Raw genomic sequence first — 69,405 nt, 5'->3', positions numbered from 1 at the left:
GAACCCAACTTGTTTTTTTTTTTTTATTCATGCCCTTAAATTGTTATAGCTGTATAAAATTTATTCGTGTTTAATTAGATCTGGTGTTTGTTGTATTTAATTTTGAATTTCCTCCGATTAAAATTTAGCCAAACATCAAACTCTTTTCTTGTTTGGTGATTGGCAGGACATTATTTAATTAAATTAAGAGGTTCTGAAGAAGATACACTTTGTATAGATCGGAATTAAAATTTAAGCTCACTTGAATTAATTTATAGAGATCTAGCTTGCTAATAATATCGATTTGCTCATTTGCTTCTGTTCTATTTCTGTTGTGAGAAAACGTGGTCTACAATGTGTTCTTCTTTTAAATTCTGGTGAAAAATGAAAAACGAAATGTTGTTTCTTAAATTTACCACTGGTTGATTACAGTTTTTTGTGGAATCATTAACAATTATGTGAAACACACTGGATTCAATTGGTTTTTAATGAATTCAATCTTGACAGACAAGGAACCTACTTCGCATAGCCATATTCAACATTAGTTACATAAGAGGCCTTTTTCCAGAGAATTACTTCAATGATAAGTCTGTTCCTGCTTTAGGTAAGCTTGTTTATGATTTGTTTATCAGAGCTCTTAAGCTTGGCTGATAATCTGAATATTGGAGGCTAAAATTTGCTTAAAATTTTGTCTATAGAGATGAAGATCAAGAAGTTGATGCCGATGGATGCAGAGTCACGTAGATTAATTGATTGGATGGAGAAAGGCAAGCTGATTAATTTATCAGCTACATAAACTTGACTATTTGCATCAATTTGTTTATTTTTTCTTGTCTTATTTTGTTTACTGAGGCTAATTTTTTTACTTGCTTTTGTCATTTTTTTAATCAGGTGTTTATGATGCACTACAGAAAAAGTATCTGAAAACACTTTTGTTCTGTGTATGTGAAGCGGTTGAAGGCCCAATGATTGAAGAATATGCATGTAAGGTTTCTGCATGCCTCTAAATTTAATTGCACATTTCACCGGCAGTGTGTTTCTGTAGTTTGATTGGTGACTGTAAAATTGAAGAAATTTAACTATAGATGATTGGCTGAATAACAGTTACTCACCCTGCAATGTTCTTGGTTGACGGATTTATTTGTAAATTTTTCATTTTTTTTCCCTTCTTGTGATATGGGAGAGGATTGACAGATTATAACACGACTCCCATTGCAGTTTCTTTTAGTTATTCTGATTCTGATAGCCAAGAGATTTCCATGAATATTAATCGAACTGGGAACAAGAAAAAGGGAGGAACATTCAAGTGTAATACCACCACAGAAATTACTACCACTCAGATGAGGTAGTTTGATCATTAGTCCTGTGTCAAATTTCAGTTTTCCTTCTACTTCGGTATGGTTTTAACACTTGTAAAGAATTTATTTTGTTAATTCCTGCCACGTCTGTAATATTTCAGGAGCTCTGCTTGTAAGATGGTCCGTACTCTGGTTCAGTTGATGAGAACTCTGGATAGGATGCCTGAAGAGGTACCTACTTGGAGGCTTGTTTTGCATGATACGTGATCTGTTGCATGCTCTTGGCATTTTGATTTTATATCTCTTTTCACATAGTTGAGCCACGATGGTATGTTTACTGATGAGAAATCCTTTTCTTGTTTCAGCGTACTATTTTAATGAAGCTCTTCTATTACAATGATGTGACGGTATGCCCATTTAACTGACCTCTTACCTCTTGGTTTTCTGCACTTGTACTTTGGATTGTGACTACAATTATAGTAGTTAAAAGATCCTATAGCTTGCTAGATTTGAAGAATTGGAGATGGGATATGAACTTTTGTGTTGGCTGTTCTATGCTGTGTTGGCATGTGTGACTATTTTTCTGAGCAGTTGTATGCTTGATAATGCATATAAGGTGCATGCAAATTTTTTGCATATAGAATCATTCCTTGGAGATGCATAGGTGCTTAATTTTTGATAGCTTATGAAGAACTTTTGCATCTTTTGCATTTAATTCAAGAAGAAAACAGTACAGAATTTTCCTCTTTTCTCAGTGGCTACATATTCAAACAAAAACAGATTTGAGATATATTTATCTGCCCTTACAGCCAGTGGATTATGAGCCTCCATTCTTCCGATGCTGCTCAGAGGAGGAAGCTCACAATCCATGGACCAAAAATCCTTTGAAAATGGAAGTTGGGAACGTCAACAGCAAGCATTTTGTGTTAGCTCTTAAGGTAATGAATGAAGATTTTTCTGGAAGTGCTATGATTTGGTTCTGCTATTTATAAAGTTTGGATCATAGCTTTTTATGTGGTATGTACAGGTAAAGAGTGTGCTTGATCCTTGTGAGGATGAAAATGATGATATGCAAGATGATGAAGTGAGCTTAGGAGCAGATTCTGTACAAAGGGATGAATCTTCTGATTCTGACAGTGAGGTGAAGTGACAAAGCTAAGTTTTGTTTTACAAATTTGTGCATAATGACTATTGAGTTTGGAAAGCATGTTATTTATTTCAGGTTAGCCAACCACAAGAGGATCAATATATAGTAGCGCCAATTGGTAAATCAACTGCTACAACTGCTGTTTTTTCTTTGTGACTAATATTTTGTTGAGGGACTCACCAGTGGAAGTAACAATGGTTATCTTGGCAGACAAGCAACAGCCGGAAGAAGACAATGGAATGGTTGATGAAGGTACATTTTACTGTTGATTGGAGCATCCTTCAAGTGATAATGAGAGTCAGACATACACTTGACGACTTTTTAAAATTGTCAAAATGGATGAAATTATCTTGAACTCTGTTGCATGATAAATTTTTTTTTTGGTTTATCCTTCTGAAGTTATTTTGTGATTAATGGGGAAATAAGATTCTCTTATGGGCTTGGTCCAGTTTAGAGTATTGATTTGTAAATATGCTGTGCAGATAATACTCAGGATCCTGAGGAAGATGAACAACAATTGGTCAGAGTAAAGGACTGGATCAACTGCCGTCACCTTCATAGTGTTGAACTTACTGATGTTCTATCAAATTTCCCTGACATCTCAGTGGTAAGAGATTTTATTTTTTCCTCTTCCACTTTTTGTTTCAACAAAACGATTATCTGTGAAAATAGCCGTTCGATTAGCTTATAATTTCAGTATATTCTTCATTGATCTTAATTTTCATGACTTTTAACTGATGATGTAAGTTCTTAATGGTTTAATGCAGGCATTGACTGAAGGTAAATGGAGATTCCCAATCATGTGAAGTTTGAACAGGGAGAAATGTGAAATGCTGCATTTTTAAACTCTTAACACGTTTTCTGCTATTTTGATTTCTTGAGCATTTCAGAAATAATGGGCAAGCTTGTGAAAGAAGGTCTTTTATCAAAAGGTGGAAAGGACACATACACTATGAACAAGCAAGAGGTCTTTTCTGTGATTCTTTCTCACTCCTTTTAATTTTCTAAATTAATTTAGTTGTGAATCAAATTTCTCTCCCTGCTACCTGTTTTTGACTCACTCTCCTTTGTGTAAATTACAAAATCAGAAATTTAATTATGAATTCGCCTTGGTGAAAGAGGAAATGGATGGGGTCACACTTTGTGATAAATCTCCCCAGTTAGACGATCAGATATACATGAAGGTGATCATATACGCCTCTAAGCTGTATTGTAAACTGTGTTAAATTCATTGAAGATGTTCCCCTCTTAATAAATAAGCATTTTGGTGAAACTAGCTTGCCTTCCATTTTCTAAAGTTTATACTTCCCTCTTTTCAACTGTCTAAATAGAACTTAAACTAGCAGTTCAACCGCCCATTCAAGTTTGCATTGCATTTGATACTCTGTTTATTTTCATGCAATTGACAAATTCAACAATCCCTTTTTATCTACTTAGAACAGCATTACCTATGTATACTAACAGTAAATGGTATTCATTTTCTGAGATGGCGTATCCTGAGTCCTGAAATTGTTGTCGTATCAGGCTTTGTATTATGCTCTTTCAATGAACTATGTAACCATAGCAAAGCTTCAGAAAAAGTTGGATAAAGAAGCCAATCAATCAACTGTCCGCAAATTAATAGACAAAATGATCCGAGAAGGTTATGTTGAAGCCAAAGGAAGCCGTAGGCTTGGTCAGTGCTGTCTAATTAAGAACTTACTCGGCATAATATTGGAAGATCGACTTACCGCAATTTATTTTCTTCTGATTTGTCTTAATTTCACACAGGAAAACGAGTGATCCACTCCACTTTGACCAAGAAAAAGCTTATGGAAGTCAAGAAAGCACTGGATATTGATTTTATGGTAAATTACAATCTCTGTTCTGTGAACATAAATAAATACATGCTTTTTATGTATCTGTATAAATTTTCCCTTATCTTGTTCATTTTTAGCAGGAGGTCGAAACTATTGAACCACTTAACAAGTCAGACCACCAAGAATTCCGGAAAATTGGTATCTGATCATTTCCTTAAAGATTTAGAATTTAGCATGTGGTTCTTTTTCAGTATCTAGTGGTTGTAATGATGTTAAAAACAATTCTTCTGTAATCAGGAAGCAAGCACATGGACACGTCCACATGTGGTCTTCTTCACTCAGTTGGATCTGATGTCACTCGCACAAAGGGCAGATCTGACATTCATCAAAGTGGTTCTTTCAGGAGTGAGCAGGCTATCTCCAAGGCAAAAGTCGGAAACACTCCCACAAGCCGGGCCGGGGTTAGCGTACTATCAAAAAGTTTTTTACATCGGCTGATAATTTTCCATTATTCTTTAGGTTTTGTATTTCAATGAGATGGTTTATTGTTGAAACTGTGCAGCCAGTAGCTTCAAGAGAGAGTTTCGCACCAGGAAATGAGAAAATCAGAACAAATGGAAGCACAAATAATTGTGATGAGGTTGACGATATTATCTGCAGTAGATCTACTCAAGATAAAAGATTGAGGAAAACAAGCACGGTATGTTTCTTCTTTTTTTTTTTAGACCACGGAATACCAATAAGTTGCTGCCGATTGAAATGTCCTGTAATAGTAAAAACATAGTGATTCTATGATTTTGTTGGTTTTACTTTTATCATCTTTACAGGTTAAGGAGCCGATTCTTCAGCAAGTGAAGCGTCAGAAATCTCTAGCCATGTGTGTTTGAAAGGAGTTGAGTGGATCACGCAGCTAGGTCACCTTTGCTCAGTTAAGTGAACATATTTTACACTAGTGTGGAAATGAGAATGTAAAGATGCAACTTGTTTAGACCATAGTGGCAGAAAATGCCTATTCGTGACGGCTTACATTTTCTTTGTAGTCTTGCTGCTGTCCTGTTGTCGAATGCTTTGATTCTTCTATATCCTCTTATTCATGGTGATGGATTTTATTAATTGGAAATTGATTTCTACGCGCGTTTCTCATTGACCCGAAGATATATTTAATCTTGTCTTCGGAATTTTGCTGATTGTGAGTTGTTGGGAGGAATAAAATTTTTATCTTCATGTATTAGCACATGTAAATATGTAATGCGCTTTTCAATGATATGCAACGATTTGGCATCTGATCTTTGGAGATTCTCTGAACCGTAACCCACGTCGCCTGCCAAGTGCTACGCAACAAATGGCAAACTATGACTCCAAATTTTTGCCGGCATCAGAGAGCATCAGCATTTTGAAAATTACCACCTTTATTCCTCTGCTTCACACGATCCTTTCTTCGGTCATTGATTTATCTTCCATAAGGACCAAAACAAAAATAAATATGCACGACTCACTATGCACAAAGTGCTTGTAATTATATGAATTGTGAATTGACGAAAATTTAACAGCAAATCAGCTAGGAAATCAAGTAGCCGTGGCCCATGGTTTTAGCATTTACAATTTGATGATTATAATAATATTTTCAAAGAGATATGATTTAATGTGCGACTAATCGTCCCTAAATTGTTCTAATCTCATGCCACAGATTAATTGCTTTTTGAAGAGATAAGATAATGACATCACTTATAGCTCCATAATAATTAAGAAAGAAGTAATCATGAAAAATGACTCTTTCTACGACAACATATAACTCCTCACCGTATTGCACTACCTAAGAACGAATTATTATAGCAAATGTTACATAAAAAATTAAAAAGGTCTGGTTAAAGGTAGAACATATTTTTATAATTATACAATTAAAGTTATAATAATTTTTTTTATTTATCACTTTGTGTGTGTTGTTGTAATTCGTACTCTACCTTAAAACAATTTCAAAATAATCATAGCTAAATTAAAATTAAGACTATAATTATGTTGAAGTTCACATAAGTAGAGTACGAATCTCAGCCACACACAAAAAGTGACAAATAATAAATAATGAGTTATAATAAATTTTTGAGTAAAAGCTCATTTAGTCTCTGTATTTTAAGATTAGTATCCATTTAATCCATGTATTTTTAAAAATGCCTCGAAACATATCTGCCGTTAAAATATTGATACCCATATCGTTATTTTTTTATTTTTTTAGCTTATTTTTATAATATCACTCTTTTATAATAATTTTTTTTTGTTTAGATATTAATAAAAAAATTAAATTATCAATTTAATTTTAAAAAATAAAAAAATTATATTAATTTTTTTATAAGCACCATTTGTATACTTATTAGTTTGCATACAATAAATATTAATCTTAAAATATAATAATTAAATTTTTTATTATTTATCACTTTATATATTTAGTTGAAATTCATTTTCTATCGTAGATGAATTCCAACGTAGCCGAACCCTAAAATTAAAGCCCCTAAAAGCTAACGTATTTGACGGCTGACAATCGCTCTTCGCTTAACCAGAGAAGCTTACCTCAGATACTTCCAAACGTGCCACATGTCATCAACTTACACGTGTCTTTCTCGAAGCCTCTACTTTCGCCCAGAAAGAGCTAGGCCCCACCTTTCACACAATCAAAAACTTCCATCTCCCTCACAGTCACTAGCACTATCGGGGCCCATTCACCCAAACAATGGATCTATTTTCAACCGCCAGATCACGCGGACGACTCAGATTAAATATCCTTTTGTCTCCATTTTCCATCCGATGGTAAAATAAATACGAACACTCCCCCCCCAAACCCTCACATGTTGGATTTGTTACATATTATTGAACGCTGCAATCAATAGCAAGCTAATTTCTCGCGAGATCTAAAAGCAATATCGAATAATTCATCTTTTGCGCAGTGAAGATATGGAGACTGAGAGGAAGAAACAGGAACTGAGGCATCTTGGATTTATGAGGATAGCCGCGATTAAGGCTCTGGTGTGCGTGTCGAGTTTGTACGACTACGCAAAACGCAACTCGGGGCCGCTACGCTCGCCGGTTGGGACTGTCGAAAGCGCCGTGACTGCCGTCGTGGGACCTGTTTATCAGAAATTCAAGGGCGTGCCTGATGATCTCCTCGTTTTTCTTGATAAGAAGGTATTATTTGTTTGTTTTTTTGTTTTATTCTCCCCAGATCAATTATTTTTTTTAATTTTCTTTCTTTATTTTCATCATTCTAAGATTTAGAATAATTTTTTCAAAATAGTTCCTGTGAGGTTTGGGTTCTTCTGAACGTTGGTGGAGAGAATATCGGATTTTTCTTAGCTTTGGGATTCTGGAATTTGTTGATTTGGGATCTTTTAGGCATGATCTTATAAATAAGATTTGATTTTGTGTGATTATGAATTTATAATCTAATATATGAAGTGAAGAACTCCTGTTGTGGTTCCTAAAATATCCAATTTTTATTTAATTTTATTCTTTGGGTTCTGATGTATTCATTACAGAGCTGTCTCTGTGACTATGAATTCCCTGATTATTTGATTTCTGCAATGAACTTTGGCAAATGACCTAGATGACAGGAGTAATTAACTTAATAATACTGCAGGTGGATGATGCTTCACGCAAGTTTGACGAGCACGCTCCCCCTTTGGCCAAGCGGGTTGCCAGCCAAGTACATAGTCTAATTGAAACAGCATCACAGAAAGCTCAAAAGCTTGTGATTGAGGCCCAAACCGGGGGGCCTCGAGCAGCTGTCCATTATGCTGCTGCTGAGTCTAAACACCTTCTGCTAACAAATTCCGTGAAAGCATGGTATAAACTAAACCACTATGCATTGTTCCACACAATGGCAGATATGGCTGTTCCCACAGCTGCACAGTGGTCCAAGAAGTATAACCATCTTGTTGTGGAGATGACGAAGAAGGGTTACACAGTCTTTGGCTATCTTCCTTTGGTTCCCATTGATGACATAGCCAAAGCTTTTAAGCAGAGTGAAGCTCCCAAGAAAGAAGATGCTCCAGAGAAAGAAGATGCAAAGGAAAAGGATTCAAGCTCAGATTCTGACTAAGAATTTACTTTTTGTCTGATGAGTTTGCTTCATCTAGTGGTCTGGTTTTCAAAATTCTAGGCTTGAAGGTGTGGCCGGGTGGTGGCACTATGGTTTGTAATCTGTAAATGACCTTTAAGACTTGGTTTTCCCCATATGTGAATGGAGATAAATGGTTCATAAATTCTGTTTTTTGTGTTTTCCGAATATTTTGTTTGTTTCGGTTCAGATTAACATTGAGGGTAGGGTAAATATTTATTCTGCTACCTAAAATGACAACAAAAGTTTCTTCGCCGCCTGTCTTTAACCTTCACCTTGCATTTACCCTCCTCTTTTGAACGGAAATGAGGTATATTCATGTTTTCATAATGTTAAGAGTAAATCGAGAGTTCCTTTATGATGCAGTAATTTTTTTCACAGCATTAATAATATTTTTAATTATGTACTATGAGATTTAATCAATGGTACACAATGTTTGTAGTAAAAAATAAAAATAAAAATAATGGTAAACGGTTAACAAAGTTTGTAGTAAAAAAAATATAAAAATAATGGTAAACGGTTAACAAACGTGTAAGGGGTGGATAATTTTATAAAATAACTATGATCATCCTTAGAGTTTGAAATAATTTCACTTAAAGAGTATATTTTATTTAAAATTATTTTTCAATCCTCCTTTAAATTTAAAATGTGATAATCTTTTTTAAATAAATCTTCTAAAATCCGTTACTATTAAGTATAAAATATAATGGTAGGTTATTTAACACAAATCAAATAAATAAGTTGCAATTGCAAAAATTTTATATGATATAATAGTAATAAATAACACAACTAAGTACATATACTTAAGTAAATGTCATAGTTACATCAATAAACTCATTGTTGAGATTGCTTGTAACATAAAAATTACTTGATCACACATGTTTTAATAAAATTTAATATTGTATATTAAAATACTCATTATTTTATATAATATTAAAGGCCATTATATAATTGATCATGAAATATGCGTTATTTTTAACACCCATTTAACATACTTATTCTCTTAACTTTATATTTATCTTACAATTAATATCCTTACATGATAGGAATTTTAAGTTTTATAAGCCTATATATTTTCATTTTAATTTCAAATATCACTTTGTTAATTTCACAAAAGTTAAATCTAATATATATTCTTAATGAGTTTTAGTTTATGAACCGTGAAAGATTATTTTATTGATATCCTTTGATTGTAATTATAAAATTTTATATTATTAAGAATCACTACTTTTGTTATGATAATTAATAGTGACAATAAATAAAATATTGCCTCCAATAATATTTACGTGGGAAAAAAAGTGAAAGAAAATTATTTATATTTTTAGATTTTTATTGACATGGTAGGAAATTATCTCAGCCTTATAAAATTTAACTTTCACAAGTTTGTTTTTATTTTATTTTCAAATGTCATTTTGTTAATTTCATAAAAGTTAAATCTAACACATATTCCTAATTAACTTTAGTTTATGAATCATGAAAGATAATTTTATTGTTATTCTTTGATAGTAATTATAAAATTTTTATGCTACGAAGAGTCATTATTTTTATTATGATAATGAATAGTATCAATAAATAAAATATTACATCAAATAATATTTAATGGACAAAATGAGGAAAAAAATCATTGTATGTTTTTATATTTCCATTATAAAGATATGGTTTGGGATACTTTAACTTAAAATTTTGGCACAATATTTGAGCCACTAATATCTCATAGTCTAGTGGTTGATATTAAAAGTCAAAGCAACATTTCATAATGTTATATCCTCCACCATTGAATTACATGAAATAAATAGTTTAATTTTTTGATAAAAATTTAAATCAAAATATTTCTCACTCTATAGTTATATAGACATATATATTTTTCAATAATAATTGGTGAATAAAATATTTCTCATTTGTTGTGACTCATATAGTATTATTAATAAAACACATATAAAATAGTTTATTGCAATGCTTTCTATTATCATTATTGTTTAGGTATTAATGGTTTGTAATTAAATTCATACAATACAAATTATTACAAGACTTTGTGTTAAATAACCTACTTGATATTATATTTTTATACTTAATGGTAACTGATTTTGAAAAATTTATTTAAAAGAGATTATCATATTACAAATTTAAAGGAGGGCTGAAAAGTAATTTTAAATAAATATACTATTTAAGTGAAATTGTTTCAAACTCTAAGGATGGTCACAATTATTTTACAAAAATTATCCACCCACTTGAACAATTACTATTATTTTTAAATTATTTTTTAGTACAAATATTGTATACCATTGATTAGATCTAATAGTTCACAATTAATATATTATTGATGCTGTAAAAAACTTTACAGCATCATAGAGGAATCCGTACATCGAAGATTGTTGGTTTCGGCAAAAATGTATAACTTACGCCATGATTTTGATAATCATTGTTGAATTGTTAGGATTTGGAACTACTTTTGCATGCCAAGAGTATCATGTTTGCTGCTTGATCATAAGCTGATCAAACCAATTACAGCAAGATGGGGCTTGCGAAACTATTGAAGTGTTTTTAAGCAGTCCGCAGAACTTTGAATTATAACATAAAACATAAAACATTCAGAGCTGGTGGATAGCATGCCAAAAGATATGTCATTCCACAATAGCAGAGTAACATGGACAATTATTCAGACTCTTAATAGTATGCAACACTGAGGTACTACGACCCAACAGACATTTTTGATAAAAATGTTCAACCAAATCCAGAGAAAAAAATGATAATAATAACAACAGCTTAATTCACCTTCCCCTTTTGACAAGTTCTGAATCATTCTTCCTTCACTTCTGAATTTTCTACACCAATGAAAGAAAACAAAAAGTGAGCATTGTGAAATCATAATTAAAAATTATGTAATATAGAGCCTTTTTCTTTGAACCATAGCCCTCAACAATCGTTTGATAACTTCTTGTTCCATGATCATTATTTGATGTATTAGAGGTCATATGAAAAGAAAATGTACTACCTTCCAAAAAATTTGATATCAAAGAGAATATAAACAACGCGAAAAAAACACTTAATGAGGCTTGACAACAAAAAGGAATAGACCCATTCATTGCATATGCTAAGCACAAATCTTTACAGCATATGCTCTCAATAATTGTTCAACACAGATGTAATTTCTGCCCTACCATATCAGATCCAGAGTATCTAAAAACAGTTAAAAGGAAGAAAAGCGAAAAGCTAGACAGGATTCTCCTAAAGTCATTTAACAGTATGGTGAAATTAAGGCAATCAACAACAAGATGGCATCCCAAGTTTTCCTTTTACAAAAGTGTTTGCGTATCATCGTATGTACAATGACATCCTCCAAACATAAAGTAATATATCATAAAAATGTCTTAAGTCCACACCACGTCCAATTAAGTTTTGTCAGATCTTCGTAAGGGTTTAAATCTCAGCTGTGAATTTGTCAAATCCAGTAGATATACAACAGGGTATCCATGAATGTGGGTAAATATGTGACTGATAAACTTGAAAAATTCTCACACTTAGAAAATAAATTAAATTAAACATGCCCACTGTTTTAATAAATGTGCCATAAGAGGCACCATCTCAAAACAACTGACAAACTGTGTCTTTCATTGCTCTAGATCATATAAATTTGTGCCACTAAGGGAGACTGTGGTTTAATCTAACAGCACAAATACCCATCAGTGTGATTAACAAAATCATCTAACATTTACAAAATCTAGAGTCAAGAATCCAGACACAATTACCAAACTTCAATTAATACTTGTACCACAAAACACCAAAAACCACAACATTATGCAAGCAAAATCAGACTCATAAAATCAAAATAGTGCAAAAAACCAAACCTAGCATTCAATTGGAGGTGGAGGTGGAGGTGGAGGTGGCATCATAGCTGTGCTGAAGAAGATCGTCATAAGGGTCCCTTCTGCCAGGCACTTGGCTAATCTGAGGATCCCAACGGAGTTGGGAATTGTGACGTTCAAATGTCCAAAATCCGTAGGGACGCAGAGGATAGCTCCACATCTCTTTAGTCTTACGGCACCTATCTTTCCTCTCATACAAACGCTCCCTGAATTTCCTGTCCCTCTCTTCCGGGTCCTCCATCAACCTCAGAATCATGTTCTCAGCAAACTCCATTATAAATTTCATCTTCACCTCTATTCCTATCAATCAATTATTCAAACCACCCTAAATTTAGGATCGTGGAATTTTTAAAATTGGAAACCCCAGACCGTGAACACAAAAATGAAATCCGAAAATTCGAAATATAATAATAACAATTAACCCAAGAATTGATAGCTTTTGAAAGTAATCTAAAGATTTAACTATCAGTTCAAATAAATAGCAATAAAGCACACCTGATTCTAAGCTCAGAACTAGCGAAGCAGAGCAAGCAGCGTCTTCGATTTGGCAAAAGGATTGTTTCTACAGATTCACACAAGCAGAAAATGAAGCAAGTGTTTGTAGACTTGCGCTTACCTCCGGCCCAAAGCACACTCAAATTGGGCCTTCAGGTTTGTTATTGGGCTGATTGGACCTTGCTAACTTTCCGGCTAATTAATTTGGACATGTACTCAAATTTGCCCACTGTTTTGGTTAGCTTTCGCCTTTCTGAAAGTGAAATCTACATATATCTAATAGTTGACATTCTTCCTCGTCGCTTTTAAAATCCAGTTATTGGTTTGTAAATTACTAATAACGACATAATAAAGTAGGTTTGAGATATTAAATTGCAAAATTAATTGATTGCGAGAGGGGAACCTTGGAATCTTATACTTATAATTAAAAGTAGACAACGGTGGTCGCAAGATTCTTATTTTTTGCTTCTGTAAAACCAAGTGGGAATGAGATTCCTTTGTTTTTTTTCCTTCTTATTTTCTTTCTTGTTTTTCCGAGCCACGCTTTTCTTTTTTTTTTTTTTTTTCAAAAGGTACTTCCTGCGTGCTTCATGATTCAAGCCTCTAGAAAAATGAAGAAACTAGTAATCTATGACTATTTCAAGAGCAGTTTCAATTACTGAAAAACAATTGAATTCCAAATAATCGCATATAAGCAAAATTTTCAGCACCGGTTTCGAAACTTCAATGACTTGAGATTAATGTGAAGAAAAGTTGGTGCGGAAATGGTTGGTCAGATGTGACATTACGAGCTTGCTTAACATGAATGAATGTACTTGTATGAAATTAAAGTATTCGATTAAAGATCGAATTTCATTTTTGTAGTACGTTGGCTAGTAGTAGTACATGGATACACAATCAAGTCAACCCCCATAGTTTAATTTCTAACAGAAATGAGAAGGCAGAAGTAACCCCCATGTTCTGTCGCTTTTTCTTCCGCAACAACTTTGTTTTCGAGCACAGTTGGGATTCCAACTACTGCCTTTAAATGGGCTGGGCTTGGACCACCTGAACAAGCTTCGGCATCTTCTAATTTTGCAGGGCAATATTGCCAATCAGTGGTGTAATCAACAATAATATTGAGGAAATTGTAAAAGAATCATATAATAAAAGGAAGAATATAAGTGTACGCCCACCATAGGATGCCTTTTTGGGGACACATATATTGGTATTTTCTTCCTTTCCCAGTATTGGAGCATAATTCATAAAGCTTTTGAAAATACCCACAAACCCTCCACTCGCAATAATTATACATTTCTGATTTCTTCCCCACTACTTCCACATTCACTCCCTTTTTCCCCTTTTTTTTATTATTATTTTTTAAATGTTTTCAACTTCTTAAGCTGTTCGGAGTCAAATCTCTTGATGGGTATTTGCTTTTTGACAGCCAAAAAGCAATACAAGGAACGAGCAACCAATACTTATTTTGAACTCTAATTGATTGCTTAATGGCTGCTACTAGCCCCCAGCGTTGCCCCCGAAAAAAAAAAGTTAAAAAAAAAAAATCACAATTTCCTGCTTGAATTTAAAAGCAAAAATTATGTACTACACTGAGAGCCAGTGTTGCAGTTTTGAGCTTCGAAATTTACCTTTTTTTGAGATCTAAGATATATGGCAATTCCTTGGCCTTTACCCCAAAGCTAATTAATAAGGCATATTTCTTAATCTATCAACGATTTCAATGTCTTGCGTTTGTTTGTTCATATCATTCCAACACCTAATTTTTCCTTTTTAAAATACCAAATTGTTTGTGATTTATATGAAACTGAAAATTTGGAAGAAAAAAAAAAAAGAATCAAAATACAAGTACAGGAACAAAACAACAAATTCACCGGAATTTGCCGAAATTAAGGTTGAGAGTTGTTTTTCGGTAAAAAAAAAAAAACCCCTTGATTTTTTAAATTTACCTCCCTCTATACAAACAAGGGTAAAAAGAGAAGAAAACTCTCTCAACTGCCGTACAAGTTACAACGACCGTAATAAAAGATTTTTAACTTAATTTCCCCAAAAAAAAAAACACTGGCCTTAATTTACTGCGGCTCCTTTTTCTCATTTTCCTTTTACGCCTACAAAACACACATTTTTGTGCCGTTACCGTTATGGTTACCGTTTACTATTCAGCGTCAGTCTAACACTCTCACTTCCCGTTCAACTGTCCGCTACGACGTTATCTTCACCACCTCCCTCTGCGTCATTTAAATCCACGTCAACGTCACCGTTACCTTCTTCGTCCAGCCACCGCTCAGCCGGAGCACAATCGGCCTTGTGCCGTAGCTTCCAATCAAGAGCTTGACAGGCGCGTGAGCAGTAGTTCACCGCCCCACAAACCGAACATCGACGAAACTCGTGTCTTCTAGTCTCCGGTCTCCCGCATCCCACGTGCGAACACAGCCTTAATCCCGGACCCGGCGTCCCGCCCCGAGCCGCGAACCACTCGGCTAAAAATCGGCTCGCGGGATGCGCCTCCGGAGCCGGTACATTGCAACCGAAATCACTAAGTAACGGACATCCTATCCCAGTCACATGACCGTTATGGTTGGGATTTGGATTTCGAGGGTGAGGAGCTGGGTGAGGTTGCGAGAGTGGATTCCACGTGAGCAAAGAGCGCGTGGAGATTCCTTGACAAGCTGCCGACGAAAGCACGGCAGCTAGCTCGCGAGCGTTGGCCTGGACAAGGAACCGGCGCCCCTCGGCGATGTTTTGGCGCACACCGTAGCCGTCCTGGAGACAGTGACCTAGCTCACGCAGCGCGTCGATGTGGCCAAGGAAAGCGGCCCGCGCGCACAAAGCCACGCCAGCTCTCAAATCCTTGTCGTTTTTAGAACCGCCGCTGCCGTTGAACTGAATAACAGCCAGCGAGTAAAGTGCCTGCGCGTGTGAGCTAATCGCGGCCTTAGCCATGAGCGACGCCCCGCTACCTCGGTTTTGCAAACAGTAGAATCGAATCTGCGAAAATCAAAATTCAATTATGAGCTATGAAAAACCTTGCAAGCATCATTCATTCGAAGAATGTCCATAACTTGAGAACTAAACATGGAATTTTCAACATGAAAAGAAGAAAAAGAAAAGGTATGAAAGAATAAAACTTTGTTACCATGCCAAGAGTGTAGCAAGCTTCAACATTTCCGGCATCGGCACAGAGTTTCAAGAACCGGTGAGCTGACTCCGACCAATTGTTGGCTTTAATGGCAAATGTTTTCTTAGAAGCTTTAGACAGTACTAAGGAATTCAAAGCTAAGCCATTCATTCTTTTGCATCTGCGATTTTTTCATCCAAATCAATATACAAACGTCAGTTACATATTTTGGGGAAAGTGTGACAAAAGGGGAAAAGAAATAAAACAATAAGTAAGCATACGTTATCAAGACGTTGACGAAATCAGACGGGCAACGAGCGGTGGAGCTAAGCTTGCAGAGAATGGAAACGACAAGATCATCGGGCAAAGCATCAAACAAATCGGATTTTCCGGCAACGTCCGGCGAGAACCTTGCTTTTTTCCGGTAAGTCGTCTTAGGCTCACCGGAGGAGAGACCTCTTCTCTTCTTATCATTGACTGGCACTACTCTCTGGCCTAAGCAAACATCAACTACTCTAGGGTAACAAAGTCCTCTCTTGGTTCTCATTCTTCTATTCTCTATATCTATCTCTAATAAATATTCTCTCCTCTCTTCTCTTCTCTTATCTTGGCCTGGCTATATAGCCTCCCTTTTGAGAGAAGAAGAAGCTTATGTTTATGTATGTGTATGTATGTTGATTTCTTTGCCTCGCCGTTTAAAGATAAAAAGAGGAAAAGCAAAGCGAGAGCTTATATAAAAGAGGGAAAACGCAAGCGCCTTAAAAGAGAGCAACAACAACAACGACAGAACCGAATCATAAATAAAATCAATTAAATTTAAATTAAATTCAATAACACCCCTGCCCCCGGGCCTGGACAAAAGAAAGTTAAAATATTTAAAAAAAAAAATGGGAAAGTATAATTACGTTCTTAACCCTTTACTCGTCCGTCCTACGGTCAAACGGCGCTGACCCATATGCTTCCGGTCGTCGGTTTTGCCTTTTTAATTTCTTTCTTTTTATGTGTGCGTACTGACAGGCAAAAGCAAACTCCTCCTCTCTTGTGTGCGAGCTTTTAAGCACTCTTTTTTTTTTTTTTTTTTTTTTCCAAGTTTTAATTTTTTTTTAAAATAAAAATAAAGAGATGAAGAGGCAGAAGATAAAAAGGCTATGCTATCAGCAAATGCAAATTTCTATCTCTTTTTATTTAATGTTTGTTGGGTACAGGTGGGATTTGTGCCCTTCTCTCTCTAAAAATGTTTGGGTTTGTTTTGAAAAGCGGTTAAATTTGTTGCGAGTAAAAACAACAAACTGTGATTTATTTTTCACCCTGAGATAGATTCAAACATTTTGTTCGTTACTATTTACTAACTCAGGCGCGTGACTACACGCCTCCTTGATTCAGTCATAACTGTTTCTAATTGACCAAATTTGTTAATCTGCATTTGTATTTACATTTGTTTGGAAGGTGTAGGACACGCGTCCGGCGGGTGAGACTGGAGTAACGGCAGTGTTGCTAACAAACTCAGGTAGCGAATTCTGGGCTCTCGTTAAAGACCTTAACCAAATGGGGTCAAATGCGTGAATCAGCACTAACAAAGGTTCAGTTACTCTTTGTTGTTTTTACTCGCCTATTTATTGTCATTTGTCTTTCCATTTTTTTGTCCTTACTTTGCCAACAAACAAAATCTGACATAATCCTAAAATTCAACCAAGCGTTTCATTCAACTCAATGTTTCGTAATTTTATGTCTATTTTTCAAAAACTTTATGCGCATTTTTTGTTATACAATTACCAATTCCTCCCCTTTTTTTTGTCCTTAATTTTTGGGACAGTTTTGTGTATTAGAACATTATGCTGCTAATAAATGTTACCATTTCTCAAAACTATTCAGTTGTATGTTTTAGAAGGACATACATGAGATAGTTTAACAAGTACTATACCAATAGGTTTTTGGCCTATTGAAAGAGCCCTTACACTAATAATTGAGTAGAGACAATGTAAAAAATTAAAGTACACGAGACACCCCTTAAATATTAAAAGCAATGTACACGAGTATCAATGTAAAATTACTTATCACCATCTAATAGATTAATTTCACATAGTTAGGACTCAAATTGAGACTTATATGCTGCGATACTGAGCATTACTCTAGTTGTATATTATTAACAATGTATACGAGTATCAATATACACGAGCTCTAAGTTGTATAATATGATTGTAAATAATATCTCAAATATTAAAAAGGGTTTAAAAAATAATGAACTTGAGGTCCTATTTGTATAATATAATTGTAAATACATCATTTCGAATATTAGAGAAAATTTAAAAAATAATATACATAGGGTCCCAACTGTATAATATGATTCTAAATAGAGTTTCACTTAATAATTGGGAGTTTATACAAGGTCAAGTTTTTTTTTTTTTTTGGAATTATATGGAACTAATGTCCAAATTACAACCCAGCCACGAGGCTATAGTTTAGTGGTTAGAACCCATACCTCACAATTGTGAGGTCATGGGTTCGAGATTGTGGGGGCTTAATTTCATTCCTCAATTTGAGTGAAGGCAATCTTCTCTCTTTCGAAATGTGAGTGGAATAGACGTCCCTCGAATATTAGAGAGGGTAAAAATTTGGGTGAGTTTCATAAGAACTGATGTAAACTAGTCCTAGTAATAATCTGATTTGTAAATAGCAGTTGTAATCTCATATAATATGAGTTGTACTATTGAGCAATAGTCTCATGTAATAAAAAAAAATCTAAATTACAACCCATATTACATAAGACACTATTACTGATATATTTACAATCAGACAAACGACATTTACTATACTCTCATTTCGAGAATGATAAAACTGTTTTCACTTAATTATTATCTATAATTAAGAAGGAATTCTAGCCCCCACAATACTTTTGTGGGGACTCAAACTACTATCCTCACAATTGTCATAGCAACGGCTCTAGCACTCGGCCAAACACCAAACAACGAGTGGCTATAAGGTCAAGTTGTTACTTGTTGAAAATATAGTGTTTGAAAGTAGAAAGAAATCCAAGTAATTCCTACGGGAAAAGTACAGCGATGTATTTGCAGATTTTATTGCCCACTCTTTCAGCTATAATGTAAAATGTTTGACATATAACTATTGAAATAATTAGAACTTAACATGACAAATAAAATAAAAAAGAATAAAATATGACTTTATCTTCCCAGTTTCTACTTTTCCTCCCACGAGTCTTTGAAGTCTTGACATTTCTTTGTCATTGAAGCTGTTTAAAATAAGATTACCTTCAAATACGTGTTCTTAAAAAACTTTCAATATGATAATCGTGATAAATGGATAAAATTATAATTGTATCAATATATAAAAATATTTAAATAATGTATTTTACGTATCACAGTAGTATACCGAACCTCTTTATTTAGATGGTTACTTGAATTTAATTTTAATTTTATCCACTCTTCTATGTCTAATAAATAAATAAATAAAAATCTATTGAGATTCTATTTACATAGTTTTGATATAAAATAGTTGAAAAAAATTTCTTCACATTTACAGAAATTTACATTAATAGTTATAGAGATTTTTATGTTAAATTATTAAAATAATAATATTATTTTTTAATAAAAATATTTTTACTTTGTTAAAATAAAAATATTAATAAAATAATTTATATTAAAAATTATTTTTTTAATATTTTATTGATGCTCTTATTTTATTAAAATAAAGATGAATTTACTGTGTATATATATATATGGGAGCCTCTATGTTACATTGAATGTACCATACACAACCAACAAAAACCACATAAATTGTGAGACCCACATAATTGTGTGGTTCTTGCTAGTTGTGTATGGTACATTCAATGTAACGTAGCAAAATCCTATATATATATATATATATATACACACACACACACACGCATATTAGTTTATGGTCAACGGCGCAGATGTACTTGGAAAGACTTGATAAGTTGAACTGCGTACTGCATGCCTACACTGTAAGGCTGCAAGCTACCGTAGAGCTACATTCTCAGATCTTATAGCAAATTTTCTGAAACGCAATCTTAATTATTTGGAACGAAGTAAAATCAATCACTATTGGTGGGGCTCCCGCTGTTACCATTTTCCAGTCAACTGTAGATTTCACTGGGCCCCACAACTATGGGGCGTTTTTTCAACGGTAAAAGGGTTCTGTTTCTCTAGTTGCCAACATATTCACTCATGGATGGGCTGTAGGGCCTACATATCCGACGGCTCAGATCGATCATGATTCATGATCATTCAATATTTGATTCATAAATGAGAAATCCAATACAACCACACACTTCAAAAAAGAGAAGGGGGAAAAAATAGATGACAACAAGAAACCTCCGGAAATGGAAGTTGTTAGCTTTAATTTGGAGTTAATGATGCAACGAGATCACTAATTGTAAACTAAATCAAAGTTTCTAGTGAGTAGAATTGTGTGTGATTTTGGTGGAGCGGTTGAGATCGAAATTACAAGATACATTACAATTACAATTACACGTGGTATCTAGGAATTTCAAAGGAAGTTTTAATTGTATTAACCAAATCCTAGGCCTACCTGGGGATTGTTCCATTTGATGGATAAAGGAAAATTAATAATTTTAAAAGAAAATAAATAACATTTTAATCCTTCCCGCAAGTTGATGTACGAAAAAATTTTACCCGTTGATTTTTTACCTCTATTATAAAAATTAAACCATCTAAATTATCCACTAAAATACTTAAATATAACTGTTGTGCTTTATTTTGGTGTAATTATCGAGGATCCAGCTATGTTACCACAGTGGTACCATACTACAGCTAGATCCAACCTACAGTGGTACCATACTACAGCTGGATTTAACCATTGGATTCAGTTCTGATGACCACTGTAGGCTGGATCGAGCTGTGGTATGGTACCACTGTGGTACTATAATTTTGCCTAATTGTCAAATGTTAAGTTGAACAACAAAATCTTTTAAATTGTTATAAATGTAATGATCTAATTGGAAACGTGATCATATTCATTATTACGCAAATACAAACAATTTTCACACTATGTTAATATATATATATTAGGTCGACGATGCCTGTTTTCAAGAGTTATGATGCAAACCACATAATCGATTGAATATTGGTAAATTGTCGAGTGCTGATAATGTCATCTCAAATCATAGCTTTAGTAAGCAACTCCGTTATCAAAGCCTAACATAGTAACGCACGTCGTTTGAGAGTTATGAAGGAGATGCTCCAATTCATACGGTACTCTCTCATCGCATGGCTTCTTTAACTTATTGGAATAAAATCATGGACTCATCGTCCGGTGAAGCACTTCCCAGAAATTTGAATTGTAATGCTCACATTGCAGAGTAAAAAAAAAAAGGGGATCCGTCTTCTCAAATAATATTTTGACCACATCATGATTAACTCCCTAAACTCAAAATCAACGGACAATGATCACTCCTTGAAAAAAGAAAAAATATATCTCAGGAATTGTGATGGCTCAAGTAACGTGGAAACCAAAAACGTCGGCCTGGTTGTGACATCGCCGTCTAATTAAACTATTGCCGTCATATCATATCCATTGACGTGGGATGGGCAGCCGGGTGATTTTATCGCAGACGTTAATCGAAAGGGCTTCGAGGATAAGTCATCGGGAGGGAGGGGTGACGTGGATATCAAGAAGTTATGTCGACCACTCATGTCATGCAAAGGGGGGCCCACGTGTCCCCCTTCCTATTAAGAAGGGAGCTGCGCCTCCCTTTCTTCTACAACAAGAGGAGAAATTGACTTTGGTGTGCTGCTGCTCATGCCATGTAAAGAAAAGATGGGACCCAGCTTTATGGCGTGGGGCCAAAGTTTTTGATGCAAAGGCAATGTGCAAGGGGCATGCTAAATGCAAATGGCTGGCCGCTGGCTGATGGGTGATGGCCCCCGCAATCAACGTAGCCGATTTTGCTCGTAATTTTTTATTTTTGAATTCCATTACTCAAAAATCACGTTGCGTGCTGCTCTTACTTGTAAGTGTGGTAACTGCGTTGGCTGGCTGGCAACGACATAAAGGCGAAACACATTACCCAGGCTCGGCTACTTGTCCGTCTCTACTCTCTTCTAAGCCTTTCACTGCCCTCCAGATTCTTCTAATCAGTTAGTCAAACACTTGGCCGGCATCCACTTTTGTCGTCCTTCACTTACAACTTGTTCTGCACACTACCCTTGTATTTGTGGAAGGACGTTCTTTAAAGCCCTTATTAAGGGGACTCGGACTAAACTCTGGGGGGTACCGGTCCACGGATCATGCTATAGCCTATGTGACCAATTGACCAAATTTTCTGTCCTAGAATCGAATTTATTTACTATCGACCTTTTTGGTGTCGGATGCATTTAGCATTTACCAGCCACGGTTAGAATCTCACATTTCACAATAGCAATGGAAAGTACACAACATCTCAATCCTCAACATTCACATTATTTGCTTATGAAAAGAATTTTAGATAAATATTATTAAATATCAGTTCATCATCAGAGGTTCATGTATAATTCATAAGTAGGGTTGGCAAGTGCTAAAACGTGGACCCTCTAATTTAATAAAATTAAGGGGAAAAGGAGTTTAACGTCAGTTTGGTAATACTCTAACTTTTAAAATAATAGTAGTTTGGTAATATTCTAACTTTTAAAATAATCGTTATTAGCTGTGCTATTAAAATAATTAGCCGTGAAGAAAATTAGCTAAAAAAATTATTTTAAAAAATACTGTGAGTTTTAAAAGTAATCATACGTGTTTAATAAATCTTACTGTTAAACTGCTTTAAGAATATAAATAATTAAATTAAACATAATTTTAAATAAATCTTATATAGATATATATTTATAAACATGAATATAAAATATTTTTTATTGTGTATATATAATAATTGATAACTAAAATAAATATTTTATATTAGTCATTTTATTTTTATTTTGTTATCTTAATATAATTGGTAATAACAATAATATCTTTGAAGTTAATGATTTTATTTCTTAATTAATAAGGATAATTTAGGATTTTTATAATATATATATATATATATATATATATATATATATATATATATATATATATATATATATGAAATTATATTAAGTATAAAATTAATTCTCAAAATCACATTTGGAAAGCTACTCTTTCCCACTTTTTTAAAACTTACTCGATGATTAAGTGATTTTGCTAAAAGTAATTTTTAAAAAATTTATCCAACATAAAATTAGCTTTTAACTTTTTAAAATTACTTTTAAATTTCGCAAAAATAATTCCAAATGAATCCTTAGTCTGGATTATATTTGCCCTTGAGTTGCAACTCTATTAAATAATAACAACTTAAAGATACCTCATATAATTGATTTGGAAAAAAAAAATACTTATACTAAGCCATCATTATAGTCCTTAAAATGCACAAGTAGAGGTTAAATAATTAGACAGCTGTACCATGCAGAGAAATCTAAATAAACTATAGCCGGCAAAAAATATGATTTGACATGAAATAATATAGTTTAGTTTCTGATTAAGCCATATATTATATATATTTTTTTTATGAAGTTGACTAAAGTTTGTGAGTGATAAGTATGCATGGCTCTAGCATTTAACTTTATTGGCAAGTTCCTTAACTTGAAAGAAGGGGTGTTGGGGATTTTTCTCCTTTTTTTTTTTTTAATTTTTTTTTTCTATTTGTCAAGGAGTCAAAGACGTACGAAAGATATGCACCTGTTTTTTTCTTCAACCTTCTTATTTTAATATAATTAATTAATTAAATCGCTAAAGAAGATCTATCTTGATTGCGTTTTAGTTTCAGGTCTCTTCGATGGGATGGTTTTTCGTCACATGCGGTTCCATTATTGATTCATTTTCCAACTATTTTGTCCATGATATCTTATTGTGATACCACTCTCCCTTCAATTTTTGGAATACTAACCAACCTAATTAGCCAAATTCAGGTTCAAAGCACATACTGTGTTACTGGGACGATATAATTTTGTCATATTTAGCCAATCGAATCGCTGTAACTATACTTATTTTCTTGACTTTTTTTTATTAATTTTGTATTTGCAGTTATGTGATAATTGAGTTCTAGTATCATTTTCTGAATTTCATTAATTATTATTTTTACATGACCAATCTTTAATTCTTATCTTAATATTCATGTAATAGGTTTATTACTGCATTTGTTATTTGTTGGGGCCAGCTTGGAATTGTTGTGGAAAACATCAGTAATTTTTGTATACCCCACAAAAAAAAAAAAAAAAAAAAAATTTAAGGCCCGTTTGGGATTGTTTTAGGGAGGCTTAAAAATAATTTTAAAAATTTAAAAGTTAATTTTAGTATTTAATAAAAAAATTAAAACCACTTTTGTCATAATCAGCCCATTCTACAACTGATTTTATAAAGCATGAAGGAGTAGTTTTTAGATTCTGATTTTGAAAATCAATTTTATCCTTTAATACAATTCCATAAATATCCTTAAAATTACTACCTAAACCCAAAATTATCCTCATTCAAATTTGAAACAAAATCAATATATTTTAATACATTTTTATTATAATTCATCAATATAAATTTATTAATATCAATTTGTTGGTCGAATTATTATTAAATTTGTTTCACTATATTATAAATTTAATTATCAATTGTTTTAAGATAAAAATAAAAAATAAAATCAATATATTATAAATTTTATTTTTAGTAAAATTATTATAATACACAATTCATATTCATATATATATATATATATATATATATATCACATTTTAGTCATTTATTTTCTCTCAGCATTTTAAAAATAAAATTTACCAAAAGTCCATAACCATTTTCAAAACTCACAGTACTTATGAAAACAAAATTTACCAAACACTTAATCGATAGCTAACAACAATTATTTTAAAAGGAGTATTAACATAGCCATAAACTCTTGTACAAATTTATTTTGTATAAACTGATGTGTCATGATAAAATTGGTTGAATTAAATATCTCTTGGTCCACATGATTTATTTTTGTTATTTTATATTTTCATTCAACGAATGAATTAATACTAAATCAGTTTGTATAAGATAAGTTTGTACAAGAGTTTGTGGTTGTATTATGACTCTTTTAAAAGTTATAATATTCTCAAAATGGCCCTTAGTTTATGCCTTATTCTCATCCCGTGTTCCTGATAGCACTCAATAGAATGCGCGGAATAGTTCACTATAGTTACACATGAGATTAATCAGGAAAAAAATGTCAAAAAAAAGAATATTTAACACTAACATCATAAATTGCTGATGTAAGGATGTTTTGAATTAATTTAAAAAATACGAGAATTACATGTATGTATATATAAACCTTAATTCAACTCTTATACTTGAAAGATTTAAAATAAAATAAGAATTTCGCTTATATGATGTATTGTCATTCGTAACATTATATTGAGACACTTAGAGTGTGTTTGATATAGAATTTAAAAATGATTTTGAGTTTTTGAAATTAAGAACACCGGAGATATTAAAATACACATTTGTCAATTTTTGATTTTTTTGTATTTGAAAAAAGTTTTCAAATACAACTCAAAAACCTAGTGTAAAAAATTATATATATATATATACTTAATTGTATCTCAATTCAATTCAATTAAAATACGGTTTTCTTCTTATCTTAAAAAAATTTTAACTTTTAAAATTTAATCTCTTTACAACGTTCACATCATCTTATTTTTAAATTTCCTTTTTTTTTAACATAACATATTTATTCACTGTTAATAAATTCCCAAGGTTAGTTCTATCTCAAAAGTTATTAAGGTATGATTGAATGAAGACTCTCTAATTTAACATTTCTACATTATCATCATTCTTTTAAATAAATAAAAAAATTCTCTGGGGCTTTTTTGAATGCCATGCTTGCAGCATAAACATATTGGTGAAAGATGATATCTAGTTGAAGTTTTGTCAAAATACAAAGATTTTTGTATTCTATTCAAATTTTTTAAAACAGTTTTCAAATGACAAATCAAATGCACCCTCATCTTTGATTAAAATTTTAAATACGTTTAAGACCCTTCAATTGTAAAAAGATAAGCAAGTGCTACAAAATTTATATATTCTTAAATCAAGGAGCTCAATCACGTAAGATCCTTGTGGGACGCATGTCGTATTCTGGTAAGTTGATAATCTTGTGATTCATGCCGTCTGAACATGAGCCGATCGTCCAAAGCCAAAGGTTATAAGATCGACGACATTGATCGTAGATTTGAAATGGGACGTTTAAGGTTACTAGTTCTATGCATGTGTGCTGTTTTGATGATGATGTGGACTTTTCCTGTAAGCCCCCCTCTTAGCTAGCATATGAGATTTTTAATAGAGATTTGGATTAGGCATTTCACCAACTGACGACACGTGGTGGGATAGCGCTGTTTCGTCATCGAAGGTAATTGGATTTGGAAGCAAAGGTGGAGAGCTGTGTTAAGTGGCCTCGTCTTGTGATTCCTTTTCCTCATTCTGGATAAAGAGAAAATGAATCTTTTTTTTTTCCTTTTTACTTTCTTTTCCTTTATAACGAAAGGTCAATCTGCATTTTTTAATTAAATTTGGATTTGTCTTGCGATTTTCTTTTGTCTTATGATAAGAAAAGTGTTATCCATTAAGCGAATCACAAATTGAGTTGTAGGTGATATGTATGTTCTATCCAATAAAGAGTAAAGAGATACAAAAGGATTAGATATGATCTCTAAAAGACAAATATGATAATTGAAAATTATGAATTCTGAGATTTCAAAATAACGAACATTGAAAACTATGCATTCTAAAAAATTTAATCGGTTCAAAATACATTACGTTTAAGCACATAACATGATGTCTTTGTCCAAATTTAAAATGATATCTTAATTTGTAAAAGATTTTTTGATCATTGAGAAATCTAATTCCTATAATAACAAGCAATGATGTGAAGGTTAGTAAGTGGATCTGAATTCTATATTGATCTCAATTTAAGTAAAATATAATTTTATAATTGGCATTATTGGATAAGAATGTATATGCAAATAATTAAATTTAAATCTTATATTATTTTAAATATCTAAAAGTATAATCATTCTTAGGTGTGGAAGTCTTTATTTATTTTTCTAATGTGGGCATGCTCTTAAGTTGTGTAGTTTAAGAAAGTTAAAAACTAACTCTCTTAAACTCTATGATTTAAAAGCATGACGGCATAAAGTGTCCGCACTAAAAAAAGATTATCCAAGAGTTTATATAGAATTAACTTTAAAAAAAATATTAAATAAGTGATTGTCCATTAAAATTTAAACCACACATTAAACAGGTGCAAGAGGCAAAAGCAAGACTAAACCACGTCACATGGTGGCTTTGTCTCTCGGTATGGTTAGCTTAATGACGTTAAAAAATGGTAAAGGCTAAAGATTAAGGGCAATTACAGTAACTAAATCACACTTCACGCTATCTAATTAAATCACAAACCCACTGTTTCCCCAAATATTAATTAATCCGCTGATTTCGTTTCACTCTTGTCTGGTGCTTTATCTTAAAGTAATCTCAAGATTCAAAAGCATTTTAAATTTGTCCTTTTAAAATCCTTGGAAATAGAATTTTCAATTAAAAACAATTTTTGTAAGATTGGACATAAATGGTGAATAATTATACGATGGAGTAGATGACGGGCCATGCTTAATGTTAGATTTTTTTTTTCACATGTATATTGATTTTTTCCTTTCTATTTTATTTTATTTTATTTTTCATTTTACGTATGCTTTAGGATGGGGTTAAATAGATGCGAGTTGTAAGGTGGGCTCCGGGCGAAGGGAGCAAAACCTTTCTGCTAAATTTGGACAGAATCAGTTTAGCAAGCTGTTACACGGGGCCCACTTCTGTTCGGACGTTCTGAGACAGATGAGTTGTTCCCTCCGAGTGGTGCACGGCTCTTTCATGGACGAAACACGTGGCAAAATAGTCGTCTCTGCTTTAAGCTCCCCATGCCACGTAAGACAGAAACATGTAGCCGCCTGACATGAGGTGTTTCAATAGAATTAGCAGTCAGCAAAAGTCGACGCCCAAAAAAGGAAAAAATCACCGTTACCCTGTATAGTTGGCTCTTTTACGTGCTCGAGGTGCCCCCCCCCCCCCCCCTTCTTTCTTTCACATGCAGTGCATGTCCCGTTACGTTTTAGCTTTACGTCAAAATAAGTTTTATGCAAATTTCTACTTTACTTGCGTCAGATAAAGATTCTAAATACAGTTTAACAAATTTGTAATTAGCACAATATAAAACTAGGAATAGTATATAAGATCCTTTAGTTTGAGACGACTCAGATGAATTCAAAATACATATTAAAAAGGGAAGTGCATGAAAATTATTGGGGGTTTGTTACTCATTCACAATCGATCCCTACATAAATTCTTACCTTATTACGTGCCAAATATTGTTCCATCTGTGACCCACTGTACGTTTCTACGGTAGGTGTTAGGTGCTAACTCGGCAGGCAAATGTTTGGTTGTGGTACCGGCATGTATAATGCTGGCTTATTAATTTTCCATGAAAAGAGATTTGAAAAACATTGAGCAAAAAGCAAGCTGCATACAACCATACTATTTATTTTTTTTTAAAAAAAAGAAGTACCCCAAGGGCTTCGGAGTAAAATGGAATGTTTAAATAAATTAGTTGAACTCAGCATTAAAAAACAGAAGCATGTGAGGTGCGTATAGATATATATATTTTTTTCTTTTCGAAAAAAAAAAGATGGGAATTATCAGTTGGGCAACAAGAACAAGTCATTGGACTTGTTAACGTAGAATTATATCAATCTAATTCCTCATTCTCTACGTTGGGATTTGAAAGGATTGAATGAGTTAACCAACCAAATAAATTAAAGTGAATATTTTATTTTATAAGTTGTAAGCAAGCAATAGATTTAGCCGCTGACTAAACACAGAATTTGAAGTAGACAATGCAGAGGATCTTGCTTAACGCATTTGCCATTGATTAGGGTCCCCTTCTGACCGATGTGGATATGGACTGCATGCGTACGCACATGATGCTATGCATCCCACACGGTTGAGTAAGGCTCAAGCCAAATTTGCCCTGTGTCACCCGTGCGATTTCACTTGTTTAATTAAATTTTGTTTTTTTTTGTTTTGACCACGAGATATTCTGGTGAGGGCCCCAACTGTGGGAGACACCTTTAAGTCCGTACCATAACTCAAACTAAAAGTCTCCGCTCGAACCGAGAGGCACAAGTTCTCCCAACAAAGACGAGTTTTCTGCGACTCGAACTGGAGAGCAAACCCAATCAAATCACTTAAGGGGACTCCATTACCAGTGGAGCCAACACTTTGTTAGTACTTGTTTAATTAAATTGATTAACCGTAACTCGTACAAACAGTCAAATCGCGTTCATTTGTTGAAATGACGAATTTGGCCCAAAGCTGGTTGAACTTAGATATGGACTCAACACGTGATCCATTTGATTGCACGTGACAGGGTTCTCAAAAAGTAAAAAATGGCAGAAGTTTGACTGGTCTTTACTTTATTACATCATGTGAATCTTGCCTGCCTTTGCATATTTTCAGATCAACACGCCACCTCACTTTTGTCTTTGCAGTTGCATATCTTTTCATGTTGTCTCTGCCATCGTGACTATTCATGGCAGTATAAGAAATTCTGAATTGAAATTAGACTAAAGATGATTCTTCAAATGACAGAAACATCCTCTAAAAAACTGAAGTTACCGCAAGTCATGTTAGGGTTTTTACGGAACTTTCACTTGACTGCTTGGCCGTGCAAGCAAAAATTAGGTTGCTTTTTGCTACCCAGCACTGGGACAAGTTCAAGTAAATTGCCTTTACGTGGATGGTACGTGAACTTCAAGCTTCAACAAAAAATAACCCAAAGCTATATGGGCCTATATAAATGTATAGTGTATATATTCTTAAGTAGCTTGCAATCACTCTCCCCGTCTCCCGTTATGGGGTCATGATCTTCTCTCCGTGATTCTCAGTAACCAATTGAATAACGCCAACTTGCATAGCGCAATTTGAAGTTTTATTAATTACCCTTCGTTTTTAAGAAATTAATTTGCAAGATAAGTGTCACATATATTGTTTTTCTCGCTTCATATATGAAAAAAAAAAAAATGAAAAATATAATACTAAATTCCTCTTTTGAAAGATCAAGATTGGGTGGAAGGGATAAGGTTTAAGATGTGGAGTGGGTGGAATAAAAATCTTTTCATTTCTCACCTCAGGCTCTCATGGATTCTAACAAAGTAAAAGCGAGTGGACTGCAACAAAACGAATAGATGTGTATTCGATATAGAGATTTAAGTTGTAAAATAAAAATAAACATGAATATACACCCATAAATTTATGATAACGTATAGATCTTTCCGAGAATGAATTCAAGAAACAACGGCTTCGATGGGTGACAAAATTAAGATCGTCAGATGTTGAGCATGCTAATTGTAATTAGTCAAAGTAGTCAGCTCGTTTAGGAATATTAACAAATTACAGGTTTTAGAGTCACATGCTAAAAGATCCTTATAAATTAATTTTGTCACAATATGCATGGTCGGTGACTATCTCTAACTAAAGTCTATCGATGGTTCAACGCTGCTAATCAACACGTTTAAGTTCTTACTTTTAACTATATATCGATGTACGTATGTGTCGGTCAATGATTCCAAAAAAGTATGACATGTCACTCCACTAACGGCTGTTGTCTCACAGTCATCCGCTGCATACATTAGAGAATGAATTAGAAGCGCTAAGTCGTATGACAGTCATGTTAACAGATGTTATGACGTCGGTTATAACGGGGAGTAGATGAAAAGGCACCAGCGAATGTGTTGACGATGAAGGTAAAAATTATTTATTTAAAAGACTAGCGGTCGATTTGCATTTTGCAGTTCTAGGTAGCGTAAATTTGTGTCATTCGGAAACGTTAAAATTTGCTTAAGAATTAAATAAAAATTAATAGGGATTTGTGAGAATTTAGCGTAACGAACCATAGATGGGATTAAGGTGAGGGAACTGAGGATGTTGCTTTACGCATTTGGCATCTAAATTGTGATTTGTATTTTATTTTGTTTTGTTTGGTTTTTGGGGCCCTTTAACCTCATCGATCTTCGTGTAAAAAAATCCCAGTGAGCGTGCACACGTGCTGGCCCAATGCTTGAGTAATTCTCAAGCCATCCTAACATTCTCTGTCCATTGAATTTTTTATTTATTACCTAAAAAGATTTTTTAAAAAAAAGAGAGAGCAAAAAAAATATATTAATTAGGACCTTTTAATTTACTTTTTGTACAAGACTCGTGTTTTGTCAAAGTCAAAGACACAAAAGGCCTGTTCAGGGCCTTGTGTGGTCATTTTTATTTTTTATCTACATTTGCGCTTAGAGCTTATCCTCTCAATATATATTTAATTAACTTCAAGGTAATGGAATTTCATGTCCTTCCACTTTAATTTACGTTCAATGAGTTCAAAATAAACCAATCAACATTTCAAAAATTTGTGAAGTTAAAAATGGTTGTGTGTGTGTGTGTGTGTGTGTGTGTGTGTGTGTGTACACACCGAACCCCACGTTCCCAAACTAGTTTTTGATCATCATATATTTAGTCGTATTAAATTTATCATTTTTTTTTTTAAGAAGTAGAATACGGTGCAATGAGATGGAGATGAGCCGACAGCTTCTGGTAGCTTCTAATTTCCAATAATGGGTAGTGTAGTTTGGAGGGGGTGAAGTTTTTATTGTTCAAACATCAAAGTTAAAAGTGTACTCGTACATAAGATTGCTTAATGCCTGCTAGTTTTGGGACACTGATAACGTGCTTGGTAAGTGAAGTTAACTACAACACAAGCTACACTACTAGCGTGGGTTATTATGGTTCATTTTCTTCAAAACTAATGTCTTATTTAGTGTAACTTTTGAGCAACTCAGTCATAATTTCACTATCTTGGGTTTGTGTTAAAAAAAAAAGAAAAAAGAAAAAGGAACAAGTTCAAGTACTATTACTAAATCTTATATAATTTGTCATTATAGACTTAGAATAACAATATTAAAGAGATAAGAATTCAGTATTGAGCAGAGTTTTTAATGAGTACTAAATCAATAGTTGTTAGACAAGATGAATAAAAAAATAATTTTTTAAAAAAACAATTCTAATCATTAATTCAATGCTCAGCTAAAACTTATCTTAACACCAAATCTTAATTCATATTAAAGATGTGTTAGAAAGTGATTTTATAAATAAAAAGAAAATCATTTATTTAGTATCACTTTTAATAAAAAAAATACCATTTTTCAATTGCCAGTTGCTTCTCTAAGAAGTGCCTACCACTTCTCTTAAATGCATTTTTTTAATCTTAGAATACGTACCTGTTTATTGAAGTCAAATACATTAAAAAAAAAGGGTCTCTTCGAGTATATGATAGTGTTTTAATTAGATATCAAATGTACCCCCGATTGGATTCTCAACATGTAAACTTGCTTCAATGAAATATTTTAGTTTCCTAAATTCCATTAATATTTAATTTGTACCATCAGAACAAAAAAAAATATTTTGTTACCGTTCTCCCAATCGAACCGCACCAAATGGCAGATAAAAACATTAAAATAGTAAATTCTCTATTCTATAATTCAGGGTTTAATATATATTAGTCAAACTCTAAAGCTACACAAATTGATTTTGACATAAACCCATTTTCAATGATCATTTGATGCTTGCATGAAACAAAGTACAATGCAGTAAAGTACTGAAATTAATTAATTTGCACTTTTAAATCTTCTCCTTGATGTAACGGGTTCTGAAACTGAAATTACCTCATAGCAGAACCTGTCAAAAATCGCATCATTTTATTAAAATTGTAAAATTCGTGGGAGGTTTCTCTTTGAAAATGGCCTTTGTAGCATAAACCCATCGACACATCATATTAAGAAATTAAAGAATTGAAAGAACCGTAGCAATAAATTAATAAAAAAAAGCACAACTTAACCTGAAAACAAATGGCACGTTAGCACGTACTTATTAAAACTCTGCAAATTAATATAAAATTAATTCAAGAAAAGGTATGACAATTATGTTAATTGATTAATATGTACAGCCATTGCGGCCATTCTGCACAGCCTTGGCTCGTGCATGAATCTCGATAGAAATTGGTGTTCAAAAACGTCATCGTTGAGAGCTCCATTTTATCTAACTTCCTAAGTTCCTGTCGTAGCATATTCCAGTTGACACAGGATTAATTTAAAACAAATGGTAATCTCTTTCCTTCTAAGAAAACATCTAATGGGATGAGAAACTTCACTCGTTAAACACCAAATCAAAGTCCTCTGTTGATATTACTCGACTTCGAATGATCGATGGCACAAAGCGTACGTATTCACGAATAGTGGAGCTACAACCAAAGGAACGAACCTACTAGCAATTAATCAACCATGTATTAACATATAAAAAGCATCATTTTATTAATAATTGTAACGATAGCAATGATGATGATAATAATTATTATTAATAAGGTTGACTACGATGTAACGTACACAAAATGATGATGGATTGATGGTATGTGGCCGTCCAAAAGACCGACATGTTAATATTCTCTGTAGAGAAATGTCGAAAGGGTATCGGATTAGGTTTATTGGTTTAGCAAGCAATATGCATCATGCCATGTATTAAAAACAAAATCCTGATACTTGGTCGGCATCTAATCTTCTTCAACGTCACCTAATGGCTAATGGGCATTAATCAATCTATCAATCCAAGTTTTCTTGGACAGTTTTCTTTCTCCTAATTCGCCTTTGTTTTTACATCAAGTAAAAGATAGAAACCCTAATATCTGTTCGAGTGAGAGAAAAATTTTGAACCACGCATTTTGATTGGAGAAAGCTCGGATTACCCCACTTGAAAAAAAAAGAAAATTGGCTATCGATGAGCATGTCTCAGCTTTAGGAAACTCAATCACGGCTTGGTAAGAAAGTAATTGTGAGATAGAATCATAGAATCCCTTTAAAAAAGAACTAAAGGAGCATTTCACCAAGTAATTAACAAAGCCATGGCTGGTTGAGTTTAGGTGTAGTAACTAAACAAATTAATTAATTAAATTGGTGATATTGCTTACGATTCCATGATAAGTACATAATTCTGGTCAGATGGGCTACATTATGCTGTATCTACTCGGGTAGTCGTCATGATTATAATCGAAAGCGAAGGATACAGCGATATAATTAATACTAGTAATTAACTTCTAAATCATGACGTACATTCGATTATTCGAAACTTAATTATCCTTGCCTTTCTGCATATATTGTTTAAACTTTTGAGCTTTGACTTCATCTTCTTCTTAAACTTCTGTCACCTCAAAGATATAAGTATGTGACACGCGTTATTTTATAATTACAATTTATATAAATAATTTTAAAAATAAATGCTCAGTTAGTCTTGATATTTTGACCTGAATATTTCTTTATTTTTTTATTTTAAAAAATACTTCAAAATACTCACGTAGTTTAATATATTACATTCTTATCCTTACTTTTTTTCTTATTATAATTATACCATTCCAACAATATTCTTGACATTATTTGATTTATCTACAAAATATTTAATGAGTAAATTAACTAATAACTATCAGTGTGAAAGAACTAGTATTTTTTAGGGAAAATATCCACCGTCCACCTATTTTTTACACCTTTTTCAAAAATACACAATTCCTTCATTTTTTAGCTGGAATCCACCTAAAGTTACATTTTTTTTCACTTTTCCACTTCCGTTTGGAATCCGTTAAGAAAACTAACGGAAACTTAATAAAATGACCATTTTACCCCCAAAATGAAAATTACAATTTCACCTTAAAAAATACCAAAAATAATAAGATTTAATGATGAATATCATTATTGGTACTTTAATGAAGTACAAAAAAATCTTAACTACTAGAGATTATAACTCAATTAATAATAAAACTCTACTTATCTTAAATTCAATTGATGATTTGTGAGATTGGGCTATTTTTAATACTACTGTTATAATTTAGCTTCTAATTACAGATATATTTAAAAAAAAACATGCATTTGATGGTTATGGAATTAATTTATTTATTGACTGATGGGGAAAATAATTAGATTTAATCTAATTATTTTTTGTAATTTTTAAGGTGAAATTGTAATTTTCGTTTTGGGGGTAAAATGGTCATTTTTTAAAGTTTCCGTTAGTTTTCTTAACGGATTCCAAACAGAAGTGGAAAAGTGAAAAAAAATGTAACTTTGGGTGGATTCCAACCAAAAAATGAAGGAATTGTGTATTTTTGAAAAAAGTGTAAAAAATAGGTGGATGGTGGATATTTTCCCTATTTTTTATACCTTTACATCAAATTTACTAATAATTATTTATAAATAAATTAATGTCAGCCAACTTAAAACAGTCTCTAATATCCTTACAATAATCTTGCTACTAATTATTTTTTACTAAATTAATTTTAAAAGTGAAATAACTTATAAAAGTTTGTGTGAATTTTTATGTCACTTTTAAAATTAATTTGATAAATCATCTTTTTTTTTGTTGATTAATATCCCCAAGAATATTGTTGCAAAACTATTATTGTAAAAATAAAAAAGGGGAGGTTTTTTTTTTAATATACACACCGAACGGATACTTAACTAAAAATATATGAAGGAAACGAGCATTTACCCCGAATTTAGGTAAACAAAATGTAAACAAGTTGTTTATTTCTGTTGAATACTACAAACATTTAATTATTACTTTTCTTTATTTGTCAATTTCAATCCTTTTTCACTATGATGAAACGTTTCCTCATACATCACGTTGGTGGATAGAATCATGGAGTCAACCGAAGAAAATTCATATGATTATACATTTTTCAACTTTTAATTAGACGGGACACCATCGGCTGCTAGCTTCTTGTACAAGAAAGGGTGTTCAATGTTGATGTTTCTCTCTATGATTTGATTTTTATCAAAGGCTCCTAAAGTGTCCCAAATGTTTTGATAATTACATATCAAATTCTCTCTATGACTTGATTTTTATCGAAGGCTCCTAAAGTGTCCCAAATGTTTTGATAATTACATATCAAAACGGTAATGGACTAACGGTGTTCTGTATTAAAAAAAAAAAAAGTGGCGATGGAGCTTTTTCATGTCACTGTTTGTTCAGAAAGATGTTGATATGTGAGCAAGAATTGCTATTCCAAGATTGCGCCTGTAAACATTGATGGTATCTTTAATCTATTGAAGTATTAGGGCTATTGACCCTACAAAGTTAGGTGACTGTGATGCCTCTAATTAGGGCTAGCTGCAACAATTTTGCCCATGTTCACTGTCCCTGCAAAATGAAGATTAATTGATATGCCAACAATAATAGGCTAAATGCAACAATTTTGCCCATTTTCACTGTCCCTCCAAATATAAGATTAATTGATATGCCAGCATTCCCAGTTTTAGCAGATTTAGCAATCTACTCATCATCTGCTAGATTTGCCACTAATGGGTCATGGCAATTTTACACATCAAATCAAAATGCTAAATTATGTGCAATAAACCTACCAGCATGTGGCGATATAATGAGTAGTACGAACACTAAATTTATGAACAGCACAATAATACAAATTTGGGGCCAAGAAACATATGCAGAATCCGACACGATAATCTTACTTTTTGAGGTTCGCCAAAGTTGTTACAGTCATTATAACAACCCAAATGTTGCATTATTTAGTACTTTCAGAACTCAATATGCATAAAAGGAGGCTCACAAGTCAATGATGCCGAGGACTGCGTCTTCGCTTGTTGACTCCGCAACAGAAGAAAAATAGAAAAAGGACCATAACAAGAAAAAGAAAATCGTTTGATGATGATGATTTCATTGAACCCACTTTCCTTTGTATTAGGTTTTTGAAAAGTTATAATTTCGAATGCTGGCTTTGTGTGTGTGTTATAATTCTCGTGTAGACATAATTAGCAGGCTGTTTCTGTGATATAATTCTCATAAGGCATAATTACAGTACTAATTAGCAAGCACATGCCAGCTGAGTGAAAAAGTAGAACAGGGATCCAAGGCTTTCAAGTTTATCATCACTTGCAAATTAAAAAGATTGCCAAATCCTATTAACCATGCTCTGATTTTGTTGATAGACCTGAAACATTCACTAATTACACCTTGGTTGCAAATGCTAACAACCATTAATTAATTTGTTCCCTTAGTTATCTAAACTTCGGCTTGATGCAGTGGTTAAAACAGATCCATTTGCAAAGTGTGTAGCCAATTATTTGTGACAATATTGCTGGTAATGCTTACCAAACTGGATCTTGCGGTCGGTTCTTTACCGTGTAGAGGAAACTGTAGATGATTATGTATCTAAGAAAAACTGAATATATAAATCTTGTTTTGCTTGCAACTGGAAAACATAATTATGACCCTCTAAAATCATTTTCACCACCATTAGCAGGACATATGTGTATATACATATACACATCATGAACTGTTTGCTACGAAACAAACATTATGTTTAAATATAAACCTCGTAAACTTGTATAATAAGGAATAAGAATCAAGCCCTGGATTCATTTGGGTTTCAAAATTTCAAGCTTCAACCAGTTTTACTATCCAATTTACAAAAAATGGGAGAATGAGATGATTTTTCTAAAAATAGATATTCAAAGCTTTGGACTTGGTTACAAGAACACACGTGTTGGTTTTTTTTTTTTTTGTTTTTTTTTTCCCTTGAGAATCTGCTAGGGCAAGTGGGTGGAATAAAGACATAAGAGTTTGTGGTAGTGGGCCTCTACTTTATCAACTTCAAAGTCATGCAAATGGGGGTTATGATTTTGCCTCACAAATCAAGATAAGAACTAAGTTGTGGCTTCCAGTTTGTTTTTTTTTTTTTTAAGTTTTTCTTTTTTCCCCTCTCTTTTACATTTTCCTTACCAAACAAAGAGTAGTGGTCCAAGGAAAAATTTAAATATATAAGAAACGATTCACGTCTTCCATTTTATGAGAATCAAAATGAGAATGACCCTTTAAGATCTGTTTTCTTTCTCCCACAGAGAATACAAGGCAGATTCATAATTTTTCGCCCAATTCAGCCCGGATAAACTAAATGGGCTGGGCTTGAGCCACATTCAATTCCAGGTGCACAAGCCTGATCTGTGTCGGTGGCCGGCTGTAAAAGTCGTGTGGGCTGACACGAATCCAGTTTGAAGAAATATGCATTTCAAAAAAAAAAAAAAAAGCTAGGTCAATTTTATCTTTCTGTTGCAATATACATGCGTATTTGAATAATAATCAATCACAACTCTATACACAAAATCGACACAAATCTCATCTCAATCGAAATCATTTAGCTGTGAAATAACATAAATAAGAGTAATTGCGTGTAATTAAAATATGTGACAGAGCTGGGTTAGCCACAGGGTCCCTAGCCGATATTTTTTATGCATGGGGCACAATGAACTTACAATCTGAACCACCAACTCGAGATTTTTTTTTTTTTGAGAAGAACTCGAGATTAATCCAAGTAACCAGGAAAATTCGAGGTAGAGGAGCAGGATATCAGATTCTGCATGCCACATGGCATCACATAAGCCAGTTAGAGATCCACTCTTCTATCCTTAAAGATAAGCCCCTGCATCCATTAACATTAAACAAGTTTTTGTATCTTCTGTTCACTGCCAATTGTATTCTACTTTACACGCACACAAACGCCAGTCATAATTTTGCTGAAAGCCTTTGCCTGGTAGTAAAAATGGCTTCCGTTTGTGCTTCCCCTGCCGTTGCAGCCATCTCATCCCCCAGGCAAGTTCTCTTCACACACCCATTAATTGATTTTCACATAGTTTAAGTGCGTGATTATTTAGTTAATTAAAGTAATATTGCAGTTCTCAGAAGAGTAGATCAGTTGCGGGAGCAACAAAGGCTTCTTTCCTTGGTGGGAAGAAGCTGAAATTGAGAAAAAACGGAGCAACAGCGGGAACACGATCGGTTTCAGTGAGTGCGGCTGCAGCTGATCCTAACAGGCCTCTCTGGTTCCCAGGCAGCACTCCTCCTGAATGGCTCGATGGTAGCCTCCCCGGAGACTTCGGCTTCGATCCTCTTGGTCTTGGTAAGATAAATGTAGAAAACTAATCGTACGTCTCAAGTACGTGCACATTGTTAATTAGTTTGTTATCCACAGGATCTGATCCTGAGACGCTGAGATGGAACGTGCAATCAGAAATTGTGCACTGCAGATGGGCAATGTTAGGAGCTGCAGGAATTTTCATTCCGGAATTGTTAACAAAACTTGGAATCCTCAACACTCCATCCTGGTACACAGCTGGGGAGCTAGAGTACTTCACAGACACCACCACCCTGTTCATTGTTGAGATGATATTCATAGGCTGGGCAGAGGGCAGACGGTGGGCCGACATTATAAAGCCAGGCTGTGTGAACACTGACCCGATCTTCCCCAACAACAAGCTCACCGGCACCGATGTTGGGTACCCAGGTGGGCTTTGGTTTGACCCACTTGGCTGGGGATCCGGTTCGCCCGAGAAGGTAAAGGAGCTGAGGACTAAGGAGATCAAGAATGGAAGATTGGCTATGTTGGCTGTGATGGGTGCTTGGTTCCAGCACATTTACACCGGCACCGGCCCCATTGACAATCTCATTGCCCACCTTGCTGATCCTGGTCATGCCACCGTTTTTGCTGTAAGTTAATTACAGCACCTAGCACTCTACTCATTGTATGTATCCAATTAAGTGTTAATTATATTTATTTACTAATTGGCGATGATGCTTTGTGGTTAATTTGATTCAGGCCTTCACCCCCAAGTGAGATGATGACGAGCAAAGGGAGAGAAATTTGGGCCAAGAGGAAGCTTGAGATCAAAGGAATTGGTGTTTCTCTTAGGGAAAGGTTGTATGATTAGAACTTGTATTAATTGCCTCTATCTATGTACAAAGACTTGTGTGATCACTTAGATGCCATGAATATAAAAAATATTCAGGTGGAAACGAAACTTGTCTATAAATTAAAACTTAAATACACCATAAATTTTCGAATATCAAAAGCACACGAGAGACGACTAATTGCTGCAGGGTAAAAAAGTCTTTTCAATACGTATTATCTTCAATTACAAGAATAGAATTGGTTTGATCAATATTTGTCCCATTAATGGAGTTGAAGATTTCTTTTTGAGATAAACTAAAAGGATGGTTAATTGTCGATCGTCATTGAAGAAACACTTCATCTTGATGAACGATCGGCAAGTCAATTAATTCGCTTTGATTAGTTGTTTTAACCCTTCAAACAAAAGTTGCATTGGCGATAGATAATACGTATTTTCAGGTCATAGAAAATAGCTTTAACAATCTCTAAAGAAAATGTGACCTCGGCAAAAGATGATATATTTTAGGCCCCGAAACAGTAGCATTGAAAACTAAAACATCAATTATATGCTTACTACACGTTGTATTACAGTTAGCCCACCATCATTACAGAACAAAAAAATTTCACTATAATACTAAAGAAAATTTTGTCATAATTTTATCTCTTATGGGCTTTATACTAACTAATTGTTATACATATATCATTATTCAAACTAAAAAGGCTTGTTCATATCTATTAAAATGATTTTAAAAATCAGTGTTTTTTAGAAAAGGGTGAGCGGAAATATATTTTCTTCCATGTAGAAATTCTTTACATAATAGCATGGACATATGTTGCAAAGGTTATGTTAATGCTATTGGGGGATCTTATCTTCTTGTAAATGAGTCTTGCGCCCTGTTGTTAATCAACTTTGGGTTATAAAGTGTAACGATTGTTGTTTAGTATCAAAAATTTCACATAGCCATCTAAACCTCTTTTTTTTTAAAAAAAAAAAAAATATATATATCCTATTAACTAACATACCATTTGATATCAAAACTTGAAATTAATACAATATAGTCTAATATTTTAATTCTAATACTGGTATTTTTCACTGTATACGGCAAGCCATGTCGTCACGGCGGCGCCGCCAACGTTGAAAATAAATGATGTAATTTCTCATAAATACTTTAAAAAGCTCATGACTCATGAGCATTACAAGGGGGAAAAAGCTGAAATATGCGAAACTTTCAAAATAGACATGTCAAAAATGGACTAATCACTTCTCGAAACTTATTTATTTATTTCTCGGTTGGGTTTGTTCAAGCAAATTGTATTTAATAAAAAAATTTTATCACCTTTCAAGGTAAAAACAAAAATCAACTTCAACGCTGTCAGTAGGATAAATATTTCGCTAACTTTCTCTTCTCATTACTTAATTTATCTGGTTGACTTGCCAGTCTGACCAAGTAGCTGACCAGTTCAAATCAGTCGTGTGTTTTTCTTTGTTCTTTCCGTTTCTTTTCCGCTTTCTTTCCTTTCGGGAAGTGCTTCTTCCGTGCAAGTTCACTAAATCAACTAATTGGCACCAGCTATTATTATGCATAAAACACAAAGGGTGGATTTGCACAAATTAAAATATTTCATTCTACTAACTAAACGCAATTTGCCCACCAGCTAATGTGCATAATAAACTTAGAAGGGTGGCTATTCGCTAACGCCTAATAATAATAATTAAAAGTATATTAAGTATGAACGAGACCAAAAAGTACTTTATTCATTTATTTATTTCATAATTTAAGCATTTTGTATGCTACTTTACTTTGCTAATGATTTCAGAAGTACTTTTGCACACAATTGACAGCTATAGAATCATATTGTAGTTAAACTGACTGCTATAGTGCCCTAAGAGGAGGATTTCATTAATAAATAAAATCCTGGATTACCAATTTAAACAACACTAACAGCCATCTTCACCTAACCTCAGGTCCAATTAAACTATTAAACTAAGGCTTTGTTTGCGATTGAAATATTAAACGATTGTGGGCTTTGAAGCTAGAATTGTGAAATAGAAGCAACAAGTAAACGGAAATGAATGTTCGATAATCATACCAACTGAGGGGTAAATTAAAAACAAAGTAATATATAAAATTTTCATCAAATAATAAGAATAAAAATCAGTTTTCCAAACATTTTAGCCGCTCCTTACAAAGTATAACTATTAAACACCCACCACCAAAAATATAGACCCAATTGCAATACTGTTCTTTTCTGATAAGAGATAAGATGATGATAAAAACAATTAAAATATGAAGGCAATTTTGAAGAAACAGATTTAAATGCAATGATTATAACTAAGTTCAAAATTTAAAATTAAATTAAATATCGAAATCACATCCGCAAATTCTAAGTTGTAGAAGCAACCGAATTGTGATTTGTGAAGCAGAAGCACCCAACACAAAATTAAATGATAATCTCTTCTCCTTGTATATACGAAGAGTAATGTCATTACAATTAACACCTACTAATCACTTGTCTCTCTTCAAGTATCGGCACCAAATTTATAATTAATTACAACACTATGAATTTCGCAAAATAAAAAATAACATAAAAAAAAAAAATTAGAAAGAGAGTTTCGAGACTAAACGATGACTATAACAGAACCAGAAATAACCAACCAACTAAGACGGTCGGTTCGGCCGACGAACCGATAGCTGAACGGGGAGGGGCCGACCGGTACCGGTTCCTCCACAGCTGCGACACGCCATGCGGCCCGAGCCGGCGCAGGTCCGGCACCCAACATCGCCGTCCGACCACCGCGTGCACATGCACGTGACCCGACCCGTTCCGTTGCAACTGGGGCACCTGTCAAATGGGCCGGCCATGGGCTTCTGGTCCATGACGGATTTAACCAGAGCGGCACCGGCCAAGACGCTGAGTCCCGTGGCCACCTGAGTCAACACGAATGGACCCATTTGGCTAGCGAACCGAAGAATGAATGGAACAGAGAAAGAACGGAGATGGGGTCGGCGAGGACAGAGAGAAATGTTGAAGATCTTCTTAGGGAGAATTTAATTAAGAGGCGTGGCTTATATCTTGTGGGAATAGAGAAAGTGGTGACGGCTGTGTACACGTAGACGGGTGAGTTTTGGGTGGCTTGTAAGAAAATTAGTTGTAGCCTCCTTGGCCCCTTAGTTGGAGTTATGCGAAGATGTTTTGTTTGCATTTGCTTGCTTATTTTATTTTTGCTTTTACTCTTCTACTTCTTTTGATTTGACTTCTTGCCCTGGGATTTCTCTGGATTCTAGTGTTGTGAATGTTTGAATGCAATTTTATTTTATGGTTTTTGCTACCTTACGTTGCACGTAAGGTACAATTTTTTATAAGGCTGGTGGGTCCAAGTGAGACCTATATCTGAGTTTGTGAGAGGCTGTACCTTACATGCAACGTAAGGTAGCAGCTCCCTTATTTTATTTTTTTCTCTCTTCTTCTTTGCGCGTCAACGGTTACAACAAATCCATCCCGTTCGATGCTATTGATTGGTACGATTTAATCTTCTTCTTCTAATTACAATTACAATACTACCATTATTTTGTAATTGGGGAGTTGTTGGGATTAATTAAAAAGTTCTTAGTTCTTATAAGAATTTAAGAAAAAAATTTAATTTTATGTCTCAATCTTAAATGAAATGGACGGACCAAAATTAATAGTAATCTATTCAATTGTATAATATGAATATTTCTCCCATATTATATATTATCTATTTTTATTATTATAATGTTTAAAGATAACCAAATGAATAGTAGATAAATCTAGAATATGCGCCGTAGGCGATAATCTTTGTCCTTTTGTTTAAAATAGATAAAGTACATCACATGAAGTAGTCCAGGACCATACAATTTTATTTTTTGATTTTATAATTTCATCAAATATTCCAGTCAAGTAAATATGAATGTTATTCGATAGTAAATTATTAATGATTAAAAAGATTTAATGTTTTTAGTGAGTAAGATTCACTGAGATTTTTTATGTCTTTCAAACCCTTCAAAAATAACAGAGTATTTTTTATTTGTTTTTGTTAAACACATCATGGACTTGACTAGCTTACAGAATCTGTAAGCTACAGACTGCAGCGTCAGCCGTTGGATGTGGTTGGATGTGGAGTGAGAAACTAAACAATAGAAAATCGGATGGTGGGATGACGGGAGATGTTTGTTACAGAATCTGTACCATAGACAGGTCCACAGATCATAGATATTTTTAGTAGCACAAAAAGATCAGATTTTATGACGCCTACACCAAGAAGGATGCAGCTTGTAAAGAGTGGCCAAATGCCGAAATCCATCCGTTTGATATGCGACCTCAAATCTTTTTCAACGGCTTATATACAGACAACACACTGGGAAAGATACTTCAACTTTTAAGTTCAATTTCGTGCACGATATATTTCGTAGAATGAGACCAATCCCACCACTTGGTCTTGGATCGGCAGTCATCATCATTAAATCCAAGCGCCAACTCTCTTTCTCTTCCAGTCCCATGTGTTCCCAAGCCGTCCATATGCAAATTATGAGTAATATTTTGCGTCTGACGTAATGGGAAAGAATCTTGTTCCATTTTGCATCCTTTTTACGTGGACTAATAATTATGAGTTGTTTTTTAAATACTAAATGAAATGGATCGTCAAACAATACTTTTTTCGACGACTCGCCTTTTTAGTAGACTCTTCAGGTTCGAAATCAAATTACGTCTTGACTTCCCATTTTCAAGCTCCAACAAATACATTTAGGTGCACGACCACGTGCTAATTTGTGAGTTTCTTCTTTAGTAAGCATTGGTTGCCCGGTTGGTGGCGAGGGTGGCGCAGCCTTGAAAATGCAACCCATTTTTTATTGCAACGGTTCACATGTAAGCTTTGATATAACAAGAATATTGAAAGCAGTAACAGTACAAACGGTGGTCCACAGATTATATAATTTTAGAAAATGAATTTTGCGACCACAACCGGTGCGGCTTTTATTTTGACTGTCAAAAACAGATACTATCTTTGTGGGGGGGGGGGGGGGGGAAATGGTGTAATCCAACCTCGTCTTCAAATCACGTGCAAAACCGAGACCTGTGTGCGCATCAATGTTGGTAAGGTTATCGCTGCACAACTTCACAACTCTGCTTCTCAGCTAAATGAATCAGGATACCTACTGCAAAATTAAACCCTACGTCCTTGCAATTCCTACAACCGGCATCCCCTCACTCACTATTCACATTATCTTAAACTTCCCTGAGGGGCCTAATCAATTGACACAGGCATCAACTGCTATTCACATGCCTAAGCATAATAGTTTTAGTTGCCGTCGAACCAGTCCTCCATTCTCTAATTGCAGCAACATCCGACATATGTGTCTTAAGAAAACTTCCTCAACTGACTGTTAAATCAAAATTTAATACATGGTGGAATTATAGACTCAAAAAACTTGTCTTATGTTGATGTTGATTCTTGAATTTCTGATATATTCCAAGAAAAAATGATCATCTTCATGTGAGAACTGCAGATCAAGAGAGGCAATTTCAGCATTTTCTCTGTCTGTAAAAATCCGTGGTACACCTGCAAGATTAGAGGTCAAAAGTCAGTAGCCATGTCTAGTTATGCTATAGAAACTGCTATCAATTGCAAAAGTCAACAACCATATTACATCATCACGAATGATTCAATCTCATGAATAATAGCAGGATATTGTAATTGAATTAGTCAACGGGATAAAAGTTAGGCATATTGATACCACAAAAACAAATTGTAGTTGATCATTGTCATGGCTATCATTTAAGTTCGTCGCGGAGAATTGCTTTTTGCAAGCTTTTGTTATTCCCATTGAAAAAGATTCTAATGTCTTTGATCAAGGAATTTTGACTTCACCTATGCTGAATGATCATTATCAAATATCTGCTATTCCAACATTAACCTTCATTAAGGCAATTATCTTTTTTCACAAATGCATCATGGATGGTACGTGATTAAAGCTTATATAACGTGAAGGTTTTATTGTCTATCTCGTACACAGGTGGACTGCCATTATGATTTTAAAATGTGATCATATGCACCAAATTGTGATTATAAAATTGCCAGGCAGAACGCACTCACCATGAAAACATTCCCTTGCTTCTCCGGCCATAAGTACAGCATCACCACTTCGGAGAAACATTGCTAATGGTGGGTCCTCCCTGGACTTGCCTCCCAAAAGAAAAATGGCTTTGCAGCCCAAACTGAATGGAAATTATAAACCACCAAAAATAAGTTAACTTCTCTTTATCTTTCTTCTTCACATTCTGCAGCAGAAAGCTATATACACGTACAGAGTAGTGGAGTGAAATATTAAAATACCTTATGCTTACAATAGGTTTACTCCAATCTGCTTCCATGTCATCCAGGTGGCCCCCAAGTGTATCACCTGAAATGAGAGAAAATCTAAGAACATGGTTGCTCACAGCCTAGAGGAGGAAAAAGGTCTCTGCCTTAATAATTCAGTTAAAAATAGTGAAGTATTTGTAAAGTCTGTCGTCATCCCTTCTAATATCTAAGACAAACTAAAATCACATATGACCGAGTTTTAAACCCGTAATAGAGTTCAAAACCATTAGAAATGGTAAATATATGTTTTCAATTTCATCTTCAATCAATTAGCTTCCTTTCTACAATAACCAAAATTATACAATAAAATAAACAGTAAAAGCATCTGTCAGGTGCAAACTTTTATAAGTACCCAATCCAAAATAGTTTACTATTGCAGCTTCAGGCTGAAATTCTTCTCCAATGGGCATTGCAGGTGCAGCTAATCTTCTAGCCAGTTGACAGAGTGCATCAGGAATCTTCTTATGTGGGAGAGACACATTGTAATTTCGCTACACCATCAATATACAAAGCTTTAGAAGATAATTTAAAATTTAGAAGCAGCTCACTTTTAGATCTTAATACAAACTTCATATACTTCGCAGAGTTATACCCCCAATTTATTCAACAAAAAGAAAAAGAATGCAAACATCTGCAAGGCACTGCAAATCATGCATACATTCAGTAGGAGATCCTGGGATCAAAACCTAGAATAGCGTGAACTTAAACCTGATTGAATATAGTGTGTTTGCCTCTAGGAAGATTATTCCAGTAAAGTGAGAAAGACTCAGTTAGTTCTATAATTAGATCATCACATAAAGCAAAAATCAAATCTAACAAAGATGTCACACAGACATGATTTTGGATTTTAAAACATACACAGCACTATACAGGAGAGTAAGCTAAAAAAAAGGAAATGACAAACATCTAGTTTCTAATTACCTTGGACCAGTCAAATTGTAAGCCAAGGGTACACCATCGCAACTTCCGCAACAGAACACTGGCTTTAACCGACTTGCATGTCTTTCCTCTCAGTGTGGCAATATCTGCCTCATAAAATTTCCACCTATGAGCATCTTCATTACTAGTACAAGAACTAGCTCCCAAATCCAAACTACCAATTGAACTCTCCTCTTCAAGCAATACGTTCTTTTCTTTTACAGCACTGAATAAGTCATCTATGGGGCCATAAAATGCATTGTGATTTGTTCTGTTAGGAGGCTGCGGGAAGCTTGTTAAACTCTCCCTTATCCATTTACTTTGTTCTTCCATACTTAACGCACCTGGAATGAAATAAAACCCTGCATTGCAATTACAACATCGAATAAGTCATAAATTCAAAAATCCCTATACAATCACCGACCTTTACAATTTATAGATCATGAATACAAGGCGATTTCAAATAAAAGAGATCGGTACCAGGATGGTTTTCCAAGAGGAAAACTGGGGATTTGAAACCGCATTCGACAGCGACGATTCCTGGAGGAAGCTGACCGTTCTGATTGTATGAATCTAGAATGGACTTGAAATCCAAAACATCAGACAAGTCAACTTGTTTTGGTTGTTTTTTCCTGTAAAATTGAAACGAAATGTCAGGCACCGCGTGTTAACATTACAAATGAAAAATAAAAGCAAGAATTGAACGAAAGCTAATAATGAGAGATACTTTCTGGAGGATTTTGAAGAGTCGTCATAATATAGCTTGTATTTCTTTTCAGCTTTCCTAAAAGCTGTTCGCTCTGCATCTTCAGAGACTTTGTCGGATCCATACATTTCACTTACTTGGCTAAACCGGCGATTGAAATCGTAATCGCAGGAGGAAGAGGCAATTTTAGCCGATTAACTTAGGGTTTTGATTAGGGTTTCTTGCGAATCGTTCAACTTTTCCAAGACAGCGAGTGAACGGGGAGAATTGCGTGGGATATACCATTCCCTCCAAAATATCCTAGCCTTAAATTATATCACTCTTAAATTTTACACGTATGTACTTTAAAAAATTGAAAAAATATAAAAATAACCACAACTAAATTTTTTTATAAAACTGAATTTATATCCTCAAAGTCAGGTAAATAATAAAAAATATTTAATTTTAACCAAACCATACATAATTAATAATTCAGTATAAAATTTTTGACTTTTTCATATTAGTCGAGTAAATAGTTAAAAATACTTGACTTCAATTGAAATAAAAAATTATCAAGAAAATTTTTAAAATTTTCAAGTAAGTCAAGTAAAGAACTGAGAATATCTGATCTTAATTTAACCTTATCCAATATTCATTCAGTAAAAATACTTAATTTTTAATTAAAATTTTGTAACTGGTCGAGAATACTCAACTTAAATTGAAATAAAAAATTTTTTTTCTAATTAAGTCAGGTAAAAAGTCGAGTATACTCAACTTTGGTTATGTTATTAAGTAGAACACATGAAAGGAAGAAAATGTAAATAGATGATTTTTTAAAATTATTTTTGATTTTTTACACTTTCATGATGTATATGTAGGTAATAGGGTGTAGATTTGATATTTAAGGATAAATGGGGCATATTTTAGTAAAAAAACTCGAGTGAATGCTCCAAAGATCAACATACGTAAAAATAACTCGAACTTCTGACAATTGAGAAACTAACAAAATTCGATGAACATAAAGACCATTATACCCTTCAATACAATAAAAAATAATTAAATGCATGTATGGGCAAATGCTCGAATTCTCCTTATATTTTAAGAGTTTGCTATATTTTAAAAAAAATCTGTTTTTTATTACCTTTGACAATAAATACTTACTACAACTTTGAAGGCACTAATTAATTATAATTTTTAGAAAATGTTAATTAAAAATTTAAAAAATAATTATTTATTAGTAAATTAACCAATAATTATCTTTAAATGAATTGATATTTTCATATTTTTACAACAATCTTTTAATTATTTAAAATAGATCGATGCTAACTAACTTAATGTTATATTTAATATCCTTGCAATTATAATCTTACTAATAATTATTTATAAAAAAATTAATTTTAAAATTAAAATAATATAAAAAATTAAATTTATTTTTACTTTACTTTTAGGATTGATTTGTTAGTTAAATTTTTCATAGATAAATTAATTAATATCCACAAAAATATTATTGTAAAGATATTATTATAAAAGGAAAAATAAATATTGATTTGACTAAATATATTAATAACATAAATCTTTTAAAATATTTCTCAAAATATAACTATTAAATAAACACTTTGACTAAAATATACCCTACATAACACGAGTGTATATAACTTCGGTCGCACTAATAAGAATTAATTCTTTATTTGATACATAGGTTTTAATTTTAATATTTGTTTATGGCGTGTTTGAGATTGAAATTGAGCAACTGTAATTTTTAAAATACAACACTAAAATATTTATTAAACACTATCTGCTCTGACTTAAAAATTATGTAGATTTGATTTTCACATGTATAATAAAAAATTTATTATATTTTTAATAATTTTATCAAAATTATTATTTAAAATTTATATTTATTACATATTATTAATTTATATTTTATAATTATAATATTTTTATAAAAATTATAATTTAAAAATTATTTAAAAATAACAGCACCTCAACACCAAACATAACCTTACAAAGATTTGAAAAAAAAAAAAAATTCTGCTACTGTTAAATGCTCTCATTCGTGATTTAGCGTAGCAATACGGCGTCGGTTGGAATTGGTTACGTACACACATCTTATTCCTTTGTCCACACCGCGATATCATGTGTGAAAATACCAAAAATTCCTTCTCAAATGCAGCCTATGCACTTGAAGTGTACCTACAATTGTCTTTTCAGCTAACATATGCAAAATGACCGCCCGCCACGTTAACATGTCTGTGTCCGGCGCCCTTATCCTCATAATTATCTGCGACGAAGGAAAAATCTCGCTAACCGAATGGACAGTAGCATATAGAGGATATAAATACTTAGAACACCACGTTCGGAAAAAAATTTCATCATTCACAAACAAAATGGCTTGCAGTACCGTGTTACGTTGTGTGTTCTTAACGGAGTCATACAGACCTTTGCATCGCCATAACCGAGCTCTCTTTTCTCTTCCACTTACGACCGTTGGATCTACTCCATTGACCCGTTTGATTTGCATTAACTACGGAAGAATTAGGGCTCGGAACTTTCACTCTGCGCGACGAATTCATCTCAATTGCTCGCATAACGAGAGCCAATCACCATCTGCAGACGACAGTGACCAAGGTCCACCTCAAGAAGCCGTTCTTAAAGCCATTTCAGGTTCCTCTCTTGCCATTCTGTTTAATTATTATTGCTATTATTTATTGGGGTTAATATTATTTAATTAACAGTCGTTTTTGTTAGATATAATTTGAGTACAATCTTAATGAAATCAGCTGAAACAATAAACGAATTATTTTAAAATTCTAAACTACTTTTTGAAAGAACATGATGTGTTGTGAACGTTAACCAAGAGAATTGAGCAATTGTAGGTTTATAAACATATGTTAAGGAAATATTGATTGAATTGTGCTTGTATTTTCTTATGAGTAGATACTTTGGCAGGATATTGATTGGATTGCCATTGGCTCATTGAATAGGAATATCTTGTTTGATTTATGTGAATAAATTTTCATTTGATGCCAATTTTATATACTGATTGGGAATCAACGTTGGATCTAGAGGTATCAAAGACAGAAGGGAGGGTAGGGCAAACGACAAATGTGGTAATAGGAGGTACGGTAGCAGATGATTCTACTAATGAGTGGCTTGCTTTGGATCGGAAGGTAAAATAGATGAAATATAGTCTAAGTTTCCGGTTGCCTGGGTTTCTGGATGTGTCATCGTCTTTGGTTGCTGTCTCACTATATTATCTTGTCATAATGGAGATATTATTTTATGCCAGGTTAACTCATACCCAACAGTTAGGGGGTTTACAGCGATTGGAAGTGGTGGTGATGACTTTGTGCAAGCTATGGTTGTTGCTGTTGAATCTGTCATTCAAAAGCCTATTCCTGAGGTATGCTCTCAATTAATTAAATGATGAATTAGTGAATGAAAGATGAGCAAAGTGGTGATTTTAGTGATAGGATTATATATCACATGGCTACTTTATTCTTAACATCTGCTGTGCAGTTGTTTGATTGTTATTTTTCACTTGCAAACACTATTCTTTTATTAGATTTTCTTTTTCCAATTGAATTGACCTTGTTAGGATTTTGAAGGTACAAGTTTGCCCTTAATTGGTACCTAAGTGCAAGATAACATGAAGTGGGATGATAAATTATGACTAAAAACTAGATCTTAGAGTAGAACATCCCGCAGATGCATGCTGTTGATTATAAAAATGAAGATCATACGAAAATTTCAATAAATTCTACAATATAAGATTGGACTGTGCTGTGTTTCTGGATTTTAGTTTTTTTTTTTTTTTGGGTGATTGACTTAAGATCTGTAGTTATATGCTGGAACAATTTCAGTGTGTGGTTGCAACAGCCGTAAGTGATGTTAATGGAGGTTTTCTGAGTCTCTCACAACATATTGAGGGAGACAGCCTAAAATGTAAACTGGTTATGGTAGTGTAGTTTTAGGTCATAGCTGTAAAAAGAACTACATTGGATTTTTCTTTTTCTCTAAGAAAATTATAGGACTACAATCGACATGTCATGTTGGTGGGTTTTGGGGAAGTGGTTTTAATTGGGTATTATGAAACAGTAATTAAATAACGTGATGGAACATCTACTATTATAGGACAGCTCATGAGACAAGCTTAGTTAAGATAGCTTTCATCCAGCTATATGTGGTTGGTTACTGCTATGCAAACCCTTAATTACTGCCCACCTTATACTTTTTAGAAAGAGACATTGCTGGTAATCTGGTCGGCTGTATGATAACATGAGGTTTCGCAACAGAATGTTTGAATTCTAAAATTTGGAATTATTGGACATCAAACGATATCAACTGTGTTTTACATCAGAGTAAGAAGTATACCATAATATGGCCAAAACAATTGATGGTCCAAGGAAGATACGCTTATAAATCTGTCAATTCAGGTAACCCAGAATACTTGAATAAATTATTTGAAAAGTTGGCTCAAGCAAAAGCACTCTATAATTAATTTCTATGTTGAATTTCATGCCATAGGTTTACCACTTTTTGCAATGATATCCTTATCTGTATGATAGACTGCATTTTAGTTATTGATTCACTCACAAGTTAAGCCTTATCTTGAGAATATAGGTGTGACATGTGATTAGAATGATGTCCGTTGGCCATTAGTTTGGGTCTTTTTACTGGTTGAGAGTTTACCTTGTATCAGTGGATAAATGTTTTACTTTCTAGAGCTACTGCATGGTGGCATTGTGTATCTCCCAAATCTTGCAGACTAAAAATTGAAAGTTGCACGCACATGGTGCCCTAATGGAGCAAATTTTGTCTTTTAGCTGTATCATTCTGACACAAAGCTGGAATGAAAACTACCTTCTTATTAATTTGTTATCTTTCATAATAGGGTCGTGTGAAGCAGAAAGTATCATCGCGGGGAAAATATGTATCTGTCAACATTGGTCCTGTTCAAGTCAGCTCCAGTGAGCAGGTCTTTCCTCTTTCTAGCTCTCTGTTTCTCTCCTACATGTGCGCACACCACACGTATGCAGGACGCATTTGATATCAATGAATAATCATTTATCAGATTTTTATTCACATTAACAATATTTTATGATCGCTGAGATTTATTTGAAGTTGGCTGATAGCGAGATAATATTCTTTTCCAGGTCCAAGCTGTATACAACGCTATGAAGAGAGATGAAAGAATGAGATACTTTTTGTAATGTGGTTATCATTCTTGCTTGTACAGTTATGGTGATTGTCTAAGAGTGTGGGGCCTCCTCATTCTTCATCTATTTCCTCTACTTTTTCTTCTCCAAGGTAGTTTGCTTTACATTGTTTGATTAACCCATGACTTCATTTTAGCAAAAGAATCATGGTTCCCTATTCATCCCGATGCGTATGGACTAATTTGTTAACCACAAACTAGCAGCAAACTGAGGTTTTTATATGTAGCTAATATATTTTAGTTGTAAGGCAGGGCTTATTTCTGTCAGACTACCACGCAAAGAATTTTGTTTATTGATTCATTTAGTTCGTGATTTCAAGGTCATCAAAATACCGTAGAACGACAAGAAGCTACTTAACGTGGCTATAGTACTATTAACGTGAATGATCAAAATCTCCATTTGGCTTTAGTGAGGCTGGTATCAGGTTAAAATGTGTTATTATTTTAATAGTCAATTTATTATTGACGTAAGATATTATTGTCATGCAGTTTGAAGTTAATACTACTGCTTGGAGTTGGATGTAACACGTGGATGCCGATGGGATGAATCATGATTCATGAATGGTAGTGGTTGGAAAATTTTTGTTGAGATGCCGTGTTAAGCAAAATTCCAAATGCAAAATTATATTCAGACATCATTGTCGGCTGTCGACACTATCAACCCAGCTGATAAAATATTGCTGGTCATACAGTGGGTGATATGGAGCAGTTATGTTTTAGCTTGAGCTACTAAACGCGCACTACGATGCATGTCTCTGATCGAATTGGAAGGAAAAATTAAAGTTTGTATGGTCGCTTTGCAATTGCTGTTTGTCAATCAATGCACGCTTTTTGTAAAACTGCAGACTTGCAAAGTAGGAATGCTCACAGCGCGCGTAATCGCTGATGGTTGCATATCGAGAGAGAACAACAACTTGCATTCCTGTGAATTATATGCATGAACTGCGTCACAGTCTTGACTCCAAGACCAGTCATTCTCGAACCTTGAAAGATTCCCAAATTATTAGCCAAATTGCCCGCCATATGGACGCTATGTACGACCCAAATTTCTCGGCCAGTTACCATCTCTCCTTAATTTAAAACCAGTTATTGACTTGGTATGTAGCGTCTTCTATCGACCATAATTTGCTAATGATTGACGTTCCGTAGTTTTTATATCTTCAGCATAGATAAACGATTGTAAAAGGTCAATCTTTTACTAGCAAAGATTGAGGGTATGTTCGATATAGTACAAGCTAAGGTTATTATGGAGGGGAAAAATAAGTGACATAAAAGTTAATGTGTTGGTATATATGATTTTAAATAATTTTTTTTGACAAAATGAATAAAAATATTCGAATAAAATCATGTTGGTTTTAAAGTCACCAGCCCACCACTATGCATGTACACCAAACATTTTATGATTGAAGTTTTTAAGCCACGGCTTCCCCACAGGTACCCGAACTTACAGGTTTTGGAGCATGAAAATTAACTCTTATTTTTCAGCTAAATGAGGACAATGATTTCGTCACTTGAGATTGTGGCCATTTCTCTCTTTGTCGCAGCTCTTTCGATGACTTTCTTTAATATTATAATTTATGTCCAATTCAACCGCAGCTACATGACATTAAGCTGGTCCTCGCATCGACATCCAGAGCTCTGTCTGTTTTTCTTCCCCTGCTTCCTAGCTTTGGTCTTTTTCTCTTCTTCTTCGCTCACTGGCTTTCAAAATATTTAAAAGGCTAGATTTGAGCTTTCTCTAATTTGATTCAACTGCATGATGCTTGGAAGAATGGATCAAAAGATCACTCTGCGTGCAGAACCTGAGGTAATTTGCCTTTCGCCTGTCTTTTCTTTTCCTTTCTTTTCTTTTTTTTTTCCCCCCGTTGAACTTTCATTTAATATTTTTTTTTTTTGATAAGGAACTTTCATTTAATATTATTACTTCAAACATAGGATATGCTCCAAAGTGAACACGAAGAATCTTCTTTAGCATCAATACCCAGATCGCCCATTAATCAAAGTAGCAGACCAAGCAGCATGATCATTAAGGTCAGTGTGAAATATTGTTGTGTAAAATATTGTTTCTATGACTTTTGACGTCTTTCATTAATAAGCTGCATAATTTTGTGTACTGTAAATTATAATAAACAGAAAGCGCATACGCTGATTCCAGCTCACATAGTAGCTGAAGCCATATCAACGCTGCGCGGCCTTGGCTTGAGATGGTCAGGTCCCATAACGCCAACCGAAATGCAATATGTAGAGCAATATGTTTTCGCAAAATACCCACAATATTACAACGGTATTGTTGAACAAGAAGACACTCATGATCTTGAAAATCTGTGTGTCGATGAAGAATCAACAGAGACTGGTATTGACGAGAAACGCAAGTCATCACCTAAAAGTTCATCTCCGTCATTCAACTTCAATGATCTTGACAAATCTCAACTCGAACCATCGAGATTGTTAGATATTCTCTCCAAGAAAACTTCCTTTCAAGGGAATTTCATTTCAATCCCGGAAATTCAAGCTCGAAATCGGGCACTAAAGCATTGCGGATTGAGTGAAGATGAGTATTTAGTCCTCTTCGTGCCCAAGTACAAAGAAGCTATGCTAATGATAGGAGAAAGCTACCCTTTCTTTAAAGGAAATTACTACTTGACAATCATTTCTGAAGAATCCGATTACATCAAAGGATTTGCAGCTCAGAAAGAATCAAAGGTCATTGCTGCACCGGAGACTTGGCTGGATTTGAGAATTAAAGGGTCACAACTTAGTCAAAATTTCAGAAGGAAGTGCAAGTACACGCCCAAGGGACTTTTCTCATACCCGGTGGTTGTGAATGGCACTAGATATTCTATGCATTGGATTTCTGAAGCTCACAGAAATGCATGGCATGTTCTGCTCGATGCAACTGGTTTGGTGTTTGGTGAAGATCAGCTGGCTCTGGCACTTCATCGGCCAGATCTTGTGTTGTGTACACTTGCTAATAATACTCATGCTCAGCCATTAAAGATCACTTGCCTTTTGGTTAGGAGAAAATCATTTGATACTACGTGATCAACTTCAGCCTAACTAAGGATTTATTAATTCTTGTGCATTGTACTTTGTATTTGCTGCTCATGAATTAAGATGCATAATTTCCATTTCATTGTACTGTTTCTTTTTTCTGTTACTATAATCGGCCTGCATGAAGATAGGGGGACTTGATTCAACGGCGCCTTAAACTTGGTTCAAAGCTATGTTAATTTAAAACACATATTCTCCTAAAATTATCTAATTCAAATTTGATTAGCATGTAAAGTTTTTAATTTGATTTTAAACTACTTTTGGCTGGAGTTTTTTCTTTCTACTGGAAAAAAAAATCACTTAAATAATTGGTGGTTAAGAGCAAGACATACTATCAATATTCTCATAATACCCGGATCATAAAAACATTCTTATTTCATTTGAGTAGGACTATTGGCATCCCTATAAATTTCTCTTAACATCCATTTTCTTAAGTAATCCTATTAAAATATTTTTAAAAATTATAAAATTCTTTTAACACCTCCATTAATGACAAAAATACTCTTAAATAAAATTTATTGTGTAAACTCTATTTTTTATTTTTTATTATTAAAACACATTTCAATAATCAGATCTCTCCCATTTAAAAAAAAAAGACAATGAATTTTTATTCTCTCTATGGTGAGATTTAATTAAAAATTATCCTTTTATATAATTTAATAGAGATTAAAATTATAAAATAATTAAAAGGGATTTTAAGAGGTGTTTAGAGGGGGGCCAATAGTCCCACTCTTTCATTTTTGTATCATACTCGATTCTGGAGAGGGTGTGGTTCAGGGCCCAGTAGTGATCGAGAGAGCTGGTGGCCCAACATGTTTATTCGATAATATCAATTGGAGTCAGCGGGCGAAACACTTTAGGCCGAAGAGAGAAACAAACCGTCAGCACTTGATTCATTGAACTTTGAGGCCGACAAAAATATGTTCAATTATTTTCTCGCTATTAACGCTTTCTATTATTGCTTACTTGAACAATGAACAATACATGTGATTAAAGTTAAAGGATATGCCCATTCACATTAATTTCTTAACAATCCACAATGACTTAACCACGAAGAGTGACTTCTATTATACTGTCTGCAATTAAACGACAAGTAAGTAACAAATTATTTCATTTTTCTCTTTTAAGGGCACACAAGATTAAGGGCATATTCCGCAGTGATGTGATGCGGCTATTAAGTTTATGAGTGTAAAACAAAACCCAGCAGTTGGGCTGTGCTGCCACAATCCAACGCATTACCAAACAGTCCAGCAGCTGGGACTCTAAATTTATAAGTGATGATACGGCCACAAATATTAATATACAAACTTATCTTGTATAAATTGATGCGACATTAATTCATTAGTTGAATGAAAATATAAAATAATATAAATAAATTATGTGGCTCAATAGATATTTAATTCAACAAATTTTATCATGCTACATTAGTTTATACAAAATAAATTTATATAAAAATTTGTGACTATATCATTATTTCAAATTTATAGTGCAGCTGCCTTTTTGGTAGCACGCCTGCGCTTTGCTAAGTTGCTGAGCTAAAACAAAATGTTGGCGTTCTGAGAATGACTTGATGCCTCCATGAAAAAGATGTTTGATTGTGAATTTCGGAATTTGTGATTTGTGAAAGCTTACTTCATCGGTGCAAGAAAATAGAGAACCGAATAAAAATGAGATGAAAACTTCGTTCCAACCATTAATATATAACCTGTAGCTTAGATTAGATCCATTAACTCATCTGCAGCATCATGAGAAATTAATCTGTTTCTATCGAACAATAATATATTTAAAAAGTTCTGTTTCGAGATTGAAACATATCATACACGTACCCACGGCGAATCAATGAGAAAAAAAAAATTCTTACCAAAATAAAGAAATCAGACGTAGATTACTAAGAATCAAATGAGAGAAATTAAGTTCAATTCGTTAGCTAGTGTCAGAGTTGGGCTACGTGTTTGGTAATATCTTATCTTTTTTTTTTTTAGTACTGTTGTTGGGGAAGGGGGGGGGGGGAGAATGCATATTTTTGTACAATTTCAATTATTTACTTATTTATTTTAATATTTCGTTACATATATAATAAAAAAACTTTAAAAACCAAAGAAAATATGTTATAGTCACTGGCAGTATTCATTGATGATAAATCGATAATGTTTGGATTGCTGCTTTGGCTTTACTTAGAATAATTCCATGTCACGTAAGCAAAGCAATTTTGGATCGGATCAAAATGTGGATCATATGACGTACAAGCTGCAGTGGCATACACTTTTTTTTCTTTTTTTCTTTTTTTGGGAGAAGGCAGCGACACGCATTTACATTGCTAAAGCAGCCAAACATTTGAAGTTTCTCCAGACGACCAGAAGGAAACAAAAGAGCATAATAGGGTTTGTAGCTAAACGACACTTGTCCAAGACACAACATCGCAACCCACAAAAAAAAAAAAAACCCTACAACTGCCGTAAATATAAAGAAATACTCGACGCAGCACCTTTTGGTTGGTTGGGCCGTTCTCCGCAACACAGCCTTGTCCCTTGCTGTTCGCACCTCTCCTCCACGTGAGCCTTCTTGCTGTCCTCGATTACTGATTACATTCGTAATCTTAAATCTTATTTATTTGAACTTTTATTACTGCCGTTATATAAACAAAGTAAACGCAACCCGTTTCAGTAATTGCGAAATAAAAAAAGACAAATGGCATCGGCGGCGCACGCTAGCACAAAAGTCTCCGGCTAATTTTAATTACTCTTATGTCTTTGGACTTCCATATTCGGACACCGACGCTTAAAACAATTTATTCCAACCCCCTATCGTCCGTTGCCACCTCATCACTCTTTTAATTCATTTAAAAAACAAACTGACAAAATTCAATGTCCAAAGAATAAGCATACCTTATTAATTAAATCACTTGGGCATAGCCCAAGTGGCTAAAATCTCTCCCTCACAAATATGAAGAAAGAGATTCGAATCTCCGTCATTGTAAGGGTTTAATTTAAATATTTTTTCTTTTAAATTGGGAGTTTAACGTCCCTCAAATATTTTCAGAGCTTGAATGAAGATAATCTTTCTCCTTCGAATATTGAAAAAGGTTAAAAATCTAAGCAGTGTCATATCAATATTAATGTCAACAGGTCTCAATATATATATATATATGATTATACATATCAGTTATACTCTCATGTAATATGAGTTGTAATTTGAACAATAGTCTCGTGTCATTAAAAAAAAACCTTATTAATTAATTATTGATATTATAACCTGCAGATCTCACCCAAGATTCCGTAGTAAAAGTAAAAGTTCAAATAATAATAATAATAAATAAAACATAACAATAAACAAACAACAATCAGGGGGTGATGAAACGCAACGCAGCGTTTCAGCAAAACCTATCATCGGCATTGGTCGAGTTAGCCGCCGGTGGGATTTCAAAGTGCCAGATCCTCCCCACGGCGTCCTTCAAGTACTTTCTACACAAGAACTCCTCGGCGAAGGCCTTCTCCACTCTCCGATCAACATCGTGCAGGTACACGTGCGTCACACCGGATCCTCTCCTCCGCCTGGCCATAACCGCCGCCGAGAATATTGCTGCCATCCGCCCCGGCGCCCGCGGGAAGTACCCGCGCGGAGCGTCGATCATGATGATGTCCCACTGCTGGTCATAGACCTCGTCGGGGAGGCCGGTCAAGGCGAGCTTGCAGCCAACATTGCCACGTAGGAAGGCTTTGGAGGGGGAGCAAAGGGGTTCTTTTTTGTAGGAGGAGAGGAGGGCGTCGGCTTCCGAGAGATGAGTGCGGTACTGGACGGCGTGGGCATTGAGTGTAGGGGCGTCCTTGAGGACGGACTGGACCCACTTGGGATCCTCCTCGAGGAATAGCGTGGTGCCACGTGGATTGAAGGAGTTCCACATGAGGGAGTCGTATCCGAGGCCGAAGACGAGGAAGTTGCAAGGGGATATTTCTTTGAGGACGTTGAAGGACACGGTTATTTCGGCAAGCGATTGCTGGGGGACGATTTTTGAGGTGGCATAGTGTAGAATGGCGCGGAGTTGGATCGGCGTGGTGGTGTACTCGGCTACGTCTCGGGCTTTGGAGCTGGCCAGCGAACAGAAGAACGAGTTCTCGGCTGACCGGATTAACGTCGAAATCACTAGCGCTGCGGCGATTAGTCCGGCGATTGCGACCACCAGGAGTTTCTTTTTCTCCGGTTGAAACTGAGGGCTCTTCGTCATTTCAATTTGTGTCCTTTTTTTTTTTTGGAAAGAAAATAATAATCGAGATTAATTAAAAGAATCGGTGGGTGTTTACCAGTAAGTAAAATATAAGGCTGTAGAGATGAAATCAAGACGTGCTTGTGAGATTAAGATATATGTGAAAGGAAAGAAAGTGGGCATGTAAAACTTCAAATAAATAAGGAAATTTTCAAGAGTGGTACTCACGTTCCTTATCCTCATTTGTACCTCACGATAGACCTAATGTCGGAATAAATCTTCTCACTCTCTTGATTGCTTGGTTTGTAATATTTTATTCCAAATTAAAATGAATATTGTGAATGGTTTGAATTTCAAAGTGTTTTCTAATATGATAGTGCATTTATCAGTCACTAGTTACAATTTTGGTTCAAATCAAAATCAAAATAAGTTATATTATCATTAATTCATTAACTTTATTTTATAATTGGAATCACATAATGAATTATTATAAGATATTAAAATGTCTTTAATTTATTATTATTTGTTATAATAATTATGATTATTATTATTAAAAAAAACTAATTGTTAATAATAAGAATAAAACAACAACAACATCAAACAATAGTAAGAATAACAATAAGTACTACTATTATTCATCATCAACGACAACAAATAATAATAACAATCATCATCATCATCACTAGGGGTGGGCAATAGTCGGTTCGGGACCTAAACCGAACTGAACCAAAACCAATCGGTTCTTTAGAAGATGAACCGAATTCGAACCGAATTTAGGAACCGAACCGAAATATTTCGGTTCGGTTCTTAACATTTTTGTTTAATCACAATATTCAGCTTAGCAAATATTCAACATTTCTGTTTAATTATAAGTTTATTTTAACTTGTATAACTACAGTAACAACATTTCCGTTTTGATGATTTTAAAATAACAAGAAACTAAAATTAGTTAAGAGCATGCATATAATATTAACTTGCAGGATGTTGCTATGTTACAACATCTGTAACATACACACCCAAAGCTAATAGCACACGTGTCCTGACTTACAGAGAAAAAGCAATGCAAATGCAAGGTTGGGGGTTAGCTGAAGCAACATATGTACCTTACAGATGCTTTAACTTAGCCAGCTCCTAACTTGCAACGAGTACTCCGATGTTATGAGACCCAAACCGAATAAAATAAAATGAAAATGATTTGAAATTGATTGAGATTTGAGGCAGAATGAGATGTTGGGTATTGATCCAACACCATTACCATTGACCCAAAAACTCAAGTTATTAAGTAAAATTAAAAAAAAAAAAACAGACGGGCCATGGCATAAATTTAAAAGAAAAAAAGACACCCACAGGCTGCAGCTGCAGCAACCAAGATGACCATGTGCAAGGGTTAACGACGGCGTCACTGTGCTTGAGGGGAGGGGTTGTGCTACTACTGAGGGGCTGTGCTAGGCGCTGACCGTGGTGTGAGGCAAGGGAGCCATGAGGAGAGAGAGAGGCGCGAGGGAGAGAGGCAAGGGCAACAGTATAGATGCAATCGTGAATTTGTGAATTCCAATTTAGGGTTTTGATTTTTTGTGATTGAAATTTGATTTTAAATTTATATATTTCACTTTAAATATTTTGTAATTAAATTGAACCGAACCGATCGATTTTTCAGTTCAGTTCGGTTTTAAACCAAACCAAACAAAAACCAATCGGTTCAGTACTTTTTAAACCATTCGGTTTTTGCTCATAGAACCGTTTACCCACCCTAGCAAACCGCAGGCCAACAGTGAATGGCAGCAACAAAGACAACAATATCACCAAGCAGCATCGACAACAATGGTAGCAAGCAGCTGTGGCAACGACGGCAACAAAATGATATTTTTTTTAAATATATAAAAAAGAACCAAATGGAAATTTTATAAATTTAGTGGGGGTAATATAACTAATCAAAGAAATGAGATTTTTATCCCGACCTCTTCTATGAGAATGGAAACTCCCGTGATCATTCCCAATTTTTGGTGAGATTCGCTAATCTATTTTCAGTTTTCTTTCTCATATAAGTAATTGAACACACCATCTATTCTCATTCTCTTATTCTTATTTAGATTGCCAGTTAGTAAATACGCCATAAATCCATTTGAATCTTGTTTAGTGCTTTATTTTTTTGAACGCTAATATATTCTTTAGAACAAAGTAATAGTAATTTTTTATAATGTAATTTTAAAAAAAAATGCTTTAGTCATTTTCTAATGCAACATCTCACATTTTAACGCCATTGACAGGAATTTTAAAAAAATTATTGCAATCGATTATGAATAATTGAATATATTGATAACATTATATATATATATGAAATATAAAATTTGTATTTAAGTAGTACGTGACGTGACATTGTAACAATTTATAACAAAATAAATGTGTTTAGCATATCAGTTTAAGTAACATTAATTAAAAAATAAAAAAGAAAAAGAAAATTGTATTTTTTTAATTAAAGTATAAAATTAAACAAATAAAAGACTAAAAGAAATAAAGAATGAACGTAAGCGACTGCGCAAAATTTTAAAATATATGGAACATTGACGAAGATGTTGCACCGTTTTTCCATATATATATATATTTTAATATCTGCATATGTTTCTAAAAACTTGTATAAAAAAGTTAAAAATGATTCGGGATTTTTGGGTTGGTGGGAACATAAGGAATCTTGAGGGTGTTTGATGCGAATTATCATAATATTGTCCTTATTGTGTGAGGCCAATAGATTCATTTGGCTAACAAATTAATTATTTCAAATGAACAATTAGGAATTAAGGAGAATAACCCATTAAATGTCTATAACCTAACTTTTATGACTGGTATTAAAATTCCATGTTGACTAGATTGTCATTTCCAAATGCATTAAATTCTACCTGTTACCATTTGAAATTGGTCAATCGAATCATTGCCCATCTTAAGATTGAAATTTTCGAACTGCTTCAAGGCTCATGGTCCGTGTTCTATAAACTTTTGGTCGCCTTAATAATAATATCATAGCATTCATGTGTCCATATTCAGTGCATCAAATAGCGTATTTGAATTTTTATTTTATAATTTTAATACATCCTATCATTATTGAGTTGTGTATCTGTTATGTTAAATTTAGGCCAATATAAATACAGCGCATTTAATAACCATGTTTAAATATTAAAATTTAAACTTGACAGAGAAAATATACAAGTGACCTATCACAGTTCATGTAATAATCAAATTATTGTGTCACTTAATATATAGGTGATCTACTTAATACATATCTGATTTACATTAAGCATTACAACTCAATTGACTACACACATTCATATATCTAAAAAATATTATGTATTGATATATAAAATATATATGTCTACCAAAATGTTATACATTTATAACAAACCGAAGCTTGTAAATTTTTTTTTTTTTTTTTTGGAGCGAAAATTCGCACCATCTAAAAACAATTTTGCCCACCGGTTTATGAAAAATGATTCCTAAGAAGTTTTTGGTCAATTAATTTTAATAAGCATAACTAGTTGGCTTGACCTTCAATCAAAAAGTCAATACGTGTTTGAGTAGCAAAGCTCGAGAGTCATTAAAAAGAAAAAAATGATAATGAAACGAATGGTGAAAAAATGGGGAAACCGGAGAAAATGAGGCAGTGGGAAAAGCCTAATTTAGCATCTTAACTTTTCCATTTCCATTTTCCAATCACATTCGATTGTTTTTGTTATGATTTTCAATGAAAAAAAAGAATACGACGAGTAAAAAGGACCCACCGTTCAGTTAAAAAGAGGAAAGTCGCATAATCTTTTTAATCAGTCCGTCTATTGCGCAGAAATTTGCATTCTATAGAAATAAGCACTTCTTCGAAATTTGTAGTAATTTCACGTCAAATTGCTTCGGTTCAATATTAATTTCCTACTAAATCATAAACACGCTCATTCTCTTAAATCTCGTAAGTAATGTTTTAAACGAAAAAATATAATGAACATTCATCAAAATGATTAAGGACCATATGGATTCTTTATTATAAAATAAGTAGAAAATAGAACCGTGTTTCACGCGACTTTAAAAAAAAATTTAATATTATCTTTTTTTCTTATTTTACACTTGATGAAACTGATAAAAAATATGAATTGATTTTTTTTTAAGATGAGGTAGCCTTATAAAAAAACAAAAAAAAGCTATTAGTCAGAAATACAAATAAAGAAGTAACGCAAGATAAAGAATAAAATGAGAGAATATATTATTAGAGTGATTTTATTTATTCCAATTGTGTGTGTACAAAACAAAAAGATGAGCTCTCATTTTATAGTTACATAATCACTCCATGAAATTAATAAAAAATTATGGATCATAATTCCTTGTAAGATAGTGGGAGTTATAGGGAAGCTAAATGTTGCTAATGGGAGATAGTGAGGAGACTAAGAGATATATGTTATGACCATCCATATTTATTTTAATAAATTCATAACACTCCGCTTTAGATGTTCATTACAAAGAATGTGCCTCATTAAAACCTTTACATAATTGTTATTGTGTAATAACAATTAAATTAATTATGAGAAGATGAAAAACCAAATTTAAAAGAAAATTTCTCTATTTATTAGATAATAGAGAATATACAAAGATGAGAAATAGTGATACCACATTACCTCCTCAAGTCCCAACTTTATATATATATATATATATATATATATATATATATATATATATATATATATATATATATATAAATTATTATTGTAAAAAAAATTAAGTGTAGCATTTTTAAATTTAAAAAAATAGTGTTACATTTAAATTTGGTTGTAAATATTCTTAATTTATGTTTAAACGAAAAACGTACAATTTGCCCTTTAAAATAATTAATGTTCTTAGATGGTCCCGTTGGGGCATTAAAATTTTTTTTATCAAATTTGTTAAATAATTAATTTGAAGTTGGGACGATGCTGCTGGTGCAGGGCATCCGACGAGACACAAGAACATAAATTGCTCAAAGGCATTGTGGTTTCAGAGCTCATGACATGTGGCAGTAACAGGGCCTATAGCTCTTCGGAGAATTGCTCGACTCTTTTAACAATGTTATTTTTATAGAAGTCTCTCTTCCGGCTCTCTCTCTTAGAGAAACGGAATGAGAGTGGAGAGTGAGTCTATAGGACTATTGTGGTCACTCATATAAGTTGGGTGTTTTGGTTCGTGGTTTTATCTCTTTTTTCTTTCTTTCTTTTTCCGCTTTTAGCTGATCGTGAAAGTAAACAACGATATCTCAGTTTTCAGAAGCAAAATAGTTAAGCACTCGTAATGGACACTGATGAGCTGATTCGGAGGTGCCAAGAAATATCTTTGGACGGAGAAAAGAGAGGTAGAGTGTCACTTAAAAGCAAAATGAAGATGACAGGCCAAAAGATGGTGGACAACTGTCTCCTGGGAAAGGTGATGTTGGCTAGAGAAATCAACATCGTGGGTCTCGAAGCAACCCTGCAACAGGTGTGGAGAACTCTAAGAGAAGTGCAGATTGAAGAAATGGGGGACAATATTTTTTTGTTCAAGTTCGGAACAGAAATAAATAAGAGGAACATTCTAGCAGGGGGGCCATGGCACTTTGATAGTGTTAGTTGAACCAAGAGGTATCGAGGACATAAATAAATAAGTTTTCACTCATGCATCCTTCTGGGTCCAAATACATAATGTCCTCATCTTGTGCATGAATGAAGAGACCATCAAAGAAATCAGGGGAGAAATTGGAACAATGGAGGAAGTGGGGACAAATGCCTCAGGAGAATGTTTTAGCAAATACGCTAGGTTGAGAATTTCAATTGATATTACTAAACCACTGATTAAAATACTGGAGCTAAATGATGAGGAAGCTATAGAAGGGGAGTGTGCAGTAGAAAAAGACTAGGAATGGAGACTGCAGAAATGGTAGATACAGAAGCTGATAAGAAGAAAAAAGAAACTACCATAAGAAAGATCATCCCAATGCCAGTACTATATGAAAGGATGCCAGATTTTTGTTTTGTTTGTGGTTGTATAGGACATCAATACAAGGAATGCAAGCAATACAAAAACCAAACAAGAAAGGAAATGGCTTATGGGCCATGGCTGAGAGCCCTCACAATGGCAGAAAAAATCAAGCTAAACAGAGGAAAGAAGCGATGGAAAGCAAAAGAAGAGAAAAAGGATAGCGAAATATCCACAAGGTCCAAACCAAAGGTGGCCTCAAAGATGATGAAGGATCAACACAGAAGCAACAGCAATGGAGCTGAGAATGAACATGGGTTGACCCGCTTGCAAATGGATCCAATATTGGATAGTCCGCAGATGGAAGGGGCGGGTGTTTCAAGGTTGTCAGAAAAAAGTCTCACAAAGTCAATGCAACCAATTGATATTGGTACAGTGCCTCAAAAGAATCTGATTCTAAGGAAGTAGTGGAATTAATCACTCTCAAGAAGAGCACAAGAACCGAAATCTTTTGGGTTATCTCTGAAATCCAAGATCGGATGAAGAGGCTGAAGAAAGTAAAGATACAGCACACTCCACGAGGGTGTAATTCTTTAGCTCACTCACTGGCAAATTTGGCTTTAGAGCTAAATGATTTTGTCTTTTGGGTAGATAATATACCAACAAACTTTTTGTACTTATTCACTCAATTGGATGAATGAAAGTTATACTTTCTCTAAAAAAAAAAAAAAAACAATGTTATTTTTATTGGATCCTGTGCTAGTGGAATCCGTTACATATAATCCTCGATGTTCGGCATCTGTTGTAATATCGGCCCAGATGTCCAAAAGGCACCAAAGTGTTCCGTGCTCGCAAGAAAATGTCCCATGCTAACGAGAACCAATCCTCATAATATTTAGTTATTTACCAAAGCAATACTTAAAAAAAGAAAAGAAAAGAAAAGGGATCTTAATAAGTAATGACAAACCTCTAGATTTAAAAAAAATAAATTTGTTTGCATTCATTTACATACTATAAAGAAGTACAAAGCTATTTTACTTGGGAATAATGTACCTCCGATTTTATTTGATATATAATTTGTAGTAGATAAAATTTTAAAGAATGCAATTAAGACGTGTTTACTTTTGAGAGGACTAATTTATCTAATAATCAATAAATTTTAAAATACATAAGAAATAATATAACTAATTAATGTATATATAGTATAATGTAGTTAAATTTATATAACCATCGATTATATATTATTATTTTTTAAATAAATACACACATACTATAGTTTTATAATCCAACACTCATTTTTGTTCAAATTTATATTGCAAATACAACATTTTTCTTGAAGCACAGAAGTAAGCAGGTCAATTCCATTACTAGATGAATGTCCATTCTTATGCTTCAAAATTTGGCAGGACATAGGGTGAGCAAAAGTCTTAATTCGACAAGAACCTTTTGCAAACTTAGGTATACCACTTTGACAACAGCATTAGCACAAAACCTCTCAACCTATTTGAACAGTTCAGCAATTTTGATTCCATCAAGCAGCTTCGTCCCCTTATTCATTTTCTCTGTCAGCGTCCCAAATGGCAACCAAATGCAATGTGAACGAAATCAACTTGGTTCCCGCCAAAGAAAGTGTTACACCCTAAAAACAAAATAGTGCAAGGCTTGTGAATTTTCAAAGCGAACAATATTTTGACAAGTCTAAGTTAGGTCATGACAGAAAGGCTTTCCCTTTTGATACAATTAACGTCCATCATAATTATTTTCAATGATGTGTTAGGTTATAATATAGAGCCATCTGCCCAAAAATAGTTACTTCAGCGTCAACTTATTTCAAATCTTCATCAAAAGCCCTACTATTAACTACAGTGGCCAAAATCTTACCATTTGAATTTTGGACTAAAGCTCCCAATCCCGCAAAATTACTACTCAATTTGGTAGCAACAAGAACATTTAACATGAAAGATTAAAGAGGGACCATATAATAGGGGTTGTAATCAAAGGGACCATATAATAGGGGTTTTATGGATGAAAGAGATTTATATGTACAACAGCAGAGGTTGGGTAGATTACATAAAATAAAAAATAAAAATTGTGCTTGAATTTAACACAATAAATAAATGAGTATTGCTTTGTTTTTTTTATTACATGAGACTATTGCTCAGACTACAACTCATATTACATGAGAATATAACTGATATTTACAAATCAGACTATGATTGAGACCAACTTACATCAATGCTAATGGAGCGCTGCCCAGATTTAAACCCTCTCAAATATTCGAGGGATGTCTACTCCTCACTCTTGGGTAAGAGAGCAAATTGTCTTCACTCAAATTTAATTAAGGAAGAAAATACCCCCACAATGCATTGTGGGGGTTCGAACTGCTGCCCTCCAACTTGGAGGGCAGCAGTCCTGACTAGGGGTGGGCAACTCGGGTTTCGGTTCGGGTTGTTCGTTTCGGTTTGGGTTTCAACCCGTTCGGGTTGGAGAATTGAACCCAATCGGGTTGAAAACGCCAACCCGAACCAAACCGAACCGAATTTAATTCGGTTTGGTTCAGTTTGGGTTGGCAATTCGGATTGGATTTGGTTGATAATTCGGGTTAAAATTTCGGTTCGGGTTAATTCGGGTTAGAATAATTCGGGTTAGTTCGGGTTAAAATAGGTTGGAACAATTTAAATGATTTTAAATTTGGGTTGTTTCGTAGCTAAGAAAGCAGTGAGAAAATTGAAGGAAAATAAGAACTGGATCTGAGAATTCTCTAGAACATCATTTTATTCATCAACAACCAAATGATATGTACAAGAGGTTCCTTTATATACAAAGTTGCAGCTCAGATCAATTGTTGTAACCAACTATAGCTAATTAACTACTAATTTAACTAATCACAATAGCTTATAACAATCAATTAATTAAAAATATACAATTTAATTAATAGCAACAGGCTGTTAAAAACTTAAAATTCGATTCGGCTTGTTGCCATCAGCTGCGAGCAAGTCAGCAAGTTACATGCTTACAGCGTCGGCAAGGCAAGACAAACCTTGATCTCGGAGGTCGGAGCTGTTAGCCTATATGGCTATAAATATTGATTTTGATGATAACAAACCACATGTATTTATTAAGTAAAGATTTATGAATTGTGCTTTTATAATAAGAAAATGATGTTATGGAATTAAAGCATTTTGGACTAAAATGAAAGTAATTTTAAAATCTTTGATAGTATTTTAAATTTCGGATTTGGACCTATTTGAAATTATTTAAATTTTTTTTGGCCATTCTATAATTTCATAAAGGTTTGGGCGAAGTCATAATTTCAGAAAAG

At 33.8% G+C, this 69,405-nt stretch overlaps 10 protein-coding genes across 11 annotated transcripts; 5 read left to right on the top strand and 5 right to left on the bottom strand.

Moving 5' to 3' along the window:
- The first annotated feature begins 497 nt into the window (after positions 1-497).
- Positions 498-5,368, top strand: LOC18043593 (meiosis-specific protein ASY1). The gene is made up of 20 exons (XM_024185962.1): positions 498-583; positions 678-746; positions 871-963; positions 1,198-1,324; positions 1,439-1,508; positions 1,643-1,684; positions 2,087-2,215; positions 2,305-2,418; positions 2,500-2,542; positions 2,635-2,676; positions 2,907-3,031; positions 3,192-3,204; positions 3,315-3,391; positions 3,513-3,608; positions 3,949-4,099; positions 4,195-4,271; positions 4,364-4,421; positions 4,521-4,684; positions 4,786-4,923; positions 5,051-5,368. Exons 2-20 carry the CDS (start codon positions 680-682, stop codon positions 5,108-5,110), a joined length of 1,686 nt encoding a protein of 561 aa, XP_024041730.1. The 5' UTR covers positions 498-583; positions 678-679; the 3' UTR covers positions 5,111-5,368.
- A 1,629-nt stretch (positions 5,369-6,997) lies between these two features.
- On the top strand, positions 6,998-8,481 carry LOC18043592 (REF/SRPP-like protein At1g67360). The gene is made up of 2 exons (XM_006437969.2): positions 6,998-7,397; positions 7,849-8,481. Exons 1-2 carry the CDS (start codon positions 7,167-7,169, stop codon positions 8,308-8,310), a joined length of 693 nt encoding a protein of 230 aa, XP_006438032.1. The 5' UTR covers positions 6,998-7,166; the 3' UTR covers positions 8,311-8,481.
- A 2,445-nt stretch (positions 8,482-10,926) lies between these two features.
- On the bottom strand, positions 10,927-12,793 carry LOC112098950. 2 transcript variants are annotated; one of them, XM_024185908.1, is made up of 3 exons: positions 12,687-12,793; positions 12,174-12,491; positions 10,927-11,150 (listed from the first exon to the last, which is right to left on the bottom strand). In XM_024185908.1, the coding sequence occupies exon 2, from the start codon at positions 12,475-12,477 to the stop codon at positions 12,181-12,183; it is 297 nt and encodes a 98-aa protein (XP_024041676.1). In that variant the 5' UTR covers positions 12,478-12,491; positions 12,687-12,793; the 3' UTR covers positions 10,927-11,150; positions 12,174-12,180. The 2 variants fall into 2 exon arrangements, with proteins under 2 accessions (XP_024041676.1, XP_024041675.1); XM_024185907.1 differs by having other exon boundaries at positions 12,174-12,485; positions 12,687-12,786.
- Positions 12,794-14,541: 1,748 nt separating this feature from the next.
- LOC18043591 (F-box protein At1g67340) lies at positions 14,542-16,600 on the bottom strand. The gene is made up of 3 exons (XM_006437968.2): positions 16,083-16,600; positions 15,820-15,982; positions 14,542-15,671 (listed from the first exon to the last, which is right to left on the bottom strand). The coding sequence occupies exons 1-3, from the start codon at positions 16,346-16,348 to the stop codon at positions 14,874-14,876; spliced, it is 1,227 nt and encodes a 408-aa protein (XP_006438031.1). The 5' UTR covers positions 16,349-16,600; the 3' UTR covers positions 14,542-14,873.
- Positions 16,601-38,111: 21,511 nt separating this feature from the next.
- LOC18043590 (chlorophyll a-b binding protein, chloroplastic) lies at positions 38,112-39,798 on the top strand. Its single transcript, XM_006437967.2, has 4 exons — positions 38,112-38,598; positions 38,682-38,905; positions 38,978-39,492; positions 39,602-39,798. Exons 1-4 carry the CDS (start codon positions 38,252-38,254, stop codon positions 39,617-39,619), a joined length of 1,104 nt encoding a protein of 367 aa, XP_006438030.1. The 5' UTR covers positions 38,112-38,251; the 3' UTR covers positions 39,620-39,798.
- A 2,205-nt stretch (positions 39,799-42,003) lies between these two features.
- On the bottom strand, positions 42,004-42,878 carry LOC18043589. The gene has a single exon (XM_006437966.2). It carries the CDS (start codon positions 42,625-42,627, stop codon positions 42,334-42,336), a length of 294 nt encoding a protein of 97 aa, XP_006438029.1. The 5' UTR covers positions 42,628-42,878; the 3' UTR covers positions 42,004-42,333.
- Positions 42,879-44,709: 1,831 nt separating this feature from the next.
- Positions 44,710-47,962, bottom strand: LOC18043588 (alpha-ketoglutarate-dependent dioxygenase alkB). Its single transcript, XM_006437965.2, has 7 exons — positions 47,701-47,962; positions 47,454-47,605; positions 46,977-47,335; positions 46,408-46,546; positions 46,029-46,095; positions 45,789-45,910; positions 44,710-45,254 (listed from the first exon to the last, which is right to left on the bottom strand). The coding sequence occupies exons 1-7, from the start codon at positions 47,805-47,807 to the stop codon at positions 45,115-45,117; spliced, it is 1,086 nt and encodes a 361-aa protein (XP_006438028.1). The 5' UTR covers positions 47,808-47,962; the 3' UTR covers positions 44,710-45,114.
- Positions 47,963-49,946: 1,984 nt separating this feature from the next.
- LOC18043587 lies at positions 49,947-53,038 on the top strand. The gene is made up of 5 exons (XM_006437964.2): positions 49,947-50,322; positions 50,725-50,828; positions 50,948-51,061; positions 52,553-52,636; positions 52,815-53,038. Exons 1-5 carry the CDS (start codon positions 50,046-50,048, stop codon positions 52,869-52,871), a joined length of 636 nt encoding a protein of 211 aa, XP_006438027.2. The 5' UTR covers positions 49,947-50,045; the 3' UTR covers positions 52,872-53,038.
- On the top strand, positions 52,885-56,009 carry LOC18043586. The gene is made up of 5 exons (XM_006437962.2): positions 52,885-52,968; positions 53,366-53,973; positions 54,473-54,683; positions 54,812-54,907; positions 55,010-56,009. Exons 3-5 carry the CDS (start codon positions 54,633-54,635, stop codon positions 55,916-55,918), a joined length of 1,056 nt encoding a protein of 351 aa, XP_006438025.1. The 5' UTR covers positions 52,885-52,968; positions 53,366-53,973; positions 54,473-54,632; the 3' UTR covers positions 55,919-56,009.
- Positions 56,010-59,206: 3,197 nt separating this feature from the next.
- Positions 59,207-60,355, bottom strand: LOC18043584 (probable methyltransferase At1g27930). The gene has a single exon (XM_006437960.2). It carries the CDS (start codon positions 60,147-60,149, stop codon positions 59,298-59,300), a length of 852 nt encoding a protein of 283 aa, XP_006438023.1. The 5' UTR covers positions 60,150-60,355; the 3' UTR covers positions 59,207-59,297.
- Positions 60,356-69,405: the final 9,050 nt, after the last annotated feature.

Source organism: Citrus clementina, unplaced genomic scaffold (assembly GCF_000493195.1).
Source record: "Citrus clementina cultivar Clemenules unplaced genomic scaffold, Citrus_clementina_v1.0 scaffold_4, whole genome shotgun sequence".
Taxonomy (NCBI): domain Eukaryota; kingdom Viridiplantae; phylum Streptophyta; class Magnoliopsida; order Sapindales; family Rutaceae; genus Citrus; species Citrus x clementina.
The sequence above is the reverse complement of the archived record's forward strand: the minus strand, read 5'-3'. Positions and strand labels throughout refer to the sequence as shown.

Bases quoted from the DNA above. Each gene is read 5' to 3' on its own strand.
- LOC18043592 (XM_006437969.2), top strand. From the start codon at position 7,167: ATGGAGACTGAGAGGAAGAAACAGGAACTGAGGCATCTTGGATTTATG. The intron at 7,398-7,848 runs GTATTATTTGTT...ATAATACTGCAG, and splicing joins TCGTTTTTCTTGATAAGAAG to GTGGATGATGCTTCACGCAA.
- LOC18043587 (XM_006437964.2), top strand. From the start codon at position 50,046: ATGGCTTGCAGTACCGTGTTACGTTGTGTGTTCTTAACGGAGTCATAC. The intron at 50,829-50,947 runs GTAAAATAGATG...ATTTTATGCCAG, and splicing joins GGCTTGCTTTGGATCGGAAG to GTTAACTCATACCCAACAGT. The intron at 52,637-52,814 runs GTCTTTCCTCTT...ATTCTTTTCCAG, and splicing joins AAGTCAGCTCCAGTGAGCAG to GTCCAAGCTGTATACAACGC.
- LOC18043591 (XM_006437968.2), bottom strand. From the start codon at position 16,348: ATGAGAACCAAGAGAGGACTTTGTTACCCTAGAGTAGTTGATGTTTGC. The intron at 15,983-16,082 runs GTATGCTTACTT...AAAAAATCGCAG, and splicing joins TTCGTCAACGTCTTGATAAC to ATGCAAAAGAATGAATGGCT. The intron at 15,672-15,819 runs GTAACAAAGTTT...TGATTTTCGCAG, and splicing joins CTTGCTACACTCTTGGCATG to ATTCGATTCTACTGTTTGCA.
- LOC18043584 (XM_006437960.2), bottom strand. From the start codon at position 60,149: ATGACGAAGAGCCCTCAGTTTCAACCGGAGAAAAAGAAACTCCTGGTG.
- LOC18043590 (XM_006437967.2), top strand. From the start codon at position 38,252: ATGAACTTACAATCTGAACCACCAACTCGAGATTTTTTTTTTTTTGAG. The intron at 38,599-38,681 runs GCAAGTTCTCTT...GTAATATTGCAG, and splicing joins GCAGCCATCTCATCCCCCAG to TTCTCAGAAGAGTAGATCAG. The intron at 38,906-38,977 runs GTAAGATAAATG...TGTTATCCACAG, and splicing joins CTTCGATCCTCTTGGTCTTG to GATCTGATCCTGAGACGCTG.
- LOC18043588 (XM_006437965.2), bottom strand. From the start codon at position 47,807: ATGTATGGATCCGACAAAGTCTCTGAAGATGCAGAGCGAACAGCTTTT. The intron at 47,336-47,453 runs GTACCGATCTCT...ATTGCAATGCAG, and splicing joins CCTCTTGGAAAACCATCCTG to GGTTTTATTTCATTCCAGGT. The intron at 45,911-46,028 runs GTATTTTAATAT...ATTTCCATTCAG, and splicing joins AAACCTATTGTAAGCATAAG to TTTGGGCTGCAAAGCCATTT.
- LOC112098950 (XM_024185908.1), bottom strand. From the start codon at position 12,477: ATGAAATTTATAATGGAGTTTGCTGAGAACATGATTCTGAGGTTGATG.
- LOC18043586 (XM_006437962.2), top strand. From the start codon at position 54,633: ATGATGCTTGGAAGAATGGATCAAAAGATCACTCTGCGTGCAGAACCT. The intron at 54,684-54,811 runs GTAATTTGCCTT...CTTCAAACATAG, and splicing joins CTCTGCGTGCAGAACCTGAG to GATATGCTCCAAAGTGAACA. The intron at 54,908-55,009 runs GTCAGTGTGAAA...TATAATAAACAG, and splicing joins CAAGCAGCATGATCATTAAG to AAAGCGCATACGCTGATTCC.
- LOC18043589 (XM_006437966.2), bottom strand. From the start codon at position 42,627: ATGGGTCCATTCGTGTTGACTCAGGTGGCCACGGGACTCAGCGTCTTG.
- LOC18043593 (XM_024185962.1), top strand. From the start codon at position 680: ATGAAGATCAAGAAGTTGATGCCGATGGATGCAGAGTCACGTAGATTA. The intron at 1,325-1,438 runs GTAGTTTGATCA...GTAATATTTCAG, and splicing joins ATTACTACCACTCAGATGAG to GAGCTCTGCTTGTAAGATGG. The intron at 4,924-5,050 runs GTATGTTTCTTC...TCATCTTTACAG, and splicing joins GATTGAGGAAAACAAGCACG to GTTAAGGAGCCGATTCTTCA.